Source organism: Notamacropus eugenii, chromosome 1 (genome assembly GCF_028372415.1).
Source record: "Notamacropus eugenii isolate mMacEug1 chromosome 1, mMacEug1.pri_v2, whole genome shotgun sequence".
NCBI lineage: Eukaryota > Metazoa > Chordata > Mammalia > Diprotodontia > Macropodidae > Notamacropus > Notamacropus eugenii.
The window spans coordinates 667,329,748-667,390,695 of record NC_092872.1 but is presented as its reverse complement, the minus strand read 5'-3'; the positions used below and the strand labels follow the sequence as shown (position 1 = coordinate 667,390,695).

General features: G+C 42.7%; 2 protein-coding genes and 1 non-coding gene across 4 annotated transcripts; 1 reads left to right on the top strand and 2 right to left on the bottom strand.

Moving 5' to 3' along the window:
• Positions 1–1,158: 1,158 nt before the first annotated feature.
• On the bottom strand, positions 1,159–3,654 carry OXER1 (oxoeicosanoid receptor 1). Its single transcript, XM_072635756.1, has one exon. The coding sequence runs from the start codon at positions 2,191–2,193 to the stop codon at positions 1,183–1,185; it is 1,011 nt and encodes a 336-aa protein (XP_072491857.1). The 5' UTR covers positions 2,194–3,654; the 3' UTR covers positions 1,159–1,182.
• Positions 3,655–10,331: 6,677 nt separating this feature from the next.
• HAAO (3-hydroxyanthranilate 3,4-dioxygenase) lies at positions 10,332–28,811 on the bottom strand. Of its 2 annotated transcripts, none has more exons than XM_072635757.1 (10): positions 27,610–28,811; positions 21,635–21,713; positions 15,560–15,643; positions 14,808–14,914; positions 13,167–13,256; positions 12,349–12,392; positions 11,719–11,864; positions 11,191–11,259; positions 10,661–10,743; positions 10,332–10,475 (listed from the first exon to the last, which is right to left on the bottom strand). In XM_072635757.1, the coding sequence occupies exons 1-10, from the start codon at positions 27,687–27,689 to the stop codon at positions 10,397–10,399; spliced, it is 861 nt and encodes a 286-aa protein (XP_072491858.1). In that variant the 5' UTR covers positions 27,690–28,811; the 3' UTR covers positions 10,332–10,396. The 2 variants fall into 2 exon arrangements, with proteins under 2 accessions (XP_072491858.1, XP_072491859.1); XM_072635758.1 differs by having other exon boundaries at positions 28,518–28,764.
• An 8,677-nt stretch (positions 28,812–37,488) lies between these two features.
• TRNAI-UAU (transfer RNA isoleucine (anticodon UAU)) lies at positions 37,489–37,581 on the top strand. The gene is given in 2 exon segments: positions 37,489–37,526; positions 37,546–37,581. It is a non-coding gene; the product is annotated as a tRNA-Ile (tRNA).
• The last annotated feature ends 23,367 nt before the right edge of the window (positions 37,582–60,948 follow it).

The following is a 60,948-nucleotide window of genomic DNA, read 5'->3' as shown; positions in this document are numbered from 1 at the left end:
GGATCAAATCACAAAAGAGATGGAAGAACAGACTCTTTCCCCAACTGGACACTAGAAGGAAGGGTTTCTAGGAGTTGAATCCAGGTCACCTTAAATCAACCTGTCTTACCCAGGGATGGTCAATGACTTTGAGTGGATTTGTTCCCCCAAAGGTGAACCCAGCCTAGGCATACACCTAAGCTCCTGAAAGGCTCTGATAAATTCATAGACAATGAATCCCCAAAGAGAGAAAGGGAGGTTTGGAGACTAATTTGACCCCTAAGGATGCTGTCCAAGAGGCTATCACAACCTCCTGCAACTTGTTCTTGGGACCATAACTGAAGTCTAGGCTAGACTTCATGGAATTTAGTGGTGGCTGCCATTTAACACATCCTTGCCCTAAAGATAAGATGTCATTTTCTTTGGGAGTAGGTTTAAGTGGGAAGAGGAAGGAATGATCTACAAACTAGTTCTGGGTAATCCCTTGGTGGGGTTAGGGGTGAGGAAAGGGTCAGTCTTAAAGCATGCATGGCAGGGCTCAACCTATGATTTTGTCCTACACATGGATACCTCCCTCAACACCTAGACACATTCCAAGGGAAGGGTTTTTGCACCGACAGCCACATGCTTGTCCCCCACCCCCCATGCACACACATTCACTCCCTGAGTGCTTCCCATATATTTTTGTAATTTCAGAGATGCAGAACTGCAGCCAAGCTCACAAGGACAAACACAGACACCAGATTAGATGTTCCTTCTGTGAGTTTGGTTTATTAAGGCAGCACAGGAGAACTAGTAACAGCTATGACTGGACTTAGCTTTGAAGAGACCAGGCATGATCCATCTCCAAGGCCCTTCCACATCCTAGGGCTCACTTCATCTTTCAAGCCATCACACCACTAGTTTGAGATTGGGGCCTGGAGAAGTCTTACCACATCACCTAAGAAACCCATCTCTTCCCAGCCATGACCAGCGGTCCTTTCCCTTTGAACTTCTTAAAGACTGAGGGTTGACTGGGAAAGAGGAAGTTTACAAGGCAGGTTCTATTCCCATCCACCAAAATTTGTATGGTAGAGTCTGATGACAAGAGTAATCAAATCCCTTTACTCAAGGTTCTTAGATATTTTCCCAAATGTTAAATAAGACCACAGGGAGTAGGGCAAAGGGCTGCTTGGCTCCTCACCTAGAGAACAATATCTGTACCTAATCCCGCAAAGTGCCTGCATCCACTCTTCTTGAATCCATCTGCCTGGTTGGATAGAAAGAGCTGCGGTCATCACCTTCTCGCTCATGATTTATTCCAGCTGACTGGTCCCTGCTACAGAGCAACATCTTGCTCTGGTGGAGAAAATTGGGGCTGGAAAAACAGTAGAGCACAGGATCGAGGGTGCTGTTGAGGTAAGTAAAGGCCAGTGCTCCATGGAACAACTCTGTACACATGTTGAGAGCTTGGCAATCCTTGAATCGCATGGCTAGGACAGAGGCTATTGCAAAGACAATGCTGGGCAAGAAGCAGAAAAAGTAGATGGCAACAACCACTCCCAGGATAAGCATTGCCCGTCGCGCCCCTGCTTGCTTGCCCAGGTTCCGTTGTCTGATGGTAAAGATGATGCTGAAGATACAGAAAAGGATGATTCCCAGTGGCAGAAAGAACTCCAGTCCATACAGTATATGGTGCCAGCGCTGGGCAATAGAGTCTTCAGCGTTTGTTGTAAAGCTGAGGCAGGAGGCATGGGAGTAGAGGGGTTGGGGGTTGTTGAGGAGTAGGGGCACATTCATGAGCAGGATGAGAATCCACAGTCCCACAGATAACTGGGCTGCTGACCCTACAGATGCCCGGCTGAGTGTGTGGTGGGGCCATACCACCTTCAGATATCGATTGAATGCAATAGCAGTGAGGAAGACAATGCTGGCTGTACGGTTGGTGGACAGCATGAAGAGGTTAGCCTTGCAGGCACCAGGCCCAAAGTTCCAAGTCTGGCCATGAACATAATAATCCACTCGAAAGGGTAAGTTGATAATCAGGAGGAAATCAGCAATGACTAGGCACAGGAGAAAAATGGTAGTAGACTTCCAAGGTCGTATGTGGAAGCAGAAGATAAAGAATGCAAAGCCATTCCCTATTAGCCCCACAATACACTCCAAAGCCAGCACTGGGGCCAGGAAGGCTGACAAGGCAGGGGATGAACTCAGGTTACAATGTACTCCTTGCATTGTACTCCTTCAGAGAGTCAGGATGATGATGGCTTGGGCCCCCACGAGATCCCACTGCTCTCAAAGAATGGAAGGTCACTTCAGAGTCTCATGTCCCTCATCTTGTTACCTTCAGTGACCAGCACAGGACTTGGACGCTATTAAATTAATAGAGCTGACCTGAGGCCTGACAGCCAACCCCAGGAAATAAGATGGCATAGTCAGTTGTGTAATATCCGTGGGTTTTCTTCTTATTCTCTTGCCACTGATAAAAAACAGAGATCATCTAAAGACAAAGAGGAACTACTTTCACCCCCACCAACTCTGTATTCTAGTTGACCTCCTGAAGGCACCCCAAACCTAGGATTGGGGTTGTGTCCTCCCCCTTACACCTGGAAAAAAGACAAAAAACTGCCTCCACAAGAAGACTGTGCATCCAGGGAGGATTGTTGAAGTTGGAGAGATGACTTGACTGCCCCTATATTCCTTTTGTCCCCATGACTAGAGTCATTTAATCCCCAACCTGTCCTGGGCTCTGGGATCAGGGATCTGACAACAGGACTTAGACATGTCCTGAGACTCTGAGATTGGTCCAGCCTCTAGGATGAGGAAAGATCTTTCATGACCCAGCTCCTCTGAGGCTGATTTCCCCAGCTGAAAATGATCATTCCCACCACAAATTTATTTTGTTTAAATACTTCCTCTTGGTTTTTTTTTTAATCATTTATTTGTGTTCATGTCTTATCCCTGTTAGACTGTAAGTTCCTAGGACAGAAATGGACATATTTCATCTTTGTATGCCCAACACCTAGTCCAGTTCATGGTCGGTACTTAATAAATATTTGTGGAATTGAATTGATTCATAGATGAGGCCTTTGCACCAATTAAATCAGATCTACTCTTTGCTGAGCTTGTATTTCAGTTCTAGTAACTAGACCCTTGCATAGTCCATTGTAATTAAGCTGCTCCGCCTTGTTGACTGTGTTTTTGTCTTTGTGAGCCTGAAGTCACTGCTTTGGTTTCTAATCCCTTGATTTCCCAGAAACTGAATTCCTTTCCCTGTGACCCTCGCTCCCTGCTGGCTGCCACCAGACAACCCCAGTGTCTGGCTCAGTTTGGCTGCCAGGATCCACCTGCTACCCCACCTGGATATATATCTACTTATTCAGCCTGAGATGGCACTACCCTAATGTTAAATGTCCTTTCACTTTCCCAACCAAGTACCTGCCTATGCCAGTGCATCTTTCTAGTTCTGAAAGTCATGGAGAAGTGAATAGACAGGGCAGGAAATAAACCAGATCTGTACTGAGAAGGTTGGACAGTTTTCCTTCATCAAGGCTCTTGATGCCACAGATCTCTGACTCAGTGACCTCTGGGAGACTCCGTTGCAGAGCAGAGTGCCTGATGCTTAATAAATGCTCTTAATAAATGTTGGTTAAATTGAATTGAATTGTTGAATTAAATCAGGTTCACACAGGACCATCACATTGATGGGAGTTGTTATTTCTTGGTTCCTCAAATGGGTATTTTTAGTGATTTTACAGCCCACATCCCCTGAGCTAGAAGTTTCCTCAACCAGGTTACCATCCAGTAGTGGGTAGTTTCCTCTCATTTCCCAGGGCACAAGGAATTTCCCCTCCAAAATCTGTGGCCCAATGAATAATAGACATCCTGTTGCGTTTCTCTAGAGGTGGTCTCCTCAACCACATGTAGTGCAATCTAGGACAATCAGTCATAGATAAAACTGTTTTGCTTACAAACAGTGCAAGGGAATCCAAAGGTAGAAATGGTATATTAGCAACTAATTTTATTACAACTGTTTAAAGCAAAAGTTGGTGAGCCTTCAGAAGGGACACAATAAGTTGCTGGCATGTATCCTCCCCACCCTCCTCCCCAAGTGGAAGGGGAGAATAGGAGTGAGGGAAGACAGCAGCAGCTGCCCATGCTCTTAGGTGGGAAGTTCACCCAGTTTGCTTAGCTGAACCCTCTGGCAGGGACATGGTTAGGCACATCCCCAGAACAATGCTTTCCTGAGCCTGGAGCTTTGGGGAAGGTGGAAAAGTACCATATTCTGTCCCCACCGTTTAATGCACATATACCTCTCCCCACAATGTTGACTATGCTGCAAGCTATGATGTGGTTGTCATATATTGTCAACTTTTGTCTAGGCCAATCCTTTGTAACTACTAGGTACCCTCCTTCACATGTCATTCCTCCCTCCAGCACCTATCATAAATGCTGCCCCAGGTTCAAGTCATATTGTCAGTCATCATCCACTTAAAACTATAGCACAGGATTCCCCACTGGTGTGTTTCTTTTACCAGCCAATCAAATGACCCACTGGTTCAAAGCAAAAGTCATTCAATTCAACAGGACATCAAGACACATGACAAAGATTTCCATATACGCAGAGGTATACCATTATATCCCAGGTTAACACACCACCAGTGGGGGTGGGCTTACATATGAGAAGACAGATGTGGAAGGGCACATACATAAGAAACATGGAAGAACAACTCCTATCTCCATGGCTGCTGGGCCTGCATAGGCCCTCTACTGACATCGCAGAGCCAGCTGCTTTTTCCCTAAAGCTTTCTCCTTGCCTGCTATGCATAACCTGCTGGTTGTCTCCACTGCTCTGCTGATCTCTACAACCATCTCTTGGTCCCTGACTACTATCTGGCATCTTGCTCCCTAGGAGAGAGGGCTTATCAACTCTATCTTGATTGCTCCAAGAGGCATCTTCAGCTCTTTTGTGATACATACCAAGAACAAGTAGCTAGAGAGGCTGCTAGTTTTAAGTCCCTCTTTAATTCATACCCGTAAAGACAATTTCTTACAGCACATCAACTCCTATAATGCCACTCAAGTCGACTTAGGAAGAAACCCAAAGGACCAAGTGGAGCCAATGTAACTGCTGACTTCTGACTCAGTTTCTTTGTTTTATATTAAAGAATACCCTTGATAGACATTCTTGGTGGCAACAAAATCTCTCTGCTCCTATTTCACCCCACTCTTGGCAGCACTGCGGGTAAGATTGGACTGGGTACCAGTTTGGTAGGTACTAGTCACATCTATTTCTCTGCCCACCAAGTGGCCCATATGGTCCCTATGCCCTAATAACTACCTTCAACTTCAGGGATGAATGAGACAGGAGAAGAAAGGAAAGAAAAAGGAATGAGTGAGAACAAGTGATGTAACAGTCCCCAGCCTTTTCCCAGACAGGAAAAATGATGCTCTGACTCATTTTTATCCTAGGGAAATGAAAAAAAAAAATCCCTGGATCTAGTTTAGTTCTGTCTTTTGGAAAGTTAATAAAAAAAATTATGACTAATCAAAACCACAAGATTTTCTTTTACTCTCAGCTCAAAGTCCCCAATTAAGGATGAAATCTTGGCTGTTTTAGATGGAAGCTCAGAGCTTCATCCTGATTTTTTTGTATTCCCAGTTGTTCATTGGCATCCTTTGATACTTGCACGCAGTTAAGATATAGGCATGCATCACAAACCAATTAAGGTTGATCATACTTTTTATCTGTGAAACAAAATCAAGAAATATAAACAGCTTAAAGAAATAAACTAAATTCTTAAAGAATTTGGCAACAGATGCTTCAGAGACACAGCGTAGTAAAACTTTTTGTGTTTTTTTAAAACTCTTAAAAAGATGCTCATAGCCCTCAACCTCAGTCAATTGCAGCCATTCCCCTGATTTTTAATAGGTGCAGCAGCAAGCAGATGACATTCTAGCTACATGAACACCTTATTGTTAGTCTCCGTTCAAAGTGCCTACCCTCTTGCTGTGTTCCACTCCTACTGCTGCCAATGACTTGCCCCTCTCCTCTGTTGCAGATGGTTAAAAAAAATCCATTCAAGATGGAAAAATCTCCTCTCCCCAAGCCCCCCACATATAGATAATGCCAGTCTTTCCCAGGTCTGGAAGAGGACACTATCTGGGACAGCTCTCAGAATTTACAGGTTTCTAAACTTTTTCCTGACCCATTGGGAAAGTGTGCATACTTTTGGTTACCTGTTAACTAATCCTCTAAATTACTTTCCTTTGCTAGTTCACTAAACATCTACCCTGAGACCAAAGCTGGGCTCTCTTTCTCAGTTGCTTTGGTCATTGAAAAAGTATATTACTCTTATATCTGGAAACCAGATTTATTCTTCAATTTCAAGTAAAAATTGGCAGTCTGATCATGGTTTGGGCCCACAATCCTCTGCTCATTTCCCCTGAGATAAGCCTTCTCTTCCAGGTCCATAGGTCTTCCCTCACCCAATTGTTCACGTTGCTCCATGACCCATAGAAGACAATCTTTGTATTCTTGAACTGCTTTCCTCTCTCCTCTCTTAAGGCTGTAATCTCTTTTACAATTCCACCTTTCAGCAATTCTAAACTTTCATCAGGGAGTTGACCTTGGACAAAAGTATGAACAAAAAGCTTTCAAAAGAAGAAATACAAACTGTAGCAATAACCATATAAAAATGTTCCATTACCAACAAGGTAAATATAAATTAAAACAACTCTGAGGTTTTATCTGTCATCCATCACATTAGGGAAAAATGACAAGCTGAAGTAGTCTAAATTCAAGAACTTATGAAAAAATAGGCATACTAATGCACTGGTAGTGGAGCTATGAATTGTCCCAACTGTTCTGGAAAATAATTTGGAATTATTAAAGGAAGCCATCTCCCCTAGTGATACCACCATTGATTATACACCCAATGAGGTAAAAAAGAGAAAAAAGTTTTCATAAATATTAAGATATCCTTATTGGGCACTTTTGTGAGAGAAAAAAACCCAGAAACTAAGTGGATGGCCTATTGATTAGGGAATGACTGAACCAAATGAGGTATATGAATGTAAGAGAATATTATTGTATCATAAAAAATGAAGATGGATTTAGAGAAATATAGTTAGATTCCTAAGAACTTGTAGAATTAAGAAAGCAAAACTAGGAGAGCAATATATTCAATGGCTACAATAACATAACTGAGTATATGATATACTGGTACATTATTGGTGGAGTTGTGAATTGGTTCTCCGGTTCTGGAAAACAATTTGGAATTATTCATGCCCTTTGACTCACTAAAACGCAACTGAATGGAGAATCGTTACAATGACCAGTCTTGGTTTCTGAGAATAAACATAGAAACATACTCCTTTCTCAGGTAGGAAATTGAATCATGGAGTGAAATGTTGCATATGCTGTCAGACACGGTCATTTTGTTGGTCAGTTATTCTTAATTCTTTTTTTTTTTTTTTGACACAAAGTGAATGGGAGGTAAATGAGGGAATGATTGTGATATAAAGAAAATGCAATAGAGGTCAATAAAACATTAAGAAAAAAGATGTCTTCCATAGAATATAATTTGTGAAAGTGTGCCTAATTACTTTTTATTGCTTCTTCAAAGATCACTATGTAGAATGTTGTTAAAGATTTTGTAGAGATGGGAAAGTAGGCATATGAGTAAATATGAGTAAAAACTCTCTTGTCAGGTCTTTTTCTGGTAATGATGTGGTCAGATTTTTTTCAAGTCATTGGGATTATCTTCTGTTTCACATACCTTGAAAAATAGTCCTCTAATGACTTCAAAATTATATTGCCTCTCGTACAAACTTTTATGAAATTTAATCAAGTCCAGTTGTTCTTTTTGGCTTTGTTTTCTTCAGGGTCATTTCCTGAATGGATATTCCTATCTTTCTAAAATCAGGTACCAGAGTCTGATTTTCTGATTCACAACTATCAGAACAGAGGTGGTAAGACAGATGTGAGTGCTAGAGCTGGATGATGAATCTGCAAAAGCCCATTTATCAAAGTTGCTCCAATACCAGGTTTTATTAAAGGAAGAAATATGGAAAACTAAAAGTGAGGCTGTGGTTTACTTAAACCAGCCTCTCTTTTGGAGTCTCCCTAAGAATATTATCTTCCATACAGATAGGTGAGAAAAAAGAGAAGGTTAACATTTAGTTCCTTTATTATGACAGCCCTAGTTGCTTTGGTTCAGACACCATTACGATTACCAGTTTAACTAAGGACGCTATACAGTTGGTCAGAGCTATAGGCTCCATGCTAGGCAGTCAGATTGGTACCTATGGCCAAAAGATATCCTAAACTCTAGGAGTTAGCATCCTGGGGATAGTAGACTGAGGGTTAGCAGGAGGCCACTTCACAGGCTGGGTCCAGATGCTTAGACCATGCTGGAAGTGGTATATTGTTATGTTGACTGGCCCCTTCACAGGCTTTTTCTATGATATTTAATTGATAAAGCCATGCCCTCCCCTGTATCTCATACACCCCAGAATACTGATATATGTGTTCCTTCTTCTGATCCTAAAAGGTCTTATAATCATCCAGTGCCTTTTTTTAATTCCTGAGGTATTTTTTACTCCAGTGACCAAAAATGACTTTCTGTGGTCACCGTGGAATCATCTGCCTCCATCTTTGCCCCTCAAAAGGCAGAAGGTGATTGCTGCAGGACAGAAAGGGAGGACTTTGGAGCAAATTTCCTTCCCTCCTGAACCCTTCCTCATTTTGTGTAGGGTGACTGCTTCCAAAAATCCTCAGTCAGCCTGAACCCCTCAATTGGGACACCCCCTAACAGGGGACTCTTTCCCAATGACCTGAATCCCTGGGTACTTACCTGTGGTCAGAGAAAGAGCTGGGGCTCCGTACTTGTGCCTCATCCCTTCATCTCCCACCTCTCTCCACCTCTGCCCCCTGGCAGGAGGTTTGGGAGAGCTGAGCAGTTTCACTGGAAACAGATACCATCTCACGGGGACCTCCATGGATAGATACAATCACACAAACATACCTAGGTACTTAAAAGAGTTTTCTTTGAGTGACTCCCTATCTCAGAGGTAGAGAGCATTATTGCAAAGATCACATGATAAGATATTGTAGACTAAAGTGCTATGTGAAGATGAGCAGCTATACTATTACTCCGATACTCAAAAGATTTATCATCTGATAGGTATTTCTCCCCCAGGCCACAAGTCATGCATCCCTCCTCTTCCCTGGCTTTCTCCTCACCTCATTGAAATGAGTTTAATTAGTAATCATAGGAAGCATTTATGTAGCGCTTCAGGGTTTGCAAAGCTCTTTACACGTTATCTCGTTTGGTCCTCACAACAACTCTATGAAGCGGATGCTGTTATCATCCCCATTCTACAGATGAACTTAGTGAGGTTGTCCAGAGTCATGCAGCTAGTAAGTGACTGAGGCTCTTCCTGACTACAGATCCAACATGATCCGCTGCACCACCAAGCTGCCTCCCACAGGAGGTCCACCCAAAGTGCTGGGGACCTCCCTTACGTTCTCTTGTGAGCAAGAAAACACCACTGTAGCCAAGGGACAAGTGGATTATCCTCCACGTGCCATGTGGCCAGACCATCTTCTTTGACCATGTGCTTAATGTCGTTTTTCCTTTATGGTTCCTTGTTTGTGATGTGGGCTGCTCACAGCCCGTCATGAACCTCTGCGTGATCCTCCACTTGGATTCATGGGACACTGCTGGCTTCTGTGACTCACAATCATAGGACAAGCCCACAGTTGATGAAGTAAAGTTGCAAGTTACTACTTCCTTATTTCCTCTGAATCAATGAAAACTTGTGTCCTGTTCTAAGAACTGTACTAGAACTATATCCTAAGTTTGGACAGGCTTCTAGTGGACAGGAACTAGGTGAGGCTCCTCTTTGGCATTTCACAAACCCTACTTGTAGAGACAACAACTTTCATAAACACCATGTATTTGCAATTCACAAACTACATTAAGACCCATGTTTCAGATTAGGTGGTATTTGAGGATCCTATGATTCTGTAATGTATGTTAAGCACTAGGGGAATCATAGGATCAGAGATTTAGGGTTAGAGTCCTTAGAGGCAGAGTCTCATCTCTTAATTTTGCAGATTAGAAAATTGAGGCCCAGAGAAGCTGTCATTTACCCAGGGTCACACAGCTAGTAGGTGTCTGAGGCAGGATTTGAACCCAGGCCTTCCTGACTTCATGTTGAGCACTCTCCAGGTTGTTTACTAGGCAGCTTAATATCCAATTGAGGGGAAAAGATGTATACAAACAGAAGGCAAAATATAGTAAGAGCCATACTGCGGATAGGCAGGAGCCAGCACAGAGAAGAATGACAAGGTAGATTTGGTCAGATCTTTTTTATATGACACATTTTATTCACTGAAGATGGCTTCAAGGTCATCCATTACTATAAAGGTTTACTTCAGTGACTTCTTATTATCTGGATTCTGGGTCACTGCCAAAGCCACACAATCCTGAGCTCGCTCCCAGTGATACCTTCAGAGACACAAAGGAATGCGTGGTCATGTGCAAATAACAGACTCCCCAAGGAAGTACCCAGAAGAGGATGGCTGAGTGGATAACAAAGGGGAGGCAGGTAATAGGTCCCAGGGGAGGGAGAAAGAGGTGTTCCAAGAGAGGAAGTGTCTCTGGCAGGGGCTATCCTAGAGAGGGTTACTCACACAGTCCCTTTGGGCACAAGAAGGCTGTCTTCTTGTGCCAGGCTTAGGTTCTGTCCTCCAATGGTCATCATTGAAGACCCTTCCTAAAGCAGAAGAAGCAAGAGGAGCTTAAGAGCTACAGAGGAGTAGACTCCCACCACCTCCTGTAACTGAATGGGTGGCCAGGACCAAGCTTCTCACTGGGATTAGACCACAGTTAGTGCTTTCTAGGGCATCTTGGGGATATTTCTATGCCATTCTGTATGTACCTTTTCCAGAGGGGTAATCACTGAGAGCCAGACTTAGGTCTGATTTTGTGTTTGTCCCAGAATGGGAGCACCTGAAAGCATAACTCAGGTCTGTGGCCAAATGTATGTTCCAGATTGTAATTTCTCAAGAGTAGAGATCGCCAATAGGGATGGTCCTTTTTTGGACATTACTTTTTTTTTTGAGGGACCCTGAGTCTCTGAAGGATCAGCCCAAATCCCCATGTGGTTAGTACTCTAACCTACTCAGCCATGGTCCTATCAACCTTATCCTAGGAACCTTACCAGCTGCCAAAACCACACATCCACATCCAGTTTAGGACCTTTGCTGCTGCCAGATCCATAGACTGTCACCTGTTAAAGGAGAGAAGAGAACACACTACCCTGTGGGACTCTGACTCATCAGCACCTAGAAAGGCTCTCCCTCTTTTCAGTCACATTGCAGTCTCCAGCCCTAATACTTTGGAGATGCACAGAGCAGGGTTGGGAGCTTCTGGAAGAAGCTGAGCCCATGGCCAAATCAGCTAGTTAGTATGATTATCAGATAACTAACTCCTCTTCATCCCCTTCCTGATGTGGGGACTGATTTCAGATTTGTGCCTTCCAGGGAACTATTTTCACACCCCTCAACAAACCCTTCCCCAAAGGATACTCAGCTGTACTCACGAGCATACATCATACAGATGTGTGTATTCACATATGCCCCTGTACAGTCATAGGTGTCTGGTCTCCATTCATACTAGCTCCCACTCTATGACAGCCTCTCCTTTCTTGTTAGCTGGTCTGCCCCAAAGAAGGTCACAGGCTCCTTACCTGTGTCTGATACGTGTCTCCGAACAGGCTGAGTGTGCTCCCTGCCTGTAGCTCCACACGATGGTCAGCCAGCCATCGCTGAAGGACCAGTGGCTCCATGACAGCCCTTGTGCTCAGGGGGAAGGGTGGCTCTTGGAGCAGCTGGTCTACAACCCAGACCAGTGAATCAATGTCCCCTCAACACCATCCACAGAACCCTCTAACCCCTCAGCATTGCCTGATGAGCCCTAACTGGGACTAAGTGTCTGCTCAGGTTCTGAAATGAGTCGTAGAGATCAGAGCAGGGTGAGGAGAAGGTAGAAGGGATGTCCCATTCCTGTATGCTCTGTGTTCAACAACCATAGTAATTCCTATTGGATGGGGTTAATGGCTATAAGTGTGACTTCTCTCAGAGGAATATGGAGACTGAAAAGCTTTCCATGCCCAAAGGAATTAATTCCTAATGGGGGAATTTCAGGCATTTTGAAGGGATGAAAGAGAGAACTCTCTGGGGTTCCCAGCACCTCCAGGAGGCTTTTGAAGAAGATTAAAAAGGAGAACCTTCAGGCAGAGGGATGATGCCCTATCTGAGCCCCAGCACCCACAACTCCATTTCTCCTCATGGAGAAAAATCACTCAAAACTTCCTCACCTGGGTGGGGTTTTCCTGTCTTGTACTGTTCAGAGTTGAAAAACCTGAAGGTAAAAACATGACATGGGGTAGATGAGGCCCACACAAAGGTATTTGTGTCCACACCCACCCCACCTTGTAACCTGTGCTCTTCGATTCTCCCTCATCACACACATGCCACACACAACTGTCTGTATGTGAGAAGCTGAGGAGGCAGAGACGAGGCACGAAGTAAGCTACAACCTCGTGGGTAGCATGCAGGAATCCAGTCATCCCCCTACATTCATTCTCCACTCTCATTCCTACTATCATTCCTTGAGACTCTCTGACTCTCTCTTCTTTTAGGTTTCACTTCTGATGAGGGTGTTTCTGACCCTTAAGAATTATGGGGTATAACGAGACAGTCAGGAGAAGGAAGTAGATTTTTCTTTCTTACTTTCAAAACCTGATCCCTCCCAGCAGTGAGGCTGGGATTTCTGGGCACAGCGCTGGGGCCTGGGACTACCATCCTTGACCTAAGCATAATGTGCTGGGGATGAGGCAGAGGAGAGACAGAGGGCAAATGATATTAAAAGGCAGCTGGTGAAATGGAAAGAGACTAGATTTGGAGTCAGAAGACCTGGATTTGAATCCCATCCTTCTTCCCTGGAAACCTGCAAAGGCTTAAGCAAGTCATACTTAACTTCTCTTGGCCTTGGCTCCTCCTGAGGAGGATTGCACTAAGAGAACACAAAGGATGAGATGACCTTCTGGCCATAAACCAATGATGCTACCCAAGACCATTAGGGAGGCAGGGGCCGAAATCCTCTGCTTTCCATTCTCATCTCTCCCTCACTTACTCCTGGATGATTGGTGCTAATTGTGTGCCGAGATCCTCACAGTAGAACCACTTCTCAAAAAGGACATTTGTTGTGTCTCCAACATAGTATCTGCAGAGAGAGATGATAGGTGTCAATGAGCTCACCTACACATGGGGGGGTGGGAAAGGGGGGAAGAGAAGGGACAGGTTTCCTGCACTCCCTCCTGCTCATTGATTCAACCTAGGCTGTCTCTGAGGTTCTTGACCACCTCCCGTTGGCCCTAAGCTGGAGATATGGCAATAATGGCTAAGATGTATTTTCACTCTGCCCTTTCCACCTCTAACTCCCTTCTCCCCTTTACCTCCCAACCTCCTACAAAAGATCATCCTAGAGATGGAAAGGGGGGCCAAAGGAGGAGTTGTCCCCTTATCCCCTCTCTCTTGGGTTCCCTTGTCCCCCAGGTCATAGTCCCCCCAAAATGTCCTTTATGTTTCTTTATGACTGCTGCCACAGTTTCACCAGTGTCCCTGATGGTGCTCTCAGGGGCCTCTGCATACAGCCATTTTTCTTCCCTGAAGGTGAGTCCATTCTTTCTCCCTCCCTCAGCAAACTACTCCTTACTCCCTGCTTTCTTGCCTGAGAAGGGGTTCAGGACCCACATGTGATGCAGGTCTTTTAGAAAGACTCTTCCAGGGTGTGGGTTTCCTAAACAGAGTTCATGGTCCTAATTTTTCTAAACTCCCCAGAGGGAAATAGGACATTAGCCTGAAAGGAGAGAAAGGGTGCAAGGCATGTCCCAATCTTGTCTCTCCCCTTTTGTAGCCCTTCGCCTTTAGAACCTCATGTCATCAGACTGCCCAAGACATCCATGGATGGATTTCTGTGAACTTGGATGGGGGAAAACACATCCTTATTTTTATCAACCTTCACTTTCCTTTGTGAGCCTGTGCATTCTATTTCCTGCACTTTAAAACAAGATTCTAAGGAGAGGTCCATAAACTTTATCAAACTGTTGCCAAAAAGTTCATTTCCCAGTAAAGAGGAAGCCCTGCCTAAGGGAGATGGCTGCAGTAACTCTGAGTCCATCACTCCTGGCTTGATCCCAGCGGTCCCTCTGTGGCTGCAAAGAGGGTTCGAAAGTATTGTTCTCTAAGGTCCTTCTCACCCACCATTCTGTGACTCTATTTGACTTCTTTGCCCAGAGCCCCAGAATACCAGATTGTATGTGACCAATGTGGGAGTTACTGCTGCTACTGCACAGGGTGGCGTCATCAGGCTGCCAGGCATTTAGGAGGTCACTGAGCTCACTCCATACTCAGTGAGATAATATCTGCAAAGTGCTACGTAAATGTGAACTATTTATTGTTTTCCTATTATTTTATCATTATCACATCCAGCTTAGTGGTGCCTGGACATTCCTTAGCCTAGCACTGACCCATCTTGTTGTTAAAAAAGGGATTTCTGCTTCCACAGCCTTCCCTGGCATCCCCTAATATGTCTATCAATCAGAAAATTTTTCTACTGGGTCAAATTTGAGCCATTTTCTCACTGAAGATGGCCCCTTCTCACCCAATGACTAAGCGGTGCTATGATGACTCAGATCCTTGGACAGAAGTGTCCCCATGTTTTCCTTGGGGTGGAGGCCTGTGCCCTGAAACCCAAAGAAGGCTGGTTTGTTACCTGAGCCCATCTACCTCTGTCTTCAGTCTTTCTCGCTCTATGACCAGCCCCACAGTGTTGGCAAACCTCTGTGGGGAATGGGGAATGCCAGCAGGCAGGAGGAATATCTGGAGGTCAGACAGGAAAGAGTTTTTGACGGTCAGTAGGAACAATGACATCAACATGAACTCGGCTGGGGCTGGGGAAAAGAAGTTGGCAGGAGGGTAGCTACACAGCATGGGTTAATCTTTCTTTGGCCAGTCATATTTCATCTTGGGGAGTAAGGCAAAACCTAAGGCCATGCACAAAGGGGCTGTGGACCAAGCGATTCATGTGCCAGTAGCCAGAACTGACAATAGAGAATGCAGGGGACTGGTGTGGTATGGACATATGGGGCCCTCTAGTGGATTCCAAGATGGTGATCAGCCCTGTAAGTAAGTGTGCTCCCAATCACAGAATTGGAGAGCCCAAAGGCTCCTCAGTGGTTATCTCATCCAGTCCATACCCAAAAGGAACCCTGCCACCACACTCCTGACAAAGGGTCATTCAATCTCTTCTTGAAGACTCCAAGGAGGGGGTACCATCTTGAGGTTTTCTGAGTTGGCCTTTTCCTCCTTACTTAGGCCTTCTACCCTTCCTGAGCCTACCCTCATGCCCCTCCTTATATAGATAGACCTGAAACCCCTTCTCCCAAGGGTCTTCCCCAGAGTATTCCCTACTCAGCCATCCCAGGGTCCTCAAAGGTTAGTTCTAGGACCCCTTCTTTCACTCACCTCCCCCTGGTGGATGGGCACATCTCGGTGTTGACCTTTCTCCAAGATCTTAAGAACCATGTGACCTTTAATCTGGAAAAAGAGCTAAGGCAAGAAGCAGTGACTTAAACTCTCACCACTGAGAATGCCCAGAATGCTTACGATACCTTTAGGTACCAGAACCTCACTGCTGTCCAAGGCTGATGGAGTTACCAGGAATAACTGAAAATTCCCCTAGGGTTCTGGTGGGATTAATAAATGACTTAGGAGCCTCCCTGGCCTCAAACACACACACACACACACACACACAACTACAGTGGACACACCACAAACCAGTGCAAGCATGTAACAGATATCCTATGGATAAACCACAGATAACATAATGAACATGTCAAACAGATATGTCAAGGCTATTCCCTCACCTAAGAAGAAGGCAGTGTAGTGTAGTGCAAGAACTAGTAGACTCAGAGTCAGAAGATCTTTGTTTGAGTCCCAAATCTACCCCTTGTGACCATGGGCAAGTTGCTTGACATCTGTGAGTCTCAGTTTCCTCATCTGTAAAATGGGAAGTCATACTTTCACTATACAGGGAGTGTCAGGAAAGTACTAGATGAAGGCAAACTATAATCTTTGGTGATCTTTGAGTTATTCCTGAGGATAGGAAGGAGATCACATAAAAAATTTTCTTGAGTTTTCAGTGATTGGATGGAAAATGGCCCAACTAACTTGGGTAGTAGTAGGCAGAAGCCTGCAAGGCTGTAAGGCTGACCACTGGGGAGCTGTGTAAGTCTTCTACCATCCTAGGGAGGGGAGAGCAGCTGTTCTCCAAGCATTTTATTCTACTCATGCTTTTCTTAAACAGCTAATTAATAGTGTTTACTGAAATCAGCCCTGAGGCTAGGAAAAGGAGGAGGAGGAGGAAAAGGAAAAAGAGGAAATATTTTTTCCTCTGTCACATAATCCACAGCCTCCAGCAACACTTGACAGACAGACAGACAGCAGGAGGTCTATGAATTCTTGCCTCAGGATCAACTGAGAGAAACCAGGCCAGAGTCTGAAAGATAACAACCTTCTGGCAAAAGAATTAGATGTTAAAAAAAAATAAGCAGATTTCCCCAACAATGGAGCAAGTGCTCTGGAAAAGCCTGCTGGAATGACATTGACCTATGAGCCCTTTCTCCAGGATTTGGCTGAGAACAAGAGGAAGAAATAGCATATTTAGCCCTTGGATCTTCGTGAGGAGCCATCACACCTTTTTAGATCCATTTTTTGGACATTTGAGAAGGAGGCTTATGTCATATGCACAAGTATTCTCTTAGGGGCTACCCAATGAAGACTTAGAACCACAATTTTCATAATGATCTGTCAAGAGAAAGTCCCACGGGAGAAGGGGCAGACCTAATTCACCTCTTGGTTCTCCATCCATAGCGCAAGGGAGAAAAGGCATGGAAAGAGCCCTGGATCTAGAGTCAGTGGTTGTTGTTACTGTGGGTCAGTCATTCAGTCATGTTTGACCTTTTGTGACCCCATGGACCATTGCATTCTCTCCTCTATTATCCTCTGAAATCTAAGTTCATATGTATTGCTTCCATGACACTATCTGTCCATCTCATCTTCTGCCATCCCCTTTTCCTTTTGCCTTCAATCTTTCCCCACATCAGAGTCTTTTCCATTGAGTCTCATCTTCTCATTATATAGCCAAAGTATTTCAGCTGCATCTTCGGTATTTAACTTTCCCATGAATAGCCTGAATTAATTTCTTTGAGTGTTCTAATGCCAGCTTTACCCCTTAGTAGCTGGAGGACCTTGGGCAGAACACTTTACTTCAGTGGGATTTGGGTTCCTCATCTAGAAAATGAAGGTGTTGGATTTAATGACTTCTAAGGCCTTTCCTAGACCTAAATATAAGAATAATCCCCAAATGATAAATAATCTAAAACAGCAATTAAAAACATTGCCCTCCTTCACCAAAAAAAAAAAAAAAAAAGTTTTGGTTTCAGAAAGAATATAAAATAAGATACCCAAAGGCTACCATGGACAAAAATATTTAGCATTTATGTAGTCCTAAAGTTGACAGTTGGGGAGACCAAGGCACAGAGAGGTTATGCCACTTACCCAAGATCACATCCCTTGTAAAAGTCCAATGTAGTATTTGAAGTCAGGTCTTCCTAACTCTAAGTTCCAACCTCTAACCATTGTACACTTAGATGTTTCTGCATTTTGATCCTTGGATTTAGTACACTCATGGGTTCCACTAACTGCCTATTTGTATGTCTCCACATTTATCTTTCTAGATGGTACAGTGGATAGAGCTTCTGGAGTCAGGAAGACCTGAATCCAAATCCACCCACAGACATTTACTTGGCTGTGTGAGCATAGGCAAGTCATTTTACTTCTGCCTGCCTCAGTTTCCTCATCTGTAAAAGGGGGTAATAGTAGCATTTACCTGCCAGAGTGATCAGGAGACTCAAATGAGATAATAATTGTAAAGTGCTTAGCACAATGCCTGGCACATGGTAAGCACCATATAAACGTTAGCTACTATAATTACAATTCTATCTGACTCAGACCAACACTGAACTGAGTCTGCTTTCCTCAGCTGATTGCGGCAGCAGGTAGGGGGCTGTGCTGGACACCATAGGGAGCTTCTGCTTGTTTGGTCCAGGGCCCAATTATTTGCTGTGATTAATCCGCTGAAATACTGAAGCCATCCACAGATTGGCATATCATCAGACTTTTTCAGATATCCCTTGTTCTTTGGGGATCACGTCCAGAGGTCCCTGGGTGGCTGAGAGGGGCCCATTTGTGCTGCCAGTACTCCCTATGATCCCCTCAGTTCAATTTCCCAAAGTGGAGGGGAATGAGCCACGGTTAACCATCATAAACATAATAGCATTTACAGAATATGTTAAAGCTTTTAAAATTTTAAAAAACTGCACTTTACATAGGCTATCTGATCTGATCCTCACAACAACCTTGTGAGGTAAGTGCTGTAATTATCCCCATTTAACAGATGAGTAAACTGAGGCTGAGAGAGGTTCATTGAGTTGCCCAGGGTCACCAAACTAGCTGTGGCTAGCTGAGGCTCTCAGCGTCTCTCCATCTCTCCTCAATCACAGAAGGATCCACCAGCTTCCATTTCCAGCTTCCCAGCCCCTAAGACTGTGAGAGAAGGAAGGAATGCATTGTATCTAACCTCCTCTCTGAGTGCAGGACCTCCTGCTTCAGAGGACAGCTAGCTCATAGGCCTCTCTAAAACCAACATCCTGTTTTCTGACTCAGAAAAAGAGCAGCATTTCTAACCTCAAGGTGTCTGCCTGGGCTCATGCAGAGCCAACATCGGCAGTTATTTTGGGGCAAGTGTGTGGCACTAATTATTCTAAAGCCCTGTGATGTTATAGTGCTAATTACAGATTCCCTCCAAATGTCCTTCTCTCATTTACTGCTTTTTCTGGTCCATCCAGGGAGCCAGCCCAAGGTTCTAGGCAGCTTCTATCTTACACTGTTGACCCAGAGGGTTCTGGAAACACAATGGAGTTGGCCCATGTGGTGGGGAAGGATTTGTCAGGGGTGGAGTAAAGAAAGATAAGAAGCAGACAAGTATATGAGCACTAGATTTAAACTGGACATTGCTGTGTCCTGAGGAGGAAGATGAGCTGAGGAGAGACAGATAGGAGTCCGTCTACTAGAGACAGGCAGAGGCAAAGACAATAAATATGAAAGGACGAGAAACAGAGAGGCTCAGACAGATAGATCTCAATGAACCCTGAGTCATTTACACACATTTAGGGACAAGAAAGGGAGGGGAAAAAATGGAGAGGCCAACTGAGAGAGAGACAGGTAGATATTGAGAAAAATTCAGCCACGAAGACAGAAAGAGACTAGAGAAGTCTAGAGCCAACGGTGGCCATTTCTTAACCTATCCAGCTTCACTAGAGCATGACCTTTTTTTTTTTTGTGGTAACAAAGAACTGGAAATAAAATAGATGTCTGTTATTGGGGGAACGTCTAAACAAATTCTGGTGCATGAATGTAATGGAATATTAATGTGTTGTAAGAAATGATAATGGGTGATTCAGAGAAATAAGGCAAGATGTGAACTTTGCTTATTTCTAATTATATAAAGATGTGAAAGGAAAGACATAAATACACTCAGGAAAGCAATATACATACACACAGACATATATATACATGCATATATATGTTGGCTCATAACTATATAAATGAAAAGAATGATAAACTCATACTGAACACTGGATAATTATGTTGACCAAGCTTGGACCCAGAGAAGAAATGGAAACATGTACTTCCTTCCTTTCTTTGGAGAAGTGGAGAGGCTATGGGTATGGAATATGGTATCAGATACGGTAGTTTGAGGAAGTCACTTAGCAATAATAGCTAACATTCATATAGCACTTTAAGACTTGCAAAGTGTTTTTCACATATTATCACTTTTGGTCCTCACAGCAACCTAATTATTATCCTCATTTTACAGATGAGGAAATTGAGGCAGACAGAGATTAAGTAACTTGCCCAGGGTCACACGGCTAGTAAACATCAGAGGCCAGATTTGAACTCTGGTCTTCCTGACTCCAGAATATTTATTCATTGCATTGTCTAGCTGGCTCTCTGAGTTAACTTATTCTCTCTAACTTTCAGTTTCTTCATCCATAAAACAAGGAGAATGAACTTGAGGATCTTAGGGTTCCTTCTTACTCTGAGTCTGTGATCCCCCTTTCACATGGATGAAGCTGAAGGATGTTAAGGGATTTGCCTAAGATCAGGAGTGGTAAAGGGACCAATGGTCTTAATTTAGGGGAGATACAGGACTATCTCAGTGAACAGAGTACTGGGACGGGAGTCACTCACTAGCTGTGTGACCCTGGGCAAGTCACTCAACCTCTGCCTCAGTTTCCTCATCTGTAATGAAGATAATGATAGCACTTCCTGGGGTTATTGTGAGAATCAAAAGAGATAATAAGTGAAAAACACGTTGCAAATCTTAAAGCTCTATATAAATGCTAGTTATTATTATCACGTGTGAAGGCTGTGGATTTTTATTTTTAGTTGTAAATGGTAGAGCCTAGAATTAAACCCAAATCCCCTGATTCCAAATCTGACACTTTTGCCACTACATGGTTTTAAAAAACTACTCCCCACTTCTTTGTTTCTCTGTTGAAAATTTCCCTGACATCTTCTTTGCATAGAATTAGTTCAGTCTAATCAGCTCTCACTCCCTCCTTTCAGCTCCTGTCCCCTCCACTCATCTGATTTGTCTTTACTCAACCCTGATGGTGACATTCAGCTCAGCACACACTCAGTAGCTTCTCATTCATGAGTTGGATCTTTGGCAGGTGAGGATATTATGAGACAGCTTCCAAGGAATTGCTTAGTGCATACTCAGAACAAGATTCTGAGCATATGCACCTCTTTCCCCAGCCTCTCCTACCGTGCTAAGCCTGGGTGTCTGACCACCAGTCACCCCCCGCCCAAGCTTTTCCACAGTGTTGTCCCTGTGAATGGGGATTGGGGGTAGGTGGGGACTGAGGAAGAGATTTCCTCATGGAGACACCCAGCAGACTCCAAGGAGGTCTTGAAAATTCTAATCTGTTAACTATAATTGCTAATGATGTCATAACAAATATAAACTGAGGATCTCCATCCACCATCAGAACTTGAGCCACTTGAAGGCACAAACTATACCTCTCTCCTCTATCAGCCTGGGGCTACCTAAGAGTATAGGTATGACATGGTCATTTGAGGAAGTCACTTAATTATAATAGTTAGAAGCTGGAAGTGAGTGTGTGTGCCTGCAGTGATTATGCCTATATATCAGGAAGGGGGGTGGTCATGGTGATGATGAGGATGATGATGGGGAAAAGCAGAATTTCCCCAGAATATTCAGTAACAATAATTTCCTCCTGACCAATTCACTACATCATCCCTTTTTTTTTTTTTATCTACTTCTCTTACCAATCCCACATTTTTGCAAATTGCACACTTGGCCAGTATGGAAACAGCTGGGTGAATGAATGCAAGTCTTTCCCCTCTGCTCAAGACACAGAGGACATCCCCACCCCTCTCCAGAGCTCATACCTCTTCTCCTTCCTCGATGTGGTAATCCTTTCTTTGGTTTGGGCCTCCAACGAACATGATTTTAAGCTGGCTCTGATGCCTGCAAATAAAACGTAGAGGCAATGAGGCCAGAGCCTAAGAAAATGGAGGCTGGGTATCAGAGAAAGGTTAGAGGATCAGCCCCAAGATGGTTTTGGGAAGGAGAGTCTCTATAAGCTTCAGAAAAGCATGATTATAATTGGCTTTGTTTTAAACAATGCAAAACAAAAGCCTTGAAAATAGAATCTAATAGAATTTCTTTATCACATTCCATACCACAACCCTCTCAAGACAATAGTCTTCATTGTGTTTTACTGGTGATTTTTAGTTTCTTTTTCACTCAATTCTAAGGATGTAACCTAGTTTACCCTGATGTTCATGTAAACATCTGAGATTGTCTTTCAGTTGAAAGTCCATTAGGCCCAATTTCCATACCCTCTCTTTTCTGCCCCTCTACCCTTCCAAACCCACAAGGAAGGTACACAGTGGGTTGACTAAACAACCCAATTAAGGCTGGGGAGGAGTTTATTTACTTATTCAAAAATCTAAGGTCAAATTCTCAAACTGGTAGAAAAAAATACAGAATCTTTGCCCTCTCCAAAGTCCACTTGGCAAAGAGGCACAGGGTGGCTTTTGGTTTTTTTGCTATCATTCCAGGTTGAGAGATTACAAGGAATTCATCCCCACACACTATGCCTGTTCCAATGCATTAAAAAAGTCCAGAATATTAGTTCTGGAATGAACTTAAGAAACCATTTAGCTTCATACTTTTCATTTTTACAGAGAACAAGTTGAAGTAAATTGAATTCCCCAAGGTCTCAAATCCAATGGGGCAGAGTTGAGGCTACAGACTCTTGGTTGACAGATGAAAAGACTTCTCAGAAATTATTTGGAGCTATGTCCCCTAAATCACTAAACCATGCATACCCTTGGACCTAGAGATGACACTACTAAGTCTATACTTCAAGGAGATCAAAGAAAGAGGAAAAGGACCCACATATACAAAAATGTTTATAGCAGCTCTTTTGTAGTGGTGACGAGATAGAAAGATAAGGAGGTGCCCATCATTTGGGGAACAGCTGAGCAAATTAAAGCATATGAGTATAATGGAATATTACCACATCATAAGAAATTACAAAGGGACTGGTTTCAGACAGACCTGGGGAGACTTGTACGCACAGGGAAGTGAGCAGAACCAGCAAAACGATTTATGCAATAAAGACAATAGTGTAGACAAACAACAAACAACTTTGAAAGACTTGAGAACTCTGATGCAGTGCCCAACCACCATTTCTGAGGACTCATGATGAAACATGGTAGCCACTTGCTAGCAGAGAGGTGAAAGATTCCAGGTGCTGGAAAAGGCATACATTTTTGTACAGGCCAATGCGGGAATCTTTTTTTTTCCCCGACTATGCATATTTCTTATAAGGATTTTGTTTACATATATATATATATATATATATATATATATATATATATACACACTTTTTTTTTTCAATTAAAGGGAGGTAGGAAGGAGAAGGAGATTGGGATAGGATTCTTTCCCCAATCTCCAAGTTACAGCAGAATGAAAGCCAGAAGGAATCACAGACAAGCAGGATAGCTCTGAAAGTTACATGTTGGATTTATTGTATACTTGAAAAGCAAGCACTATGTAACAGAAATTCACAATTTCAGCGTGATTCTTTCTTTCTGTTCTACAATACGTATGGAAATACTCATTTTGTTGGTATCTGTTAATTTTATTAAAAAAAGCAAAAAGGAGGAGAAAGAAGAGGAAAAAAGGCAAGATTTCCAGGTCAGTGCTCTGTCTGATTTTGCTGACGCTTGGGCTGCTTCTCCATCTGAACCATCTAATTATCCCATTTCCCTTCCTAACAATCTGACTCTAGTTACTTTTCAATTTCTTCTGCTGGAGAAATGCATGCATTTCTGCCTAGGTAGTAGTGGTATCATTCTTTAGGAGTTAAAGTTCCAGTAGTTTTTATAAAGCTCCATTCTGTTCGGTCCTAGCCTAGAACTTGTTCTGAAGGGCTGTACTTAGTACCTGCAACAAAGAGAATGCACTTGAAGGTTAAGTGGGCTCAAACTTTATTGCAAGTGAGTTGGGACCTCACCATCCTATAAAAACAATTTTCATAAAGGGTTGTGCGCTAGCCAAAGTCCACTTAATTCAAATGCAGCTGAATTACAGCACTCAATAAAATAACCTGTTTTTATAACTATGGGAACTTTTATAAAGTTATAAAACATAGTTTTATAACTATGTTTTCTATGGGAAAAATTCAATTTGCAATCGGACTAAAAATTTCCCTCTTGAACTCTACCCCTTAAGAAGATGTAAGAGCCTCTTATGGTGAGATTCTCCAACCGCCAGTGGTGTTTGGCATTAGATTTGATGGGTAGACAATATGAAAGGGTAAGGGGAGAGGAGAGATAGTAAGGCTTTTATTAGAGGCTGGCATAATATAATGGAAGGAACATTGAAATGAGAGTCAAGAGAACTGTATTCTTTGTTACTTATTACCTTTAAGACTTTGGACAAGCTCCTTCTCTGATCCTCAGTTTTCTCATCCATAAAGTAACAAAAGTTGGACTATATGACCTGTAAAATTCCTTCAAAATCCCAATCCTATGGAGTAGATGGGATGGAGTAAAAGACAGGGGTGGAAGAGTAGAAACTTTAAAGACATAGATTCCTTTGGGCTGCAGCGGAATGGAGGTGACTCTGAGGTCTTAGACCTGTGAGATTGGAAAAATGGTGACAGAAATAGGGCAACCAGAAGCAGGAGTTTGGAAGGCAGAAGAAAAAGATGACACATGAAGTTGGAGGTGCCATTGGCACCATCTGGTGGAAAATATCTAACAGGCTTGTGGAGCTGTGGAACTGGAGTTTGAGAAGGAGGTCAGGGCTGGTCATGGTGGTACATACTTTTGGTCCCTGAGGACTGAGGCTGAGGCTAGTAAATCAATTTAGCTCAGGAGCTCTGAGTGACTGTAGAGATAAAACTAACTGGATGTCTGTTATCATTCATCTAAGTGAGATTTCAGGATCCAAGAACCACCAGACTGCCTAAGTATGGGTGAACCAGTGAGAAATGGAGCAGGCCAAAGCTTGAGTGGGATCAGGCCCACGCATGGCCAATGCATTTTCAGCCTGGGCAAGAAAGGGAGATGCAGGGAAACAAAGGAAGGAAGGGAGAAAAGAAGGAAGGAGGGAGGGAAGAAGGAAATAAGGAAGGAAGAGGGAAGGAAGGAAAGAAGGCAGGAAGAGAGAAAGGAAGAAAAGAAAAGGAAGGAAGGAAGAGAGCAGTGCTGGAGCAACAGTTAGGGAGTCACCTCACAGAAGAAAGGCAAATGAAAATGGATGAGATTAAGAGGCAGGATGGTAGTCTGGATAGAGAGCTGCCAGCAGAGCCTTGGGTTCTTTCCTGTTTCCTAAGTTTTTTGTTTAGGTGAGTGGGAAAAATCACTTAATCTCTCAGTTCCCCCAGGAAACTCTCTAAAACAAGAAATTGCAAAGCAATTGTTGATCACCATTGACAGAGGGTGTTTCCCCAAAGGTAGTCCCCTCCACCAATGAAATCACAGGTCTGGTTAAAAAATAAAAATGAGCTCACCACTGGAGAGAGAGTTTAGGAACAGGAAAGTCAAAGGCTGAGGACAGAATTTTGGCAAATGCTCACCTGTAGCAGGTGGGAGGTGAGAGGGGCAGGGGAGAGAAGGATGAGGAGCCAATAAAGAAGAGAAAAACAGGATAATGTAGTTCCTCTAGTGGGTAGGGAGTTTCAAGAGAAAGAGGGAAGTTACACGAATAGAAGCAAAAGGTCTAAATCAAGAGGAAGACAGATCGAAAGAGAATTTGAATGTAATCACTGGTGTGCAACATCTGGTTACACTGGATGTGTGAGTTAGATGAACGGCCCCCAGTCAAATTCTTTCTGAAGCAAGTGTATGACTACTTTTCCTTCATTTCCTGGAGTTCCACAAATGGGGGGAAAAGTTGCTATTTAGGGGAGTGGAAGGTGGGTTCCACTAAAGGATGGATCTTCACTCATCCTTGTGGTAGTGATGGGAGTCACTTGGGGAAAGGGGATCTGCTCAGGACTGGGAAGCCCGTTTCCAGTTTCTCTCCTCACCAGGCAGAGGGCAGATGGTACCCGAAGGCTCTCCATCTTCATCTTATAGCCAGCCACGGCAAGAAGAAGCCTACAGTTCTGGTGTTTACCAGGTTCCACCACACAATTGTAATCTCCCTTAAAGAAACAGAAGCAGAGTCTGAAGGGAGAACCTAGAACAGCTCGGCCCCAGCATACCTCTGGTAGGGAAGTGGCCGTCTTTAGATTACTTTTCAGGCAGGAAGACACCAGCATACAGCAGTGCCATCTGGGAGTTCTCCTGAGCCCTGATGGAAGACTTGGTAGACAGAATTAGGGATAAGAGGCCAGAGGGGTAGGGGTGGGGGCGGGGCTGGTGGAGATATAGGTAAAGGGACTGCGCCATCAAGAAATACAGCACTCTCAGATGAACCTCAGACCACTTCAGCATGGCTTCACTTCTCCTAAGTCAGCATCCTTCAGTGCTATTGGATTCGATGTGTCTTCTCTTACTTCGGCCAATCAACCAACCAATCAAGTTTTTATTAATTATGTGCTGGGTACTATGCTAAAGATACAAGTACAAAGTATAAAACAATCCCTACTCACAATGAGCTTACATTCTAATGGGGAAGATGAGTACATATTAAAAATATATACAGCATATGCACACACATGTATATTTAATATAATGGGGTTTGGGAGAGAGGGTACTAGCTTTTGGGGGAATCAGGAAAGGCTTCATGCAGAAGAAAGTGCTCAAGCTATATTTTGAGAAAGAAATAATATTTTTCTGCCTTCTAAAGTGTCCTGATTCCTCCAGATCTGCTTGCCTGGATATGAACAAGAGGGCTTCCCCACCTCAGCTTTCAATGCCCCCAGAGAATTCTGGAAGACTAGAAATCACAAAGCAGTAGTTGATCATCGATGTTAGGAGTTTCCCCAGCTGTCGTTCCCTCCTCCAAAGAAATCGCGTCTGGTTAAAAAATAAAAGTGAGTTCACCACTAGAGAGAGTATAGAAAGAAGTCAAAGGCTGAAGACAGAACTTTGGGAAAAGTTCGTCTAGCAGGTAAGAGGAGGAGGAAGATAAGCCAATGGGTCAGTGAAGGAGTTGGAGAAACATTAGTGGTAAGAAGAAAAACAAGATAATGGAGTTTCTTTGGTGGACAGGGAGGAGTTTCAAGAGAAAGAGGGAAGTTATATTAATAGAAGCAAAAGCTCCAAATTAAGGTGAAGGAAAAAAGTTTGTTCCTCCCTCAAAATACCAAAACTTAAATATCCACCGAGAAGGGAAGTTAAAATAGAGAGGGTCATGGAGCATGGCCATCCACAATCTAGTCAGAAATAGTTGGTGCTTTACAGGACAAACTGGCTCATGTTCCTATCTTCTCTCCAGGCTGGAGCCTATCCTCTTCTTACTAGCTTGTTAAGGTTGATATTACTCCAGTAAAGGGACTTTTCTCTCATCTCTAGTTCTCCTTCGGTTCTATGACTGTCCTGGCCATTTGACCGGCTGCCACAGAGAGAGGAGTGCCCCTACAGCCTATACAAGGTTATCTTTTGCTAGTGTCTCAAAACACTTCTTTCATTCAGGAACTTCAAAGTAGGGCACCCCCACTTATGACTTCCCAGCCCCTATCAAGTACAGGCTTCAGGGTTTGAACTCAGTTGCCAAGGAGGAAGGTTGATCCCCAAAGCCCAAGTCATATTTGCATCTGTTCCTCACTTCCACTTGTGGCATTTACCGCAAGAGAAGACCGTGGACCTGATAATCTCACTAGAACACAATCCTTGGCCGAAAGCAGAGACCCATTATTTCATGAGGAGGAGGGGCTGGGGAGGAAGGCAGGACTCACATGAGCTTGTTGCAGATTGGGGGGACAAAGGAGGATCTGTTTTTCTCGACCCACGTCTTCACATTCTCTTGGAACTCCATGCTCAAGCTTGGGGAGAAGCAGCTGATTCCCCAGGACCCAGGGCCTCTGGGGGCAACTGAGTCTGGCCAAGAGGAGGCTCCTCCCCCAGGCTCACGGGTAGCCTCGTTAATCAGTATTCTCTGGCTCAAAGGGCGACCAGGCTCCCAGGGGGACCTGGAATCCACCCCAGGCAGCTATCTTAGGGGGCTGGAGCCACCCCCTCCGAATTCGCTCTAGAACCCACCCCTCTCCACTCTGGAATCCGCTCCCCCAGTCCCCCAGCGTGTCCAAGCCATCTCGTAACTGAGGAAAGAGGAGGGTCCCTGGAGGTGTCTGGCCCCGTGCCTGGGAGAGGAGGATTAGGGTTAGAAGAAGAATGTGCTGGGAGGCGGGGACGCCCGGGTTTACTTTTACCTTCCCTGGAAAGTCCAAGATCCGAGCTTCGGGTGGGTCCACCCGCCCCCGCCCCCGCCCCCGCCCCTTTCTTCCTCTCCGAATTCTCGGGTTTTTTTTTTACTTATTGGGAGCTGCAGTCCAGAGCCCGCTAGTACACACCCGGGACTCACATAATAAAATGACAACTAGGGCCAGGATCGACCCTCCCTTCTCCCCTTTTATTCCCCCCTCCCCGCTTAGGTACCTCTCTTTGCCCCACAGTGGCTGTAGTTTCTCTCCCCTCCTTATCCCCCCAAGTCATGGACTGGCGGTAGAAGGTTCAAAGGGGATCTTGAAGACCCTGCTTCTCTCCCACTCCCTTCCCCTGTTCAGACTGGTCCCCGGACGCTCTGCTAAACATTCTCCAACAGTGAAATCTAGTCTTAGACGTCCTCACTTTCCTGAATGCTCACCGTGGGTGGAAGCAATTTCCTTAAGCATCATTTGCCATCAGGTTGCGGTTCTCTGCTTTTTTTCCCCCTCTCCTTCCTTTTCCTTCCCATGAAATTGGGAGGCTACTGGGAGAGGGAAGGCAACTCTAGTAAGGATGTCCCAGGGACAGGAAGCCCAGTGGCATACGGAATTGCCGAAGAGAGGGGCATGTATTTGGGTGGGGAGGGGCAATTTGTGCGGAAGAAGCTAGAAGGAACAGCTTCCACTGAAGCTAGGGACCTCCTGCTGCTGCGGAGGGCTCCCACCCCATAGTCATACGACCACAGTCTGTGTGTTGGGGGGGTGGGAGGGAATGACCCTGTTAAGAGTAGGTCCCCATAAGAAATCTCAGCGGAGGTTTTGACAAAACCAGCAAGCCTATATGATCTGGAACAGGGATGTGGGATGTGATTAGCCGGGGTCCTGGAAGAAATCAGATCCCTCGCAAAAGACGATAAGTTGTGCAAAGTACTACACGTTTGAATCAAAACAGAAACTCCAGTCATGGGTCTGGCTATGTCTTCTGAAACAAAACTGGTCAATATATTAAACCTGAATTCTGCTGCTTTGTAGTGTAGTATTCATTAATGCGATTGTAACTATCGTGTATATTGTTCTCCTTCGTCCCTTTCTTCATTTAAGTCTTCTCATGCTTCCCTGAATTCCTTATATTCATCATTTGTTATGGTGTAATAACATTTCATTATATTCATCTAACACAATGTGTTAAGCCGTTCCTTAAATGATGGGCACCTGCTATTTCCAATTTATTGCTGCCTCAAGAAGTCTAACTCCTTTTTGAAAAAGTTGATTCTACTGGAGGGTTAATTCCCTAATGCCTTGAATTAGGCATGTTTGTAATTAGTTTGTAAATTGCTTTGCCCAAAGAAATGAGAGACCTCTATGAAGTCACAGTAGAAGCGTGGTATGATAGCCTGAGCCCTGGCCAGAGCCATGGGGTCTCATTTTTAATTTGTCCCATGTGACATGGGACATATTCAAAATGCTCAGCTTTGACTAAATTCCTTCAAATGAGTAGGGCAGCCTCCCTTGGGGGCTAACGCTATTGACATGAATGTAATCTGACATGAATTAATATGCTTTCTAAAGCCTGTTTTGGGGGGTTTGTTTTGTTTTTACTCCAACGCTACCTTTTGTTTAGTAAATTATTAAGGAATTTAGCTGAACTTAAAAAAAAAAAAGGAAGAAAGAAACAAAACAAGATTCCAGAGGATAAATGTGCTTTTCCTAGGGCATTTATTAGACAGTTCAAGAGATTTTACAATAATATTCTCCCAGGCACGGAGGTTAATAACTTCCAAAGCATTTTTAACTCTTTTTTCTGCTTTCTCTCCCAGACCTTTTTCAAATCCTCTTCTTAGCTGACCTGTTTTACCTATGCATCTGTAACACTGGTCCCCTTTTTGCCATTAGGTGTCTAATATGCTAATTTAGATCCTTCTATCCCCTCCCTTAGACTAATGTACAAGCCTCCTAATTGGGCTTCCTGCTTCCAGTCTCTCTCAACTCTGATCCATCTCCAACACAATTAGCACAAAAATTTATTATCTTCCTAAAGTACAGATGTGACTACGTCAATTCCTTGCTCAAAAATCTTCAGTGACTTTGGCAATTTTCTGTTGACTGTAAAATGATGTACAAACAATTCTTAGTGTGTAACACCTAAGGCTTTCTACAATCAGATTCCAGCTTATCTCTCTAGGCTTATTTTCAGGCACTCTAAATTCCAGTCAAGCTGGTGCTGTTTGTGTATGCGTACTTAGATGTTTGGGCAGCTAGGTGATGAAGTGGATAGAATGCTGGGCCTGAACTTCTAAGTTCAAATCTGACCTCAGACACTTACTAGCTGTGTGACCCTAGGCAAGTCACTTAACCTTGTTTGGCTCGGTTTACTTTTCCTTATCTGGAAGAAGGAAATAGTAAACCACTCCTTATCTGGAAGAAGAAAATGGTAAACTTTCTCCCTTTTCCCCTTTCTCTCACCTCCTGCTTTTTTCCTTTCCTTTTCTTAGATCAATCATGCTGCTTCAACACTTAATGTCTGCTGAATTTGAAATGTCAGATAATAGGTCAAAGATACAAAAAGTGAGGTTGCTAGTCCAGGAGGTTCTTGAATTCTATGCAGAGGACTTTAGACTCTGAGTAGCAGAGAGATGTGGCAATTAGTCAATATAAGAGTGACTTAATGAAAGTAGCTAACTTTCCTTTGTGAAGAAATCATGCAATGACCTTGACCCCAGTGACCCCTATAGTTTCAAATCTTTACTGTATAGTTATAGAGGGAAGATAGGAACTTAAGGGAATGATCATAGGTAATTAAGGGATTCAACCATGTTCTTCCACAGACTGATCTTGAGAGCCAAAAATCCTGGTTAGGTTTGGACAGGAAAATCATAATGTTGAACATAGACCAGCATTTCTGTTGCTCTAATGAATTTTCATTGATTGTTTCATCTCACATACTCTAACATTTTAAATGGAGATGACTCTCACATCTGTTTATCCAGGCTTAATCTCTTTCCTGCATGCCAGCCCTACATTTACTGTCTTTTGGACATCTCCATCTGAGAGGCCCGCTGGTATCTTGAAATGAAGATGTGTAAAAGGGAACTCATTACTCCTTCTACCTCATGATCTATCTCTCTTCCAAATATTCTGGTTTCTATTAAGAAACCATCCTTCCAATGACCCAGTTTTACAGTGTTGGAGTCATCCTTTCTCTATCTCTCCACTTCCCCAATTCAATCAGTTATCCAGTTTTGTCAATCCTACTTCTAGCAAAAAGGATATTCATCTTTTTTTATATTATAATCTCCTTTGGCCGTCTGCTAAATCCTATGCACCCCTGAAAATATTTTTCTTTTTTCAATGAACAGAAGTTGATTTTCTGTCCCTCCCCTCCCTGCTAATTGAGCAAAAAAAAAAAAAAATAAAGTCAATGTAACAAGGATGCATAGGTGAACAAATCCCCACATTGGCCACAGTCCTAAAATAAATACCCTGAGTCTGTCACCCCTCTGCCAGGGGATGGGTAGCTTGCTTAATCAGGACATTGCATCTGACTTAACTCTTTCAAAGTTACTTACTGTTTACAGTGTTATTGTAACTGTGTAGATTGTTTTCCTTGTTCTGCTAACTTCACTCACTCACTTCATTCATACAAGTCTTCCCAGGATTCATTAAAACTACCCTTTTCATCATTTCTTATGGCATGGTACCGTTCTACTATATTCTTCTATCATAATTTGTTCAGCCATTCCCCAACTGATGGACAACCTCTTAGCGTCTAGTTCTTTGCTATTATGTTAAGAGCTGCTATAAATATTTCCGTACGTATAGGACTTTTCCTTTTCCTTTGATGCCTTTAGGATATAGACCTAATGCTGATATTGCTAGGTCAAAGATGATGGACATTTTGTCTTTCTGGGCACAACTGCAAGTCACTTTCCAAAATGGTTGGACCAATTTATAGCTCCATAACAATAATATATGGTTTTTTTTTGTAATCTCTCCAATATTTGCCAATTTTCCTTTTTGCCAAACTGATAACTGAGGTATAATGTCAGAGTTGCTTTTATTTACATTTCTCTAACTATTAATGATTTGGAGTATTTCTGTGTTTTTTTATAATTTGGCTTTCTTCCTTTGAAAACTCTTCATATCCTTTAATTATCAATTGGGGAATACTTCTTATTCTTATAAATTTGAATTACTTATTTATATATCTTAGAAACATGAACTTTATCAGAGAATCTTGATGCAATTTTTCCAGTTACTTCTCCTTTAATTTTAGTTGCATTGTGCCAGGCCTAGAGGCCTGAGGGCTACCCGAGTCTTACCTTACCTATTGTAGGTCTTCGGCTGGCCAAACCGGATAAATGTATGAGAGAAGAGACTTTCCGGAGTCGAACAAGGGTTAGGCTTTATTCAGGGTCCTGGTTACATGTGCAGGGGGAACTCTTCCTTAGGAGAGAGAGAAATCTCCCAAGGAGGCAAAGATCTTACAGTAAGAGAATGAAAGCAGAAGTGGAAGTGGGGAGAGAGGGGAGAGGGAAGAAAGAAGAGAGGAGAGAGGGAAGAGGGGCCTTCTGTCCTGTAAGGGCCCCTCAGCGCTAAGAGCGCCTTCGGGCTTTCCTGACCCTACTTAAGCTTTCCTGCCGCATAGTTTGCACCTGAATACCATGCCTGTTAGATTACAATAGGTGCGCCCAGATCCGGGCCAGTCTCGAGGGCGGAGATGCTCTCTCCCATCACGTTCTCACGAGAGATAGCTCGGTCTCACACCTCAATTCCCTGCTGTTCCCTGGGGGGCCTCATGAGAACTCTAAGGTTTAGAAGCTCTCACCTTTACCCGCTCGAGACTGTCCACATGGAACTGAGCTTACACCCCCAACAGCATTGGTTTTGTTCTACAAAACTTTTAAAGTTTTACAGACTCATAATTTATCTTGTGATCCCCTCTATCCTTCATTTGACTATGAACTAATTCTTTTATCCATAGGTCAGAGAGCAATTAGCATATTTTAAAATGCATAAAATGAAACAGTAAGATTATAAAACAAACCGATAATAGCTAGCTGCAATTATCTATCTATCTGTCTATCTATCTATCTGTCTTTCCATCTATCTATCTAAACAGCTCTTGCATCTGTCCTTTTATACTCCCACCGCCACCACTCTAGCTCAGGCTTTCATCATTACTTGATAGACTATTGCAGTGACCTCTCCCGTATCTATTCTCTTCCTCTCCAATTCCAAGCCATGTTCTACAAAACTACCAAAATAATCATCTGTGAAGCTCTGATCTGCCCTCGTCACTCCTTCAGTCAAGATGTTTCAGTGGTTCCCTGTTGCCTCTAGAATAAAAAGCAAACTTTTCAGTTCATCATTTAAAAGCCTTCACAGTCTGGTTCCAGCCCATTTTTCAAACTTATTCCACATCATTCATTTTTACTCACTCTGTCTTCTAGTCAAACTCCCCTATCAGCTGTTCATAGAATTTAGCATTCCATCTCCTTTCACCTCCAATTCTAAGAATCCCTAGCTTTCTTCAAAGAAGAATCAGCCAGTCAATAAACGTTAAATGTTTACTCTGTGCAAAAGGCAAGGAATGGAATGAAATTAGTGAAGACTTCTCAGTGCTTAACAAAAGGCTTTTAGTAGATGGTTAGGCCTAAGTTTTGGTTTCCCAGAAATCATGTTGCTTTGGGGAATATGAAACTTAAACTCCTCCCTTTGAATTGCCACATCAACATAATGCCTATGGGTTATTCCACTGCTTCCTTCTCCCCTATTCACAGGGTAGACTGTCGAGTTTAGATTGTGAGCCTACCTCCCAGCCAGTGGGAGTAAAAGGCCAGCAGGGGGGTGGGATCTGAGTTAGGGCTGCATAATCTCTATTTTTGCCTTTTGTAATTGCTTCACTCTCCTGATTACTTATGAGAGAGGAGATGCCCTTTCTCGCTAGATTGTTATAAAATCTTGCTGCTTGGCTTCTTCCTTGAGAAGTCTCTGATTTTTATTTGTAATTTGCAGTCTCTGCCCTCGAGGAGCTCAAAAGACATAAAAGAAGCTAAAAAAGGGCTGGGGAGTGGGGGGTAGGAGGAAGTTACCTGGTATAGTCAAAAGGTAAAGTCCTGTAGTCAGGTGTGAAATAATGAGATGGCTGCCCTGGGCCACCCCTTTAAGTGGAGGACCTGGGAACAGCTCTCTTAGGGAACAGTTCACTCTTCCCAATAAGAGGAAAGGAGGGGCTCCAGGGGTAGCAGATACTGAGGAAGTGTGAGTTTCAGGGTCTATGTGATCTTGCAGGATGATGTTTCTGGAGACCATGGTAAAGTCCAGGAAAGCAATTGGGTGGGAAATGATAACAGCTCAGATGCCAGTTCCTAGGTGGGGATTTCTTGATTCCCATATTTGTTAGTGTTCAAATTGAATTGTATTTGCTTAATTCAATTGAACTGATATTTATTAAGCACCTTCTATGCTGTAGGTATTATGCTCAATGCTGGGGATGCAAACACAAAGACTCCTAGCCTCAAGGGGTTTACATTCTACTAGGGGAGGCATGAGGGAACTACTGATGCAAAGGCAGTCATAAGGCAGGGGTAGGGCTGGAAAATCATGTTTGGAGAACAGGTTAGTTGGACTGGAATGGAAAGTGAAGGGGGTGAGTAGGTAATATGAAAGAAAACAGGAAAATGCTTAAATAAATGCTTTCTGATTGTGCAGGGCTTTAAAACTAAATTTATACTTTGTCCTAGAAGCAAGAGGAAACCACTTAAGATTTTTGAGAAAGCAGATGATATAGTTAGAAATCTTTCAAAAGAATACTATTTTGGTAGATTATAGGGAATGAACTAGATGGGGAAAAGGCTCGAGATAGTGAGATCAATTTTAAGAACTATTGAAATAGTACATGATAGGTTATAAGGGCCTGGACTAGAAAAGAAGCAGTATGAAGGTAGAGAAGGAGATAGATAAAAATACATACATACATACATACATACATACATACATACTTTTGGAGGTAGGAGACTTAGCAACTGGTTGTATAAATATTGCATCCCCAGAAGAATATAAAGTCCTCAAGGGTAGAAGTATTTGTCCTTATCTTTATGTTCATTGGGGCACAAAACCTTGTCAGTAGTGGGGATTTAATGAATCTGATGCTTTGCAGAGTGGCCATAGGGGATCGAGTGTGGCCTTTGGAATCAGGAACACCTGAGTTCAAATTCTGCCTCAGACATGAAATAGTTGCCTTAAGGTGGTCAAGACACGAAAGCTTTCAGTGTTCAGAGGCAATTCTCTAAGACTATGCAGTACTGAGTGCTTTCCTGTCTGCACTGGTGGAAGAAGTTCCTACACAGGAAATTCTCTACACCAATGACATCACAGACTGACATCCTCAGTTCTGCCCATCCCTTCTGCCTGGCACTTACTGAATTGTCCTTAAAGCTATTCTGAGCCAATCCACTGAGTTTATGAATGGCACAGGGGAAGTCTAAACTGAGGCTTTGGCCCTAAGATCTATTAGCCCATGGTCACATGGATTTGGGACAGATTCAGAATTAGAATGAAGTCTCTTGCCTTATTCTCATTATATCCCACTGCCAATCCAGACTTGGGAATTATTAGGTGAATTTGATATCTGTATATGTACGGAAGTAACACAATCATTCAACATGTGTTTATTAAGGGCCTGCTCTATGCTAGATTTCATGGTTAAAAAGAATGGACCGCCTGCTTTTTTCAAAGCACTAAAGACTACTATAATCTGTGAACAGCTGTGTGTGTGGGGGGGAGGCGCTGCCTCTACCCATCTCGGTACTCTCCCCATTAAGTGTTTCTTTGAAAGCCTGAACCAGTGACTACTGGCATATGTCTCCAGAGAAGCTGGCACCTAAGGAATTGTTGACCAGCGTGCATCTTTTCCCTTTCTTTCACCTCTAGCTGGGTTAAGTGGCAGGGGAAGGGGAAGGCAGGAAGGCTGGACTGACCCAGCCCCAGACACCCCGCAGTCTCTTTTTCTTGGCCTCTCTCCTCCTCCGGTCCAGGGTGCTCTCTGGTGGCCACCCCTCTGGACCGCAGCTCCGTAGCAGCTGATTCTTCAGCAGGACAGTCGGCAGGAATTTATTTAAATGATTATTTATTTTGTTAAATATTTCCCAATTACATGTAGAAAATTTTTAACAAGCATTTAAAAAAATTTGAGTTTCAAATTCTTTCCCTCCTCACATATGTGGTCATGCAAGTCATTTCCATGTTAGTCATGTTGAAAAAGAAAATTCAAAACAGGATAAAACAGCCTGCCTCCAGAGTTCTTCGGTTCTCTCTGGAGGTGGACAGCATCCCTCCAACATCGCTTCAACGGGCCACTGCTCCTTAAGCGCTCACTACGGGCCTGCCGATTCAGAAACCTAAAGTCGGTGCCCTGTCCTCCAGGTCCAATAAATCCACTAGAATTTATATGGAGAAGGACCAAGCTGCTGTGGGACTTTTAACCCCACGCAGGGACTGGGGGCTAGAAGAGGCTCGCGGCGGGGACTCGCACTGCAATCCTCCGGGACATAACGGCATCTTACACCGAGCTGGTCAGACGTAACGCTCTCAAACACCCTAAACTCCCTCAAGGACTCAGCCTCCCAGGCTCTCCCGGGCCGGCTTTCGCAGGCTTTCCTCCGCCCTGGTATGCCCTGACTCTGCCTCCTCTTGTAGAGCTTTGTGGCACATACAAAGGTCCGGCCCTAGCCTAAGCTCCGCCCCTGCCAAACCCCGCCCCAATTTGCAGGAAACCACGCCCCATACCGACAAAGCCCCTCCCCTCCCTTCAGCTGGGTTTTGCACAGACCCCGCCCCAGTCTCCCTGAGCTCCACCCCACGTTTCCTTTGCACGAAGACCGGGTCCTCCGACTCCACCCCCTCCTGCTGAGCTTTCCTTTGTTACCGCCCGCCTGCCTTGGCTTGGGGTCTCCCCGGCCCAGCCCCTCCCCACACTCCCAGTCCCAGCTCCCGCAGCTTCTGTCCCCGAGTCCGGCTGGACCCGGGCGGGCAGAGAAAGGCCACGAGGGCAGAGGGCGGCGGGTAGGGGGGAAGGTCGGAGCCTCAGGCCTTGAGGGGGGGCCCGACTGAGAGACGCAGGCCCCAAACCCTAACCAGGGGTCTCCCCCTCCTCGCACTGCCCGTCCTCCGTAGGCAAGCACCGCCGCCATCCCGCGGCCGATAGAACACGGGGCCCCACGGCCGATCGCAGACCCTAGCGGGGCGTTCGATTGTACCTCCGGGCGCCGCGTGCACAGACACAGGCTCGGAGTCCGCCCTGGCACCGAGGGGCAGTCGGCGCATGCTCCGTGCAGGCCCCAGCTTCGCCCCTTCCCCATCACGAGGCCAGGACGAACCCTGATAGGGCGATCCCGAGGCTGCTCCGCCGGAGCTCCAGTGGCGCAATCGGTTAGCGCGCGGTACTTATACAGCAGTACGGGCAGAGCGATGCCGAGGTTGTGAGTTCGAGCCTCACCTGGAGCACGTCCTTTTTGGGCGCCGCTCTCATTTTTTGCCTTCCTCCCCGGGCCGGGAGCGCCCCTCATTTAAATAAATCTCCCCAGCCCCCTCTCAGCTGCTGCGGCGGGAGGGAAGCGATCGTCCCGGCAGAAGGAGGGCGGTGTCTGGCAGTCCCTGCGTCTGCCTTGGGAGCCTTAGGCTCTGCACCTCCGCGGAAGCTCGGCGGAAGAGCGCGGCCTGCCCAGGGCCAGGGCCCAGGGGATCCCGCAGCCGGGCCCGGCCGGGCCAGGGGGCTGTGGAGAACCCCGCGGCCTGCCCCGATTGTGGGTGTGAGCCCGCCCCAGGCATCCCGGGGGTCGTTCGCGTCATAGCCTGGGCCGTGGGCTGCTGGGTGCTTAGTGTAGATGGTGCTGGGGCGTCGGGGTGGATAATGGGGGGCATCGGTGCCATGGGGGCGTCGGGGAGGATAACGGGGGGCATCGGTGCCATGGGGGCGTCGGGGAGGATAAGGGGGAGCATCGGTGCCATGGGGGCGTCGGGGAGGATAACGGGGGGCATCGGTGCCATGGGGGCGTCGGGGAGGATAAGGGGGGCATCGGTGCCATGGGGGCGTCGGGGAGGATAACGGGGGGCATCGGTGCCATGGGGGCGTCGGGGAGGATAACGGGGAGCATCGGTGCCATGGGGGCGTCGGGGAGGATAACGGGGGGCATCGGTGCCGTGGGGGGTTGTCAGCGCAGACTGGTGGGGGCTGTCAGACGGGGTTAGCGTGGCTGGAGTCGTCTTAGTGGCTTCAGATGGAAGATCACTAAATGCAAATTAAATTGAAATGTACTAAATGATGGGAACGGGGACTCGCAGAGTTCAAGTCAAAGTGCCCCCACCCTCCCGGAGCGAAGGTACCCAAGTTCAATAACAGATCCTAAAGACGTCCGAAGGATGCCAGGCACAGCGCCCCGGGATTCCGAGGGGGAAAGGCTGGATGGAGGTTCAGACGAAACATCCAGCAAGTAGGTAAATTGAATAGAATTAATGTAAATTAGTGCTCTATTAATTAAATTATTAATATAAATTAAATTTATTAAATGGGAGGAGCTTCGGTCGGCTGCAGCCAAGGAGAGTACAATGAAGCGGAATTAGGAGAATGAATACGATAATGCCTAATAAATCCTTCAGAAAGATGCAAAGGGGCCAGATTGTGTGGAGAGGGGAGGATTAGGAAAGGTAGGATGGGGAGGAGGAAGCATCTCAGTTCCGTTCCCGGAGCGTTTTAAAAATTTAACGACTTTCAGGAGCAAGGCCATGTTCTAGGACAAATATACATACGTACACACATACACAATATATACACATGTATACAAAACATATATACACACATATAAAACGTATATATACCAAAACATGGATGCATATGTAAACACACACACATATATATACATTTATATAAAAACATGTATATGTGTGTGTGTATACATGTATATATAAAACCCAAGCTCTATAGGAATGGAATTTCATTTTGAGGAATGGGTAGGAATTTAACCTTAGAAGAGGAAGCTGGGTAGAGAATGTCATTATAGACATAGGGAAAAAGGGAGAACTAGGGCACTGAGAAGATGTAAGTTCAGTGTGAGCTTCTGTAGATAGAATAGTAGGGTTTGGTGGAACTGGTGAGTTTATGCAGGAGTACTTTATGATATATGGCTGAAATGCTAAGGAGAGCCTTGAATGTTTAGAAAAAATGATTTTAATTTTAGGCAGTAGGGAGTTACTGAAGATTTTTAAGCAGAATAGTGACATGATCAGTTTTATGCAAAAGGAAAAATTGAGGTCCAGTGGAAATTCTGAGTTGTAGTCTCTTCCGTCCTTCTCCTTATTTATTAGCTGTGGGACCTTAGTGTGTGGATCAGAGACCACCGAATCCCATAAAAATCAGAGACTTCTCAAGGTAGAAGCAAAGCAGCAGGATTTTATTGCGATCTCACCAGAAAGGGCATCTCCTCTCTGATAAGTAAACAGGAGAGTGAGGCAATTATTACAGAAGGCAAAAATAGAGATTATGCAGCCCTAATGCAGATCCCACCCCCCTGCTGGCCTTTTACTCCCACTGGCTAGGAGGCAGGCTCACAATCTAAACTCGACAGTCTACCCTGTGAATAGGGGGCAAGGAAGCATGGAATAACCCATAGGCATTATGTTGATGTGGATGTTGATGTGGCACTCCAAGAGAGGAAGGGGGGTTATATTATGCTGATATGGCGATCCATGGGGGATTGTGTTGGCAACCCAAGGGGGGGAGTTTAAGATTCATATTCCCAAAAGTCACATGATTTCTGGGAAACAGAAACTTAGGCCTAACCATCTACTAAAAGCTTTATGTTAAGCACTGAGAAGTCTTCACTAACTTCATTCCATTCATTAGGCAATTCACTAAGCTTCTCTTGACTACAGTGTTCTAGTCTATAAAATGTGGGAACTGGACTATTTAATCTTTAAGGTTATTTCCAGTTCTAGAGCAATGATCACAGGAATGACTTCCATTCTGAAAAATGTCTTGCAGTAGTATGAAGGGTGGAAGTGGGGGAGTAGGGGGAGAGAAAAGGTGGAGGTGGTATCATTGTACCCGAACCTTTGACGCAGACACCCCTGAGAGAGTAAAGGACTCAGGAGGGGTTAACAAGAATGAAGATGACGCAGAGCAATCCAGAACATCCCCAACTCTCAAGTAGTTTACATATTGTCCAATGAACAAGTTTTCCCCAGGGGCGCACAATGTAAGTAAACACCAGAAGGGAAACAAAGGGAAAGCTACCCAGGTAACCCATTTCCCTAGGGTTCTTTCCTTCCAAAAAAATCCTTAAACCACCATAGTACAATGAACTAGTCTGACACAATCTCAGCATTCTGGACACTCCCTGTTTTTATGTATAGCTTCTTGAGAGCTTCAGAGTGAGAGAGATGCTGGTTCCCAACTTAGGGCTTGTACCTTGTTGGTTTGGACACCTGGTACCAAATACTGCCATTCTGTTTCACAAATCAATAGCTCTACTTTCCTGAGTGAGGAAAATGAAATAATCCAGTGTACTGTTTAAAAGGTTCTAGAAATATAATTTCTAGGTAATTAATCATTTTATTAATAATCTTAGAATTTTTGCTATTCTGGAATGCCAAAGACAATCATTGAGGCAGGCACACAGCTTATATATATGCCCTTGGAAGATGAGTGTTTCTCAGGATGGCAATCAACTCTGATTGGTTAACAATTAATGAGAGAAAGAATATTACAATGAGAGGAGGTTGGACCTATTCTAATGAACTTAGATTATGTCATTTACTTTTAACTTACGTAATTTAGGACAATCTGTTCAAAGAATTTATCCCCACCCAAACATGAGTAGAAGGTTGGTTGGGGTCAGATCAAGACTGAGGAAAGTTAATTCAGTTTCACTGTCAGTAATGTCCTTCAAGAGACTAAACTTTGAAATGAGGACTATAGAAAAACGAGGAACTCAGGATCTCCCCAAGTCATTGGCTATCAATAATTTTTTTTCTCACCAGGCAGGTACTAATGAGAACCTGTACTTGTAGTGAGAGTGGGAATAGAGAGGAAAGGATAATTATAGGGAAAGTGAAATTCCCTAGACTGGAGAGAGGTCAATAGAGGGTTGATGGGACTATTTGGTTCTAAATTCATTTGTGCCGGATGCTCAACACACCATGCATTTTATATATCTGGGGGTACCAAGATAAAAATGAAAGTCTCTGACCTTGGGAGAATGCCACATTCCTCCTGGTCATTTAGGCCCACAATTTCAGTGTCACCCTTATTTCTTCACTCTTACTCATTCCCATATTCAATTTGTTGTCAAATCCTGTCTTTTCTGTCTTCATAATAACTCTTGAATTTGTCCCCTTTCCTCCACTCTTATAAACACCAATGTAGCTCAAGCTCTTGTCACTTCATGCCTGGATCTCTTTTTTTCTTGAGCCTGCGTCTCCCTGTCATTGAACTATAGGCCCAGTCTTTCTACTGATTGGCACAGAAGTTTCTACCTGCTCTGTTTCTGATCTGGACCAGTTCTCCTACCCTTAGCAAACCTGAAGGCTTCCACTCCCATCCCTGGTTTCTGGGGGTCACCATATTGATGTTCAACTTATCGTGGACATTTGATCAGCTTAATCCTCTGTGGCTCAGAACTCCTGAGCTCAAATAATCCTTGAACCTCAGGCTTCCTGGTAACAGGAACCACAGGTATGTGCTACCACATGTGACCCTTGCCTGCATTATTTTGACAGCCTTCCGGTGGTCTCCTTGGTTCAAACCTCTCAATCCATCCTTCACTCAGTTGCCAAAGGGATTTTCCTCTAGTGCTGGGGTGGTCATATAATCTCTCTGCTCAATAAATTCCATTGATTCCCTATTACTTCCAGACTCCAAGGTAAAGTCCTCTGTTTGGCATTGAAACATATCACAACTTCCACCCTTCTGCCTTTCCAGTCTTCATGATTCTTTACATTTTTCCATAAGCTTTAATATTTAACTACACTGACCAACTTGCTGTTATTAGCAAACAATAAAATTCCATTTCCTCTCTCCCTGCCTTTGCATTAGCTCTCTCCCTTGCTTGGAACTGTCAAATTTCCTTGGTTTCCTTCAAACCTCAGCTCCAATTTACCTTCGGTAAAGAGGGAACCCCAGGGAATGCCTTCCCCTTCCATCTACTCTGTATATACCTTGTACCTACCAGTTATTTACATGTTGAACCCTGCCCCGATTAGAATTCCTTGAGGGTAGGGACTAAGTGCCCAGAACTTCGCTCCATGCCTGGAACCTAGTAAGTACTTAATAAATACTTGATGATTGAATGACTGATGAAGAAACTCTACAAAATACAAGCAGCACACCTCCTTTGTGCTCAGTCCCCTAAACACTCACCTGGGCAGAATGAGTCTGAAGACTAACAGGTGCTACTACTCTGAGGGTTCCAGGGGAAAAACTGTTGGTGACAATCCTTCCAACAACAACAATAATAACATTAACTAACATTTATATAACAATTAGGGCAGGACTGAAGGAAGTTGGGAGAATGTATCTCTATCAGTGGGCCACTAGTTGATCCAGTAGGTAGAGTGCTGGGCCTGGAAGATTCATCGTCCTGAGTTCAAATCTCATCTCAAATAGTTGTGTGACCCTGGGCAAGTCACCTAACCCTGTTTGCCTCAGTTTCCTCATCTGGAAAAAGGAGCTGGGAAGGGAAATGATAAATCCCTCCAATATCTTTGCCATCAAAACCCCAAAATGGAGCCATGAAGAAGGGTTGGACATGACAGAACAATAACAAAATCTGTGTCTAAATGAAAGTAGGAGTCACCCAAGAAGGAGGAGTTAATATACCTCCAAACACATCATACACACACGTACACACACACGTATTTTTTTTAAAGTTTTGATTTCCAAATTCTATCTCTTCCTCTTCTCCTTCCCTGAGATGGTAAGCAATCGGATATGTTATACATGTGCCATCAACTTTACACACACACACACACATGCATATATACATATATAATATATATGTACATATGTATTTTATATATGTGTATATGTATACATATAAAGAAACTTTAAGAGACAGAGAATCAGGAAAGATCTCATCTGGGAAGTAGCACCTGCATCATGCTTTGAAAGAAGCTTGTAACTAAGATGTGGAAGGAGTGCGTTCCAGACCTGGGGGAACCACTTACTTGTTCAATGGCATGGATATAGGAGATGAGTATGCAAAGTCGTGTACGGGTAGCAAACAGCAGGCCAGTTTGATTAGAATGGAGAATACATGAAAGAGACTGATATAAAATAAGATCAGAAAGGTAGATATGAGAAAATTGAGGGAACTGAGCATTAGAACAGCAGGTGGAATTGTGAGAATTGTGCGAGCCACACTGACTCTGTCTTGTGGCTCAATTCTGGAGCTGGCTTAGTTTCTACTCAATTATGGGTTTAGTCCAACTATCAGTTAGTTTAGTCCAATCAGGGGTATTGCCTTACAAGAAAGCTTTATTCAACTGTGGGAATTGTGAGAAAATCTTATTGTGTTGTTTGAACCTAGAGCTGTGTGGCTGGGAAGCGGGACTACCTCTACCCACTGCGTAGAGCCCCTAACCAAGGACTTAGGTTATACTGACCAGAAACCTGGTCAGATCCAAAGATCGATACAATACATTTTCTCACAATTGTACATCTCAAGCAACCAATAGGTCTTATCTGAGAACGCTCTGTACTGATCAGTTACTATTTCCATATTCCTTTGATGGTTCACAGACACTTGAGGGGGAGTGGGATACCACCTGCTAGCTCTTTCTCTTCCAACTTGGAAAGTCCCCAGTCTTTCCTCCAATTAGAAATCAGATAATCTAGTGTATTGTTTCATTAATTAATTAGCCTTATTTGACTAATTGTTTTGAATGTAAAAGTCTGCCTCCCCTTGTATTTGGGGCCCAGGCCTGAGCTGAGGATATCTAGTCCTGGTTTGTTGGGCAGTCGCTATCCATTGCTTAATAAATCAATACACTCAGAAAACTGAACCTTTGTTTCTTCAGTTATTTCATCTTTCACCTACCATAAGTGGGAGACTGAATGTGGAGGAATTTAAATAATAGGCTGAGGATTTAATGTTTTATCCTAGAGACAATAGAGGGACACTGAACATTTTTGAGTAAGGGGGGAAATGGTTAGATCTGTGTTTTAGGAATGTCAGTGTCAATATTCTAGCTGCATGGAAGACAGATTGGAGAGGGGTGAGACAAGAGGCAGACAGTCTAAGTAGGAGGCTATAGCAGGAGCCTAGTGGAGAAATGAGACACATCTGAATTAGCATAGTGGCCACCAGAGAGTGGAAAGATTGTGACTGATGTGAGGGATGTGGAGAGAGACTGAACAAGGAGGCTGACAGTGTATGGAGGTTGGAGGAAAGGGAAGAGGCAAGAATGACCAACATCTGTGAACCTGGGTGGCTACTAGAAGGATGGTCGTGCTCGCAACAGAAAAAGGAAAGCTGAGAAGAAGAAGGGGTTTGAGGGAAAATATAGTGGAGTTCCATTTTAGATATGTTAAGTTTGAGACGTCTTTGATATATCAAGGTTGAGAAGGAATTGATTTTTTCTGCTGAAATATTAGTACTTCATATATAGACCTGTGTCTCATCTATGTATGAATGATAATTGAACCCATAAGAATGAATGAGATCACCAGTGGAATGTAGAGGGCCTAAGTCATGGTCTTGGGGCATCCCTATATTTTGGGTGAGTGGAGGAGGATCAGATCTTAGACCAAACTAACTCCTGGGGGGCTTCTTTACCATGAGGTAAGAGGTGAAATTAATCAGTTTCAGGGGCTGAGGAATTGGGGAGGGTGAGACAGGCTGGAAGTTTTGTCCTATGACATTTGGCTTAATGTAGGACTAGGAAAGAGGCTTGACAGCTGAAATCTCTATAAAAGTTAAGGAAAGCATACTATTAAAACTTTGTTTTTCTTTTTTTTTTGTGGTCTCTTTTCTTTTGGAACATGGCTAATATGAAAATATGTTTTGCATGACTTCACATGTATAACTGATATAAAATTGCTTTCCTTTTCAAAGAGGAGGGCTGGAGAGAGGGACAGAAGAGAATTTGCAACTCAACATTTTAAAAAATGAATGTTAGATTTTTTTTTTACCTATAATTGGGAAATATTCAATGAAATAAAATATATGTAAAAATAAAATACAGTCAAAAACAAAAAGTCATTCACTGAAATGGGCATAGCAGAAAGAGTTTTAATAATGAGTCAGAAGGCCAGCGTCCAAAGCCAAGTTCTGTTGCCCACTTAAACTTGGACAAGTCTCTTAATCCCTGTGAGACACAGTTTTCTCATCTGTAAAATGAGGGAGTTGGCTTAGATAACATCTAAGGTCTGTTTCAGGTCTAAATTTATGATCCAGTAAAGGAGACTAATGGTCAATCAGATAGAGGGGGAATGAAGACAAGGCAGTGTCTTCAAAGTGAAGGAAAGGATAGTATCCAGGAATAGAGAATGAATAAAACTCTTAGAAGCTGTAGGGAGGTTAAGAAGGATGAGGAATGAGAAAAGATGACGATTTAGCGTTATAGAAATCTTTGGTTACCTTGAAGAGAGCAGTTTCATTTGAGTGAAACCAGACTGCAAGGGGCCGAAAGGTGAGTGGGAGGTGAGAAAATGTAGGCAGTGAGAATAGAAAACTATTTTCAGGAGTTTATTTGAGGAAGGAAGAGATATAGGAGGTTGGCAGAATCAAGTGAAGCTTTTTTAAGGATGAAGGAGACATGGACTGGTTAGTGGGTGGTGGGGAAGGACATAGTGAATAAGGAGAAATTTAAGAGGAGAAAAAAAGAAGGAATGATTGAAGAACTAAGAGAGAAGGTACTGTAGGAGCAGCATCTGTTTTGCATAGACTGACATGTTTTAAGAGGATAAGGTGGTTTTCTTTGGATGTGGTTGATTTGGGAAACTATCGTGTTAATCACTGGCACAACTTCCTTGTTGCCAGCAGCATAAAAAGCTTAGCCTTGAATTGTCACTGCCTCATGAAACATCTTTCTGAATTTTGCCTTGATGAATGCAAAGGCAGAAGAGGTCAACATCCATTTACACTGGTAAATGATCACTTTTAATTTTTTAAAGAAAAATAAATGTATTTTTGTTAAAATTTGTAGTCTACCAGTGTTTTATTGAGTTCTAATAGTAAAACTGAAATGACTGACTGACCTGAGTTGGTCCTGGTCTATAACAAGAACACAAGTGAAGGAGTTAGCTTTGACAAGACAGTCCACACATCTTCATCTGGGATGGGAGCAAAGGAAAAAAAGAATGGGGAATGATGAATTATATTATACCTCCCCAGGATCTCTTGTATCCATTGTATCTCTCTACTCACATCACAACCACCATAGCTCATGTTTACATCTCCTCTTGTTTGGGTTACGTCTATAGCCTATTGATCTATCTGTTTCAAGTCTATCCCCTCTCTAATCTCTCTAGTTTTTCCACAGCCCTGCCAAATTGATATTCCTAAAGCACAGACCAGATTATGTCACTCCTCTGGTTAAGGACGATCAGGTCCTTCTTGTTGCCTCTAGGATAAAATACAGATTTCTCTATTTGACATTTAAAGACTGACAGTTTTCCTCTAGCATTTTATGCTTCTGCCAAACTGGTCTGTTTGTTATAGGTTTCGAGATCTGGAGCTGTGATCTTGATGGATGGATTCTGTTTTGTCAGGAAAGTGGGTGGTCAGGTCCTTTGCTGAGATGAAATGGATATGACTGGCAGTGGGACAAAGAGATAAAGGATGTGAGGGTCTTTGATAGTATATAGCTGAAGTGAGCAGCCATAGGTTCAAGACTATGAGGAAGAAAAGGGAGGCCAAGCCAAAGAACAGGGAAGAGTAAAGGTGAGAATGAAAAATAGGTTGAAGAGTAGTGAGGCAGAAGGAGAGATTGAAGGATAGGGAGATTGTGGTTGGTGAGAGGAATTTCAGAGTTCTTGATCATGGGGGTAGATAATGGCTAATGGTCAAACCAAGAATGTGGTCATTCCCAAACATGTCTGAGATCAAGAAAAGCATGGGAAGTCTGAGAGGCTGATGAGTTTAAAAGACAGGGTATTCTAGTGAACATTGATAATGACCTCCCCAAGTAGGTCAGCAAGTGTTGGGGGAGGGGGAGCACAATAATGACTTAGATGCATGTTGATGACTGTGACTTGAGTTGGATTGTGTGATAGAGATGAGGAGTGAACTTCAAAGGAAGTGTGGGTGGTAAGTGATGGTGGCAAAGGGAGAATATTGCAGTAGGAATGAAAATTAAGGCATATTGAGGGGCATGCTGAAGTGAGCTTGTACCACCTTACGAGAGTCCGCTAAATTTTCAGTGTGAGCATTTATACCTTGGAAATCAGAAAATGCTACAAAAAAGAGCTTGGATTATTGTTTTGTCAATTGTTTAGACTTAAAATGATGGATAAAATGTTTACGATGCCTATTAAAAAGATGCCATGAATGTACTTTTTTTCTTTACAGAGACATTTAGGAGCACATTCCCTACTTTTCTTCCTCCTGCCCCAGTGCTTTGGCAGGGCATGAAAGGAGTACTCTGGACTGAATGAAGGCTAAAGCCTTCTTCAGCGTCTTCTACAGAGGGCTAGAAAGTGAAGAGATCTAAGATGAAGGTGGACTTTGTTAGTGATAGGGAGAGGATCATAGAGCTAGAGCTGAGAGGGACCTCAGAGCCAGTCAGTCCAATCTTCTACTTTTACAGGTGAGGAAACTGAGACCCAGTTCGGAGAATTGATATGCCTAAGGTCATGTGGAAGCATAAGAAGTAAAATTCAAGCTCAGGACCTGTTCAGGGCCAATTTAGTTCCCAGTGTATAAATACAATACTTGTAGATAGAGGTTGAGATGGATTATGGCAGGGTAGGGCTAATTTTTAAAAAATGTGCATATGTATACACACATGCATCATATACATACATGTATGTATAGGGATATAGGGATGAGAGTTGCCAGTTTAGCTGACTTTAGTTAATAGTTCTAAAGAGGAGGCTATGTCTTTGGGCAATGGGAGGCTGTTGCTACCTTCAAAGGTGTAGATGCAAAGCTGGGCAAAGTCTTGGGTATGAATGAATTTAGAAGGTGCCACACTCCCTTTCAGCTCACAGACCCTATCTCCATCAGCATCAAACACTGCTTGTAGTGGGGTGTGTGCGTGTGCGTGTGCGTGTGCGTGTGCGTGTGTGTGTGTGTGTGTGTGTGTGTGTGTGTGTGTGTAAGAGTGTATGGCCTATGACCATGATCTTGGTTCTACCACCCTGCTCATTCTTAGATTGGGCAAACCTACTCAGCTAGGGTTGTATGTAAGCTTCTACTCCCACTGCCTTCATAGTATACTGAAACAGAATGGAAGATCCTTGAGGCCAGGAATAATTTCATTTCTGTTCTATTTCTAGCTCTGTGTTTGGTACATAGTTGTCACTTAATAAATGTTGTTAATTATTGTTACTGGTCATTTGCCTCCTCCTACCTGGGGATAGGCCTTATCCATCTACCATTGGCATAAAAAAGTGATGGGTTTCCGTGGTACCACCCTCATGTGGATGGTTGTGGTTGTAACAGAGGGTACAGGCAGATAGGTAGGGAAGTAGGATATAATACCCCCTTTTCCCTATTTCCCTACTCCTAGCTTCCAGGACATGCCAGGTATGATCTAAATAGTACCTAGTTATAAAGAATAATTAGCTAAAATAGGAAGTTATCACTTCTCTCTTTTGCAACCAAATACCTAGAAACTACCACCCATCCACTCGCCCTCCTCCCACAGAGTTCAGGGAACCCGAAGTATTCCACTCCTGTCTCACCAGATGGCCCAGCACACTTCTAAAAAATTATTTATTTTATTCTGAACCAAGGAAATACAGCAAGCATTTTTATAACATTGTAGAATAGAAAAAAAGATGATTATACTTGAAATTGCAAATCCATTATGAGCAACTTTCTATTCTTTTTAAATATTTAATAAGTTAGCATCTAACTTTCCTTTTTTTCCCCTTTTTTGCTTCCCTCTCCTCCCACCCCATAGAGATGGCTACCATTAGACACAAGTAGGTGTGTATGTGTATATATAATACATGTATATATATGTATGCAGGTGTGTAAGACCATTCTATATCTACTTCTAGTTATCATTTCTTTCTCTGGATGCAGATAGTATCTTCACATGTGCTTTGTAGTTAATCCATGTATTTATAACAGTCAAAATGATTTAATCACTTAAAATTGTTCTTGAAACAATATTGTTGCTATTACACAGAACGTTCTCTTGGTTCTGCGTATTTCTTGCTTTATTATTTCATGCATTATCCTTGTATTTCTAAGACCATCTAGCGCAACATTTCTTATAGTATAGTAGTATTCCATCACAAGCATATCACAACTTGTTCAGTCATTCCCCAATTGATGGGCATCCCCACAATTTCCAGTTCTTTGTCATCATAAAGAGAGCTGCTGTAAATGTTTTGGAACATATAGGCTCTTTTCCTTTTTCCCTACTCATCTTGGGAAACAGACCTAGCAGTAGTATTGCTGGGTATAGGCAGTTTAATAACTCTTTGGATGTAATTCCAGATTGTTCTCCAAAATGATTGGATCAGTCCACAGTTCCACCAACAGTGAATTAGTGTCCCAGTTTTTCCATATCCTCACCAATATTTGTCGCTTTTCCCTTTAATTATTTTAGTCAAGCTGATAGGTGTAAAATGATACCTCATTGTTGTTCTAATTTACATTTTTCTAAACAATAATGATTTAAAGCATTTTTTTCATATGGCTATACATTGTTTTGATTTTTTTATTGGAAAACTGCCTGTTCATATATTTTGACCATTTATCAATTGGAGACTGACTCATTTTCTTATAGATTTGATAAATTTCTTTATATATTTGAGATATGAGCCCTTTATCTTAGAATCTGTTTATAAGATTTCCCCCCAATTTTCTGCTTTCCTTCTGATCTTGGCTACATTTATTTTATTTGTTAAAAAACTTTTAAATTTAATGTAATCAAAATTACCCATTTTACACCTTGCAGCTTGGTATATTTTGTTTGCTCATAAATTTTTCACCTCTCCATAAGTTTGATAGGTAATATATTCCATGTTATTAAAATTTTTTTGTAATAGTTCTCTTTATATCTAGGTCATGTATTCATTTTGATTTTATCTTGGTAAATGGTATAAGATATTGGTCTATGCCCAATTTCTGCCAGACTGCTTTCCAGTTTTCCAAAAAATTTTTACCAAATAATGAATTCTTATCCCTAAAACTTGTCTTTACACTTGTCAAATACAAGATTACTATATTTATTTGCAGCTATAAATTGTATGTCTACTCTCTTCTACTGATCTGCCTTTCTCTTTTTTAGCTAGTACCAGATAGTTTTGATAATCACAGCTTTATATAGAATATATATTATATATTTATATAATGTAGTTTAAGGTCTGGTATTGCTTGTTGGCCCTGCCTACCCATGAACAATTAATATTTGTCCTATTATTTAAATCTGATTTTATTTATATAAGGAACTTTTTATTGTTTTGTTCATATAGTTCCTGGGTTTGTTTTGGCAGGTGTACTCCCAGGTATTTTATATTGTCTACAGTTATTTTAAATGGGATATCTCTTACTTTTTCTTCTTGCAGGGTTTTATTTGTGAAATATATAGGAACCCTGATGATTTATGTGGATTTACTTTATATCCTGCTACTTTACTAAAATTATTAATTGGTTCAGCTAACTTTTTTAGTTGAGTCTTTGGGATTTTCCAAGAATATCACAATATCATCTGCAGAAAGAGATGGTTTTATTACTTCATTCCCTATTCTGATTCCTTCTATTTCTTTTTCTTTTCTTGTTGTTATTGCTAGGATTTCCAGTACAATGTTGAATAATACTGGTGATAGTAGGCATCCTTGTTTCACACCTGATCATACTGAGAAGGCTTGCAAACTTTCAAACACCCTTTCAAATCCATCATCCTGCCCAGTCCTATTGCAAAGTCTGAGGCTTTCTTTGTGTAGTTCAAAGGGAGGCAGCTATGTGGCTCAGCAATTAAGAGTGGCAGCTTTGGAGTCAGAAAAACTTGAGTTCAAATGCCTCACCAACCCCCAAATTACTAGCTGTATGACTCTGGGCAGATCACTTATCCTCTCTTACCCTCAGTTTTTCCATCTGTAAAATGGTCATAAGAAAAGCACCTACCTCTCAGAGTTGTAGTGATGAGCAACTGGAACAACATATGTAAAGTTCATTGCAAACTTAAAGCACTGTTATAGTGCCGTGCAGTGGACCTCGCCTATATTACTAATAATTGCTATTAATTAGATTAGTAATATATAATCATTGCATAGGGCAGGTACTCACCAAGTGTTTTATCAGTTGTATGACTGAATGCCCAAGGTGGGTGAAGACTGGACATGCTGCAAAAGTTTAGATTTCTGGGTACAACGCCTTTGTGAGTTAGAAATGAGGCTGAGACTTCTAGTTTCACCATCCCATCATTGGTGGCCCTAGGATCACATTGTGCCAAGAATCTAGATGACTTCACCCTGGGGTGAAATTTTCTTCTTACTGGGAATTCTGCTCAGCTGTGGCTTTCTTGATGCTTGCTACATGGATGGCTTTTCAGCAGCAGGGGGCACTCTAGTCCTACCAAAGAAAGTTGGGTCTTCAGCTTGTTTTATTTTCATTTTTGCTTGCTTCGATGGGTGAGGAGGGGATGGCCTGAGGAAAGGTATTTGTGTGCACTGGGCTCTGGGAGTAAATGCAGACAGTTAATTTCCTTGTGGTAGAAAGTCTGGGCTGCCAGAGCCCCCTTTCCTGAGCAGATTCTTGGCAGGAGCAGATAGATCTGTGGAGAGGTGGAAAGGACACTGGTTTGGCTAGGAGATCTAGAGTTCGAACTCAGCTCGTCCTGGGCAAGAGCCCTGTACATTCAAAACCCATCACCCCTACCTTTGGTTTAACCTCTGCATTTTTTTCCTCCTTATAAACAAACTTTGATATCTCAAGTCAACAAGTACAGTCATTTCTTGATCCTTGGTGCAAATAATTAAAGGGTGAGGGTTGGAGGACGGAAGCATGAGTAACACAGTGTTCTGTTGGGCATTTGGACTCTCAGTCTAGTCCTTTAGGCTTTGCTCATCCCAACACCACTGTTGCAGCCCTGGACCTATAGTTTTTAGAACTGGAGGAAGGGGAAGACATTGAGTTGTTGCAGATGATACATATCTGGATAGTACAAAGCTGACTGTATTGGCAATTCTTGACTAGGATAAACTTTGAGACATCATAGAATGGAGTCAGTGAATTAGATTCAAGTTTCATATCTGCTCTTTGCTGTCTATGTGACCATGGATGAGTTACTTAATTTCTTTGTGCATCAGTTTCTTCATCTGTAAAATGAAGAGGTTGGACTACAGTACCTTAGCACACTTGTGGCCCATAGTAGGCTCACAATAAATGTTTGTTGACTGACATACTGACTATTTCTAAGCCTTAAATCTAGCCCTAAATCTACGAAACTCTTCATTGTGATTTCATGGTTCTAGATCAAGCTAACCTTTGAATGATATTTGTTTTGAGTAGTAATAAGGACAAGCAGAAGCTCCTCCTTTCTTACTTACTGCTGCCTCATGAAAGTTAGGCAGCAGTCCCTTGGGGACCTTTCCATCTTCTGGAAATGCCTCATTCTGAATCTGGTATGGTGGTGAAAAAAAAATCACTGGGCTGGGAATTAGGAGACCTGAGTTCTGGTCTCAGTTCTGCCATGAACCAGTTGTGTGACTTTCAACAAGTAATTTAGCCACCTTGGGCCTCAGCTTCTTCATCTGTAAAATGGAAATAATTAACCCTATCCTGCCATTATCAGATGAGATCATGGAATTGCAAGTTGTAGAAATTCTGACATTCTAACCAAGTCTAGTTGAGAATGTTTCTCTTTGAAGTTGTTTCTGCACTTGTGTGACAGCAGGTGGCAATGTTGTTCTCTAAATCTTTCATGGTTCCCCTCCCTCCTCCATCCTGCCTTCAGATCATCTGTTGGATTTTAATCTCTTTCTTCTCCTGCCTTATTCAGTACTGATCAAGGGCCACAGAAAGGTCACCTTTCTGAGCCTCAGATAACATGGACCAGTTCTGGGACCCCAGATAATCATGTTTCCAATACTCCAGGATGGAGAGCAACAGAAACAGAAAGGGGTTATACACACCTACCACAAAGAAACATAAACTAGTTGTACATTGAGAGAAGAGAAGGGTGAGTCAGGAGGGGAAGGCATGTAGTGTGGTCTTGGTGGTCAGGTTAAGGTGGTAGTCTGTGGCCTTGAGGAACGCCAGCTTTTCTATTAATTTTTTATTTTCTATGACCCACGCTGAATGGAGGTAGGGAGGTGTAAGAGCTGACTGCCCAGGAGTACTGGGTCTTCTCCAAGAGCCATTGGCTCAAGTGAGACTACTGCCTCTTTGGAAGGGTTGGCAGAAACAGCCTGTATGGTGCTGCAGGGCTCTATTTTAAGGAAGGCATCTCTTTCTTTTGTACATTCTCTTCTTTAGTTTTCATGATACTATCTGTCATAGTTCTCTTTCTATTTGTGGGACCAATCTTTCTTAGTCTTTTTTGCAGATACATTATCCATCTCCCCCTCTAGGACTCTGTCCTTGGTTCTCTCCTCTCCTCTTTCTATACTGTCTCTTAGTGATTTCATCAGTTTCCATGGACTCATCTCTCTCCTGAGGTCCAATCTTGTATCTTCAGCTATGTGCTGGACATCTCCACCTGGGTGTCTCATAGGCATCTGAAATTCAACATGTACAAATTAGAACTTATTTCCCCCCCACCCCCAAGCCCACACCTTACTTACTTCCCTGTTACTGTTAAGAACACCACTATTCTTCCTGTTACCCATGTTTATAACCTAGGAGAAATTCATTCTCATTTGCCACTGCTCTCCCCCACCATAGCCTATCAGATGATGTCTCATCAATTACACCTACTCATCATCTCTCTCATCCTTTCTCTTCTTTCCACTCACATCACAGCTATACTAGTCTACACCCATACCACCTAGTCTGGGCTATATATTATAATGGTCTCCTAATTGGTTTTGTTATATCCAATCTCTCTCCAATACAATCCATCCTTTCCACACTTGCCAAAATGATATTGCTCAAGTGGAAGCCATTCCTCTGCTCAGGAAGTTTCAGTGCTCTTCATCACCTTTAGATTAAAATGCAAACTCCTCCATTTGGTGTTTAAAGCTTTTTACACTTTTTGGCTTTAGCATATATCTTTGTAGAATGATCACATATTTTTCCATATCATGAACTCTACCATCCAGCCAAACTGGCCAGTTTTGTGTTCTCTGCACGTTCATTCCATCTCCTTTCTTTGTGTCATGCACAGGCTGTACCCAGTGTCTGGGATGTTCTCCCTCATCACCTTTGCCTTCTGAACCCCCTAGATCCCTTCAATATTTAACTTACTTTTGTTAACCCACATGAGAGTTATTTCCCGGTTCCTTCGGTTGTTAATGCCACCTCCAATGATCCACTGTGTATTTATTTTGTCTGTATTCTGTACTGAGACCACTTAGCTCCCACATAAAATAGGTATTGAAGAAACTTGCAATTTGTATTAGACCAAATAATGATAAAGAAATACAATGAGAAACTATGGTAAAGATTTTTTTCTTTTTTTTTTTGCATAGCAGAAGTTCACAAAAAGAAACTTGTGACGAAGAGGAAAGGGAAGTGCCCAGTAAAGCCAGTGTCATCAAAGGGAAACAAGTCACCTCACTCCCATCATAGAAATATATGTAGCTGGCAAGTCTCTTTGTTTGGAGGTAGCAAGAACAGATTTCCCACTTACACTCCATGGAGTTCAGAAAGCCCCCATAGTAGGGACCTTGGAAGCCCTAGAGCTGTGGCAATCAGGATAGCCAGCTCACATGAGGATAGCCTAAATGTCCAGGTGCTTCAAGGTCCCTCATACCCTATCCTGAGATGCTGTAGAGGACCCTGAAAATCCAGCTCTTTGGACCTCAAAGATCCAGGAGGCTTTCCCCCACCTGGTAGATGTCAGTATAGGGAACCTGGTAACCCCATGGTGAGACCAAGCAGACAGCCCATTCAATAGCATAACAGGGGTTGGAACCTGACCCTGGCTCAAAGCCCTAGTTCAATAATTTCTAAAGCTAGAGAGAGGGGTAAACCAAAGAAGTGTTGTAAAATGTTACAGCAAGTCTAGAGATCACTCAAAAGGAGGAGAGAATAATTCTGAAACTACTATAACTATAGACTTGAAGGGAAAAAATGGATTTACCATATAGACTACATGAATACCTAGAAGAAATAAAGCAAGAGATAAAAAAAAAGAAGGAAAAAAAGCTCTGGAAGAAAGGATTGGAAGGAGAACATATAGTTTAGAAGGGAAAATGACAAACTTTAACCAAGTAACAAACTCCCTGAAAATTAGGGTAGACCAAATAGAAGTCAATGACACTATGAAACAGCAGGAAACATTTTTTAAGGTTGAAAAAATGGAAGGAAATAGAAGCTATGTGGAATAAAAAAATAATTTATCTGGAAAACAGGTCAAAGAGAGATCATTTAAAAATCACCAGACTCCCTGAAAAACATAATAAAAAAATCTGGATGTTATTTTTAAGAATTCATAAATGAAAACTGACCCAGAGAGCAAAGTAAAGATAGAAAGAATCCATTGATTATTTCTTGAAAAAATTCAAAATAAAAATCTGAGAACATCAGAATCAAAATCCAGAGGTCTTAGGTGAAAGAAAAAAATTGTACAAGCAGCTAACAAAGAAAGAGTTCAAGTACCAACGATCATCCAAGACCTGATAGCTTCTGCTATAAATAAGAGATCTTGGAATACAATATTCCAAAAAGTAAAAGATAGGCTTTTCTACCCAAGAATAGCTTACCCTCCAGAGATAAGCACAGTCCTACAAGGAAAAAAATTGACTAAAGGAATATAGAGCTTTCAGACATTTCTAATGAAAAAGACTAGAGTTGAGTAACAGCTTTGAAGTAAAAATCCTAAGAGTAGGGAGAAGCCTAGATGGGTATATTTATTTGAGCAGTTGGAAGGGGATATATGATGATGGAGTGTTAATATTTTCATTGTGGGAGATGATACCTTCACAACCTTACTATTTTCAAAGGGTACTGAGGGAGTTAAATAAGAAAAACAGAGGTCCTGGGGGTGGATTGGCTCTGTTCTAGGGATTTTAAGAGAAGAAAGGAAACAGAGAATATAAAAGCAGAACCATGGTGGTGTAGAAAGGAGGAAGAAGGGGATGTGGACATCACTATTTCTCATATTTGGGGTGCATGACAAAAATAGTGTACAAACATGGAGGAAGGGATGAGGGAGCAGGCATTAGATGAATCTCACTCTTATCTGAAACAGACTGCAGAGGATTGTGCACATACATACATACAAGCAGTTTGGTTTAAAAATACATCTAACTTAACAGGGAAATGAGCAGGGTTTGGGGAGGGGGGTGTCTTAAAGGGAGGGGATAACAGTAAGGAAAACAAGCTTCCAGATCCTGAAGGAGAGACTAAAAGGCAGGAGGGAAGAATTAGAATCTAGACATGTACCTTTGATTAGCCATGTCAAACTCACAACCCACAGACCCACAAGCTGCTGGCAAAACTACTGGGTCAAGAATGTAATTGGGGAATGTTTATCAAAATAAGTAAAAATATGACACTGATAATGTCAATTTGTGGTTTTCTAAGTCAGCACGTTGCCTACTGGAATCCTTTCTATTTGAGTTCAATACTACTGCTTTCTGTGGCTTCTTAGAAAATTGGGAAATGGCTGAACAAACTGTGGCATATGAATATAATGGAATATCATTATGCTCTACAAAATAGCAAAAGAGAATCCTGGGTAGTATGAACTGATTCACAGAGCCAGAACATTTTATAGGAGGATAGTTACATTGTAAGGAAAAAGAACTTTAAAAACTTAAGAACTGGTCGGTATAATGAGCAAACATGTCTTTAGAGTATCTGTGATGAAGCATGTTACCCACCTCTTACACAGAGGTATGGAATTGATGCTAGAGGCCCCTTCTGTGTCTGTTCTCCAATTTATCCTGACTGTGACTAGTTCTTAGTTGTTTGGATGTAGTTCTCCCATCCCCACCCCCGGAATGAGCTCCTCAAGAGCAGGAATTTTGGGGTTTTTTTTGGTATCCCCAGTGTTTTATATAGTACCTGATACAAAGTAGGTATTTAATAAGCAATAGATGACTTGATAAGGTGCAGAAAGAGACCTGTGTTTTTGGACATGAACATTGTGTCGATTTGTTTTGAGTATGTTTACGTGTTACAAGAATTTTTGGTTGTTCCTTTTTCTTTCTGTTTTTAGTTGGGGGAATTGAGGGGAGATGTGAACTTACCAGTAATGATGAGAAAAAAAACATTTCAGAAAAGAAGGAAGTTCAGGAGGAAGCAGAGTCAAGCAGGACAGTTTTGAACGTAATAAAGGAATAAACATACTTAAAAGAAAGCAAGGTACGAAACGGAGAGTTCATGACTTCATATACAATCCTCTTTTTATTTTGCTGTGAATATGGATCTTTTTTTTGGTATTTAATTAAAATTATATATATATATATATATATATATAGCAATAATATATGGAAACAAACACATGCACATTCAAAATAATTGACTTAATTTGGTCAATATAAAATATCTATGTTTGTTCATGAAGAGCCCAGATTGTCCGTGCTCATTCCTCTTCCAGAATTTCTCTTAAGTCTCTAGAGTTTTCTACCTTTCCCTGTGTCGGTATGCTTCCCCCTGTTCTCTTTCCTATTCCCTTTTATGTGTTGCTGTCCCTCATTGAAATGTAATCTCCTTAAGGATGGGGACTGCCTTTCTGTCTCTCTGTCTCTCTCTGCCTCTCTCTGCCTCTGTCTCTTGCTTGTATTTGTGTTCCCCACACTTAGCATAGATCTTGGCACATAGTAAACATTTAATAAATGTTTCTCCCCCTCCATCTCTCTCTCTCTTTCTGTCTCTGTGTCTCTGTTTCTGTCTCTCTCTCTGTCTCTTTCTCTGTCTCTGTCTCTCTCTGTCTCTCTGTCTTTCTTGCTCTCTCCCCTTCCCATCAGAAAAGAATTCATGGTGCTGTGCCAGAAAAGTCTTCATCAAAGAATATATAAATAAAAAGGAGATGGAATGGGATGGGATGAAATGGCATGTGGTGAGAACAGGGGATAATAGTAGAGCTTCTGTAATATTCATATATTAAGAGACCTGGGGGAGAGCCTCTCTTTCTGTGGAGAACTGACTGGAGGATGTAGTCAAGAATCATAGCACTTCAGAAATGGTGGGTGGATTCTAATCTGTATCAATGGAGGAAGTCCTCACATTAATGAAATACAGATCCATCAGAATAAGGAAATTCTTCATGTAGGTGCTTGGGCTGGACCACTGACATTTTTGTCAACCATCATTCAATCTTCTATGTGTAGTGTCTGCTAGCCACATCCTAAAAAGTAGCACTCCCTTCAGCTTTTAATCATGCCCCTGACAGTATCCCTGTAGACATTTGCCTAGGAAGGCAATAATCCAGATGGAAAGGGTTCAGTGTTAACCCATGTCCCTGGTAGATTCTCTACTCTCTGTCTTTCTCTCCCTGCCCTTGTAAAGTTCCCAGATTGGAGCATAGACTGTCACCACTGAACCTAGTCTCCAAAAGTGCACTAACTCCACCATCTCCTCTTTAATTAAACTAAGACAGTGTTGGAATTTTTCAAAATGAATGTTGATGGGTAAAGGAGGAAAAAAATATAAATATGTAGCTACTAGGTCCCTGATTTCTCTGAGAACTCTGACTCTGGACAGACATTAATTTTCTTAGGTTCAGTTCAACTGTTTTGGGCAATCAATTATGTAAAAAATGGCCCTATCTAGTACTGTACTCACTATTATCAGGCCATACAAGGGTCTCCATCCAATAGTAAAATGAAGAGATAAAGGCAATGTAAAAACAAGAGGGAATTAAGTAGTTGAATTCCTCTTTACTCCCCAAATAGACATCTTCTGGGAAATTATAATCTAATCCTTCCAAATACGCCCATCTAGTGGGAGGACACAGCCACTTCGGAAATCATGATCTCTTAGGTTCAGTGCTTTTTGCCAATGGATAGTAAGTAAGCTCCTGGAGGGCAGGGATTGTCTTTTGCCCTAGTATTTAGCACAGGGCTTGGCCTGTAGTCAGCACTTAATGAATGTTCATTGATTGATTCTGCCTTATAGAAATCTGATTGAGTCTCCTGGGGCAGATTGGGACCAGATGATCTGTTAGGGTGGGCTGAGATCAATCAATCAATAAACATTTCATAAGTACCTACTATGTGCCAGAATCTGTGCTAAGTGCTGAATCTATCAAAACCTTCTGACTTGATTCCACAGTCATAACGATGACCCTGGATTCCTGGGTTCAAGGACCCTGGAATTACTGCTCCACATACTTTTCCTTCCAACGCTCCATTCCAGTGGCAGACCTTTGCCAGCCCTGCTTTAAATCCCCTAACTTTCCATCCTTCCCCTATGCATCTTCCCTTCTCTTTCCTCCCCCTCCCACCCAGTTTGAATCAACTGGCAAAATTCTAGCTTCTAGGCACAAGGCCCTAGGGAAATCTGATGTCTGGAGCTTTCTCTAAAGCTTTCTTACTTCGTTTTGGCAGACCCTCGATGCCTTTTGGGAGGACTCCCATTGCAGGCAAACTGTCTCAATTACAAATGTAAAAGAAGGGAGATAAACTTAGAGGATTCAGATTTCTTTTCCTAATTTATTTAAAATATAGCTACATACTTGTTTGTCTGGTATAGCTCACTGATCTCCCAGTCATGTTTCTTTTGCTTTTCTTAAATCTATATGGCATGAGTAGGTTGATATGGGGTCAGGCAAACTCCTTTGACTTCCAGCCTGAGGGTAGATTTGGACCAACGCTTTTCACCATCTCATGGAATTCTTCATTCATACCAGAACCAAGCTGTAGCCTCATTTGACTTATAGGCCACCCTTAGTCTTTGGTCAGACTGACTTCGACTCCTCAGCTACCTTCATTCACTCAAGTCTTGACCTGGTTCTTGGCCCCTTGGATTCCACAGGTACTTTCTCTGTCTGGCTCTAATGACAACTCCCCTAGATGTCCTCCTGTCCTACAATAACCTTGATGATTCCTCTTTTATCCTTCCTAGAGTTTTCTTGACTCCAGATCCCTGGAGAAATGACCCAACCCTTGACTCATTTTTCTGTATCCTGCCAATTTGCCTGAAGGATATTCATAGTGGGTTGTTCAGGCTGGCTCTACACTTTGGTAAAGCTTGGCTTCCTCATTTATTGTTCTAAGCTAGCACCTGGGCTAAATTTGACTAGTATCCATGGGGCCTTGAAGTTAGATATTATCTGCTGTGGATTCTTTCTGCATCAAATCAACTCCTTCTGAGACAGATTTGTTGCCTAGTGCTGAACTTTCCATTTCCTGTCTGAGATCTCCCTCTCATTTTCAGCTCTTTTACAGAAAAAAAGAATAATAGACATTTCCTGAACCCAATGAGTGATCAGGCCTTAAGAGATTTGATAATCAGCTCTACCACTTCCCTGGGTTCTCTTTCCCTGGTTGAGCTCTTAGGTGCTTCTAGGAGAATGAATTATCTTCCAAAATCTTATTTTTATAGTTTTATAGTCTCAAAAATAGTTGATACAAAAATAGCACAC

Excerpts from the sequence above, each read along its gene's own strand:
- OXER1 (XM_072635756.1), bottom strand. The coding sequence starts at position 2,193 with ATGCAAGGAGTACATTGTAACCTGAGTTCATCCCCTGCCTTGTCAGCC.
- HAAO (XM_072635757.1), bottom strand. The coding sequence starts at position 27,689 with ATGGAGTTCCAAGAGAATGTGAAGACGTGGGTCGAGAAAAACAGATCC. Across the intron at positions 14,915-15,559 it reads TGCCCATCCACCAGGGGGAG|ATATTCCTCCTGCCTGCTGG; the intron begins GTGAGTGAAAGA and ends TCTGACCTCCAG. Across the intron at positions 10,476-10,660 it reads CTTGTGCCCAAAGGGACTGT|GTATCACTGGGAGCGAGCTC; the intron begins GTGAGTAACCCT and ends GTGTCTCTGAAG.